The following is a 72,089-nucleotide window of genomic DNA, read 5'->3' as shown; positions in this document are numbered from 1 at the left end:
CAAAAATAAAATACCTAAGTACAACTAACAGAAGTCAGCGGTAAGTAGGGTCGATCTCCACAGGGAGGCGGTGTACTATCTACTTGTCTATTCTATCTGTCTAATGTCACAATGGGGGTTTGATTGATTTGGACTAACTAAACTATTGAAGCTAAAGGCAAGAGAAAAGGGATAAAGGAGATTAACAATAAGAGAAAGGAAATATGCTAGGAGTCGGTCCACCGTGGTAGCTATACTATCGGGTATACTGAGACGATTAAACTATTGATAAGAAGAGCTATGGTCATCACCTTTCGGTCCTTAAACCGCCCTAGGGTCTCCTAACTTAGCTTTCGCCCTAATTAGGTATCACCTATTGTAATTAAGCAAGCCTTCCCTTCCAATCTTTCGATCCAGGTCGGGGTTAACTAGATAAATTGGTCTCCTGCATGCATTCATTCGACCTGATAACAATTAAATTGCCTAATACAATTCTTATTGCAAGACTAATCTATTCAAGTCAATTATAACACATTGCTACCACGGCTTCCCTAATCCTAACATACTACGGAATTAGCTAGACATGATTATAGTAAGAACGAGAAATAAGGAAATAACAATAAACATAAACAATAATTAAAGAAGAAAAGAAAGGGAAAGAATTAATACTGAATTATTGATCCTAAATTAAGAACAAAGTAGCGATTAATGAATGAACTTAGGTAAGGGGAGAAGAGAAGAGAGTTTAAATGACGTCCTAAGCTTCCTATTTATAAGAAAATAGGATTAGCTAAACCTAATTGACGGAAATAAAGCAAAAAGCCCAGCCCATAGCAAAATCCACTCGATCGAGTGGTTTAAAACCACTCGATCGAGTAACTAAAGCTTAAACCACTCGATCGAGTAGATTTTCTACTCGATCGAGTAAATCAATAAAGGCAACTACTCGATCGAGTAGAAAAAGGACTCGATCGACCAAAATTCTACTCGATCGAGTACTTTCCAGCAACAGTTCTCAGCTTTGCGCACTGAACTTGAAACGGCTGCCATTTCTTCGTTACTTGGCCAAACAGGGTGATTCCGGTGGCGTTGGAAAGCTAAGAGGACAAGCTTTCATATCCAATTGGAATAACCTGAATATCTGTTGTAGAACTCGAGATATGGCTCTTCAACGTAGGCACTAGCAATTTGAAGTTCTTCCTTTATTCGCCTAGCTATCTTTCTTCTTTGCGCATCTCAAAATAGCTACATTCCCGCTCCAAATTCACTCTTCCTCCAAATTCATGCTAAACGGACGGTAAAAGGCTTGTTTTCACTACTTTTGGATTCATTCCTGCAAATAAGACAAAGTAACCCAAAGTAGCATATTCGGGGCATTTCGTAGCATAAAACCACGATAAAAGCATAGAAATACGTGCATAAAATAGGCTAAAAAGACTATATAAAATGCACGTATCAAATCTCCCCAAACCAAACCTTTACTCGTCCTCGAGTAAACTAAAATGCAACTAATGGAACGGAAAAGATAACTCAGAGCTAGCTACAAATGCCCACTTAAACCAATTTTAATGCAAGCAAACTAACACTTATAGCAAGACAGTCAAAAGCAAACGAGTTGTAAGATGTTTATAATAAAGCTGAACCGTCGACCTTGCAAGACCTTTAATAATGGACTCTCACGGGTCACTCTTCTCTCATGAAGCAAAGGGTGAACATATATATGTAAAAGAGAGAAAGAGGAATAGTTGCTCACCTAGACTACGATCCACATAAACATGCATGCAACTAATATGATAGACAATTTTAACTACCAAACATACATTCCAACCAAACAAGGTCCTGTCACAGCCGAGGGCTTACAAAAATATGGTAAAGTGAGGCAATGGGTAAGAAAAGGCAAAACATTTTATGGAAATGTGGAGGTATAGGCGGCCAAGCTAGTACCTAAACAAAACCATATATCAACATCCGTTTCCAACTCAATTATAAATTAAGCATATGCCCTTCATTTGGCATAAAACTCACCAAACCAAACTGAACTAACTCCTCAAAAGATATAGATAAAGCATAGGAGTGAAACCGACTAACAAACAACATCCTTTTTTCAAATTTTTCCTTTCTTTTTCTATTTTTCTCGGTTTCTTCTTTTCTTCTTCAACTTTTTTTTTCAACTTTCTTTTTTCTTCTTTCTTTCTTTTTCACGTTTTTTTTCAACTCTTTTTTTTCTATTTTCCTCCTTTTCTTCATAAATACCAACTCCAAAACAATAGATATAAGCCAAACTTGATACAATAGACAATATACCGCAAAAACAATCTAAACTAGCTTGACAGGGCAGGCTAAATTTGGAACGTAGTTAAGGGTCAACAGGCAAATTTGGCTAATGTGGAGTTAAATGGGTAAAAATGAAAGAAAGGGAAATTGTAAGCACCTCCCTGCATGTGACGCCAACCACTAACCCGAATGTATGACGGCAAAAAACAATTGAATTTCATATACGTGCAAATTGATGAACATGCTATGCAAGGAGTAACTACTCACAATCCTACATGAAACCGGTCATAAATGACACCAGTTTATAAGGCTCTAAATCTTAGAAATTATAAGTAGCTTGCCAAAATTTCAGGTCAAGTCTATATGTTCAGCTAAATTAAACATTAACTCGTAGATATGCAAAAGACAAAGCTAAAAGATAACAGTTTATTGCAAGGCTTAAGCAAAAAGACAAATATAGTGCAATTTCATCATTGAAATCAACCGTTCCGACTCAACCTATATGCAAAAATAAACGTGAAATTTTTGAATTTTATCAATTTTTCAATTTTTATGGAATTTTTGAAATTTATGAAAATGAACAACAATGCAATACGGAAAAATTAAACGTGATAACAGAAATGCAATAAAAACAAAATGCAGACACAGATATGGATGCATAACCTCCCCAAACCAAACTGTACAATGCCCCCATTATACCTAAACATGGAAAGGAAATGCAAACTAGAAGAGAAATAGAGTAAATGTGAAAAACTCACAAGATTGCGCGAAGAAGGGACCTCCCCAAACCGACCATGAACATGGGAGGTTGCTAAAGGCCCGGAAAACCGTCTCAGGAAGCTAATCCAAGTCAATAACACTCGATAGCAGTCGAACAGTGGCTGATCGAGTAAGCTGGGCACCCAAAACTGCTCGATCGAGGACAATAGCAGTCGATCGAGTAGTTTTCTTTCTGCAGGTGGTCGATCGAATAAATTAATCACTCGATCGAGTGAAATCATCATCAAAAGTGCTCGATCGAGTAGAAAAACTACTCGATCGAGTAATCCTCAGCGTGTTTCCTGCAAAACGCAATAAAAACAGCCCGCAAACTAACTAGACAAGCATACTGAGATAGTCTATGGTATAAAAACCATTTATTACATCTGAAATAAAATAAAATGCAAAATAAAATCGCCGGGTTGCCTCCCGGGTAGCGCTAGCTTCAGTCAGGTCCCAACTCGACCTTCTTTTCTTCAAGCCTCTCTAATTAGTTATAATCAAAGCAGCTCAAAGCGCGCAGCATTAAATCATAAACCTGCGCATGTGCTACAAAAAAGCATAAGTAGCACCAAAGTGGAATAGAGAAATAGGAAATGAAATTAAACAACCGTTTAAGTCTAACAAATTTCCTATGAGCGCTCCTAAATTTATCCACAAAATAAAGGAGCGCGGGAGCGATAGATGATAAATTAAGGTCCCGATTCAGATTAGCAATTTTGACATGACAAGTACGGTGAAAATTCGTTAAATTACAAGTCCACATGGGAGGGGGAATAGCATTAAAAGAAATAGCGCGAGTTAAACGAGGCAATATACTATTAAAACAAACAATAATAAGATTATCGTTTACTACCTCAGGTTGGTTGCTCTCAACAATGGAATCATTGACAAAAGAATGTAATACCTCATCCGTGCTAGGAGCAAATACCGACTCAGCTGTCCTTTCGTCGCCCTCAGTGGAATTCGTCCCATAAATCTCAGCCTCAAGTGCATCTAACTCGGCTTTGAATAAGGGGGATTCACCGTAACCGTTATCATCGTCAAAATCGTCATCTAAATCAAACCCACATGACGAATCATAGCTCCCAATGGCCAACTCAGTCGATCGAGCAAAATAATCACTCGATCGACCAATTTCCTCCTGAATTCCACTCGATCGAGTGGAAATATCACTCGATCGAGCACTTTCTCCTGGCAAATCACTCGATCGACTAAAATAAGTCACTCGATCGAGTGATTCCTCCTGTACAGGGCTGAAATCTTCGCGTGAGACATTGAAATATGATAGAAACTCGTCATCCGAGTCATAGAGGTCATCCTCAGCATTGGGTAACACGGTTTCCTCAGGGGAAAAACCGCTCTCAGCAAGGTATACCTCTTCTTCTTGCATCTCGGCTACTAACTGAGCAATGTCAGTTTCGAGCTTAAGGAATCGAGCGTCCATATTTTTATTGCTCTCTTTCATTTGTGATACGAGCGTTACCATTGAATATGTCAGCTCCGCGATCTCTTCGATCTCTATTTCAAAGCTAACTGAGCAACTGCAGACTCGAGCTCATCAACTCGCGAGACATATTCTTGCGCTTGGAATGCAAGTGTCTCCATTAATGATTTCAGCTCCGCAAATTCTTCTTCTTGTATATCGGGAGGATCTTGTTGCGGTGGCCATTGATAGGGTGGATGTGGCGGCACGACTACAGCTGCTTGACTAGCTTGACTACGCTGTTGGAATGCGTAAGCTTCGTCATTCCCGCGGACAAAAAGCGCATCATGCCCAAGAAGACACCACATCTCCCGCAGTAAATCACCTGCTGTTCCATATAATAGAACATTGGTGACGGGTCAAAGGTACTCAAGCCTTCCCTTTGACGATCTTTCACCTAGAACTGTCTAGGTAGTACCTGTAAGGCCTATCAAAACAGCACTCAAGGAAAAAGATTAAAACGGCCTCAAGGATAAAATCCCCTGAGGCTAAAAACAGATAAAATTAAACAAATAAATAAATAGATGCCTCCCCGGCAACGGCGCCAAAATTTGATACTGTCGTTTCGTACCAAAAATAAAATACCTAAGTACAACTAACAGAAGTCAGCGGTAAGTAGGGTCGATCTCCACAGGGAGGCGGTGTACTATCTACTTGTCTATTCTATCTTTCTAATGTTGGACTAACTAAACTATTGAAGCTAAAGGCAAGAGAAAAGGGATAAAGGAGATTAACAATAAGAGAAAGGAAATATGCTAGGAGTCGGTCCACCGTGGTAGCTATACTATCGGGTATACTAAGACGATTAAACTATTGATAAGAAGAGCTATGGTCGTCACTTTTCGGTCCTTAAACCGCCCTAGGGTCTCCTAACTTAGCTTTCGCCCTAATTAGGTATCACCTATTGTAATTAAGCAAGCCTTCCCTTCCAATCTTTCGATCCAGGTCGGGGTTAACTAGATAAATTGGTCTCCTGCATGCATTCATTCGACCTGATAACAATTAAATTGCCTAATACAATTCTTATCGCAAGACTAATCTATTCAAGTCAATTATAACACATTGCTACCACGGCTTCCCTAATCCTAACATACTACGGAATTAGCTCGACATGATTATAGTAAGAACGAGTAATAAGGAAATAACAATAAACATAAACAATAATTAAAGAAGAAAAGAAAGGGAAAGAATTAATACTGAATTATTGATCCGGAAATTAAGAACAAAGTAGCAGTGTACAGTAACCGAGTAAGGGGAGAAGAGAAGAGAGTTTAAATGACGTCCTAAGCTTCCTATTTATAAGAAAATAGGATTAGCTAAACCTAATTGACGGAAATAAAGCAAAAAGCCCAGCCCATAGCAAAATCCACTCGATCGAGTGGTTTAAAACCACTCGATCGAGTAACTAAAGCTTAAACCACTCGATCGAGTAGATTTTCTACTCGATCGAGTAAATCAATAAAGGCAACTACTCGATCGAGTAGAAAAAGGACTCGATCGAGTAGAAAAAGGACTCGATCGACCAAAATTCTACTCGATCGAGTACTTTCCAGCAACAGTTCTCAGCTTTGCGCACTGAACTTGAAACGGCTGCCATTTCTTCGTTACTTGGCCAAACAGGGTGATTCCGGTGGCGTTGGAAAGCTAAGAGGACAAGCTTTCATATCCAATTGGAATCACCTGAATATCTGTTGTAGAACTCGAGATATGGCTCTTCAAATTAGGCACTAGCAATTTGAAGTTCTTCCTTTATTCGCCTAGCTATCTTTCTTCTTTGCGCATCTCAAAATAGCTACATTCCTGCTCCAAATTCACTCTTCCTCCAAATGCATGCTAAACGGACGGTAAAAGGCTTGTTTTCACTACTTTTGGATTCATTCCTGCAAATAAGACAAAGTAACCCAAAGTAGCATCTTCGGGGCATTTCGTAGCATAAAACCACGATAAAATCATAGAAATACGTGCATAAAATAGGCTAAAAAGACTATATAAAATGCACGTATCACATAACATTCGTTGGTGATTTAAATGATCGATTAATATTATTTACACGGATGAAAGTGATTATCAGATTATTTACATGCGATTGACGGTCATAAAAGCAATAAACATGGATGAAACTAATTAGGACGAATATTTACAAGATTTAAGAGGGTTAATTAATTACAAATCAATAAACCAACTAATTAATTAGGTTAAATACGATGGATTAATGACGGACTAATGATGATAAACAGGTGGAAATATATCAATGATCGAATTCCAGAAACCCAATATGAATGAATCGAATTTCTACAACCCGGATTTGACTTTAATGACGAAAACCCGCAAATATTAATTACTTGGGATTTAAGTCGGGAATTAATGAGATGAATTACATGTTAATGATGATGAACAATATGTCAAATTAATACGTTTAGATTGTTATATTAAAACAAGGAACAAATGAAAACAAAAGAAAAACAAACGAATCAACGAGAGACGAATAAAGAAGAAAGGAAGCAGGAACTGCGGCAGCCTCACGAAGAGGCGCAGCAGGTACTGCGTCCCTTCGAAGAGGCGCAGCAGTTGCTGTGTCCTTTCTCGACGGTTGTCCTCTGATAATCCGTAAAAAAGGGTTTTAAACAAAGGGTTTCAGAAAACGGTTTTAATTGTATTTTCGACATAAATCTTACAATGTGATTACAAAAAATAAAGTACAAAAAATAAAAGAGAGATTTACACCCTCAGACTTACATGTTTGACGAAACGAGATGAACTAAGTTAACGATTAGTGATGCTCGACTCGAATGTAGACGAAAGTGCCTTCGTAAGAAGAAAACGATCAAGATTGATTAAAGTTGATTATGGTGAAGTTGGTCAAATTGGTAGGTCATGCAAAACGAGGCTGGTACTCAGAAGGATCCGAGCTTACGTGGTCGAATGTTCAAGCACGTAGACGCCAAAAAGTAAGAACGTGGTCTAAAATGCAAAGGGAGAATGGAAGGGCGGACACTCGCGTGAGAAATATATGAGACCGAAGGTCTCTATTTATACTAATCACACGGAGGAAGTAGGGTTTTCGGAGAAACTTTGGAAGTGAATCTCGAAAAGATATGAAAAGATACGAAAAATACGCAGAAAAGGACTTGGGAAGAGGCGCAGCAGTCACTGCGTGCGTCCCTTGGAAGAGGCGCAACACCTGCTGCGTCCTTTCCCAAGTGGTTTCCTCCTGCGGAAGAAAGATTTCCGTGTTCGGTTTATGGAATAACGGAATAATTTGGTTTTCCTTAATATTTTGTGTGAATATTACGGGAAATTGTTTACCAAAGATTAAAATATTTATAAAAGATTTATAAAATATGGAATAGAAATATCCGGAACATTCCAGAATATTCCGACTCGGCATTCAAAATGGTTATCAGAAAATGAAGACGGTTTTAGGCCTGGACTCCAAATGTACTCTAATTACTGCCAAAACGACCGTATCGGCACGTAGATGATAATTAAGAGGTAGACATAAATGTTTGAGCGATCACTTGACGATAAACTTACGAACTGTCACAAATCGTTCCGCGTACCAAACATGCGGCCCAATCATCACCGGGTGGTTTGCGGGAGGTGCAGAAATGAGGTGTCTACAGAGCCCTCACTTTGACTGAGGCTTGGACAAGGCGAAAGTCAAAGTATAGCCATCAGGTCAATCGAAGATTACAACCTGACGACTATGGCGACGCGAGGCGGTTCAAGGGGTCTGAACCAAGGACCTGTCGTCGGGAACATTTTAGAGTCTGTCGACTATCGGGGAATGTCGTTTAAAGTCCATTAGACTACGTAAGGAGGCTCGCCAGCCATAAGAAGAGACCATACCTGAAATTCCTTGGAACTCCAGGGAAAAAAAACGCGATATTGGGAGAAGACAGCAGGACACAGTCTGGAACTGCTGGGAGAAATCTGCTTGTGTTTAGCTTCAAACCAACTTCGGAAGTATTTGGGGTCGATGTTGATCTCCATGTCTCGAGAGAGAATGACTGTCGGTCGTGAACTCTCGCTGGGGGAACATAATAAAGGTGCTGATCTCCATGTCTCGAGAGGGAAAGTCTATCCGTGTACTCTCGCTGGGGGAACATAATAGAGGTGTGTCGAAACACCTGTCAAAGAAGAATGCTCGTTGTGAAAAGCTAGGTCTTGGGTAAAAATTAGGCGATAGTTTGTCGTTGGCTTGGAAGATGTGGATCCGGGCGAAGAATATACGTCAAACGGACCAAATATGTGATATAGCATCAAGGAAGAGGCGCACCAAAGATGGGCCCACAAAAATAACGAACTCATAACGAATTTTTGAAAACTCGTACGAAGGGAAGCTGGGGAAGAGGCGGAGCAAGAGCTGCGTCCCTTGGAAGAGGCGCAGCACCTGCTGCGTCTTTTCCTGGGCGTGTCTTTTCTGCGTAAAAACCCGGTGAAACAGGGGTTTCATTTCATTATTTCGAAACATAATTTCTCAATTACCCTCTCAAATTCCAACCATTTCCGTCAAAATTTGATCCAAAAGCTTGCATTTGCCATGACTAATCGAGGTATGTGTATCAATCTTGCATTTATCTTCCGTATTTGATCAAATGAGATCGACAAAATTAGGGTTTTCGACCCTAATTAGTCGAAAATTTGGGGCTTTTCCCCCAAATGATTTTGCCTTGTCAAATTGACTTTGTAAACCGCTAATTGGTAATATAAGGATCATAACCATGTATTTGTTTCAAATTTTCGTTGAGTTTTGAGCATTTGAGTGAAATTGAGACGGTTTCACAGCTAAACCGTAAATTGCTTCGAAAATAGCCTTAGGATTGCCCATTTGTGACGAAACTTGATATTTGGAATCCTTGTGTGATGGTTAAATTTCCTACCATCTCGGAATTTTGGTTTGTGACGGCTTTTTCAGGACACTTTTCTAGGGCATAATCGCCGTTATAACGAAATGCTGCCGAAATTCCGACTCGAACCCATGACTAGGTTTCAACTTAGGCTTGACTTGACCCAAATCACCACAGGAGCGGACGGTTTTGTGGTAAAATTGCCAAAGATGGCGAGAAAAGAGCGATTTCGGAGCTCCGAAAACTCGAAAATCCCCTAATCAAGGCTTGTCGTCACTTGACGCGGCCTGAATTTACCTTAATTTTGCAGGTGACGAGGCTTCTACATCCGGGAGGGCTCCCATGGACGTGGACACTGTTCTTGACCCATCTCAGGTGCTTGAGGAGGCGTTAGAGGAGGCTTTCACCGCTGCGGTGATGGCTGTTGAAGACGAGGTCCTAGAGGAGGAGGTTGCTGAAGAGGAGGAGGCCCCGAGATGGGCCAACGTTGGACGAGGTGGTCGCCAGCTGAGAGGAGCACCTGCGTGGGCTGAGACTTGGGACAGTAGGCACCTGCTTTGGGCTGCGGAGGGTCACCTGTCCTACAGGACGGTGAAGAGCTTGGTAAATCGAATTCATCACTCTTCATTCATCTTCTTTCGTTTCTGTTTGTCATTCCTTTTCATCTCCATTCAAAACTAAAGATAGCTTTTGTTTCAAATCAACATAGGAGGCCAGGAACATCAGGTCGTTCTCGGGCTACACGACGGCGATAGGGTGCTACGAGAGGCTGTCGGCTCAGGAGCGAGCCATGATCGTGCGGGGAGCGTTCGGCGCCTTGGTGCAGGCTTGGAGGGATATTGCGAGGAGGAAGCTTCGGGCTAACCTCATTCTCGTTCGAGCGTTCTTGGACCGGTTTTGGGACACGACCTCCACGTTTTACATGCCTTTTGGTGAGTTGGGGGTCACTTTGGAGGAATACGGCATGATTTCTGGTCTGCCGTGTGGGACTGAGGTGGTGGAGTGGCTGGAGACGGCCATGAGGGTTGACTCGGCGGAGGCCAGGAGGCTGATCGGCTGGAACTTGGCGCCGAAGGCGGCTGCGGTACCTGGCTTGGTGCCTAGTTCTTACGTGCGGGACTACTTCGCGGGGAAGACCCCGGCGTTGGTGGTGATCGAGGGGAAGGAGACGGCTCCTCCTCCCTGCATTGCAGAGCAGAGAGTCCGCTTGTGGCTTTGGTGGTTCTTGTCTTCGATTTACCTCGGAGACAAGGGAGAGAGGTTTTCGACGAAGCTTCTTCCCTTTCTTTCTGACTTGAGCTCCCTAGGCCATTGGGACTGGGTCACTGCTGGTTTTGCGGTCCTCATTCGCTTCATGAGGGCCATGGTTCGTCTGGAGTTGATGGAGAAGGGGACTTCTCCTGCTGCTGTTGGCCCTGGACTATTGTTGGAGGTATGAACCTTCACTTCTCCTCATGAAAGATCATTTCCTTTTCTTATCAAATCACGAAAGATCGTTGTTGATTATCTTGATTTACAGGCGTGGGTGTACTCCTACTTTCCGGGCATCGCGCCCAAGAGGACGGAGCTGGTGGAGAAGGCATATCCCGCTGTGAGGGATTGGGTGATGTGTCGCACGAGGAGTCGGCGTTCCTTCCACGACGTCTGTCGGCGGGAGGTGAACGCTCTTCAGCTGGACGGCGTGAGTATTTTACCTTACATTTGTCTGTGTTTCTTTCTCCTACTTTTAGAACTGATCATAAGAATGACCATTCGTTTGCTTCTCTAGTGGGTGCCTAGGCCTTAGGAGGAGTACGCTGGCGCTCCTCCTTTCGTGGCTGAGGTCCTTCGACCTAGGAGCTCGAGCCGACTGCTGCTGAGGACGTCGATGGGTCCTGTGTGGTACTTGGGTGAGCGCTTGACTCGGCAGTGCTCTCGGGATGTCTTGACGGTTCCCATCGATCCTCCTCGGACGATGTTTAGGGAGCCTTCTGAGGCTGAGAGGGAGGCTGACTTGGCTGGCGTTGGTGGCGACGCCCTCCTCCTTCCTGGTGAGGACTACTCGGCGTTCCTCTACGGGAGGTTGGCGTACTGGCCGATTGTGGTAAGTGCTTTGCCCTCTTTCATTTTTGATTGTTTGAGCATATGATGAAGGATCATCGGCTAACGGAAATCACCTGATCTTGCAGGAGGTTGAGGCGGCGGGCATCGAGCCCCCAGAGTACCCCGAGACCCTTGAGTACACCGACACGACGGGGATGACGACGATCTCCGAGCTACGTGATTTTGACGTGGCGGTGAGAGATGCTGACTTGGATGATTGGCAGCATCTGATTCGGAGGGTGAGTCTTCTAGCCTGTATAGTTTTCGTGTAAGAACACATTTGCTCGAGTTTGCTCAATTGCTAAACATTTTCCTTTTGAAATGCAGGTCGCACCATCTCGGTTCGTGGCTTTGTGGAAGGTAGCCAACCGGCTGCGGGCTACTGCCGTCGAGGCACTTGCTGGTGGCCGAGGACGTCAGGTATGAACCTTCCGTTTACTTCATTTTTAAGTTTTCTAGTCTCCCTTTATGCTTGAAATGATTGTCATGAGCCAGTTTTGTCGTTTGCAGAGGGAGCGCGAGCTGGAGCGAGAGCTTGCCCAGTCCCGAGAGGAGACGGCTCGCCTTCTAAGGGAGCTCGAGGTTCGCGACGCCGAGGCTGCTGCTCTCGAGGCGAGAGTTGCTGAGCAAGACGGCGACCAGCAGTAGCTTTCTTGTTGTTTCTTTTTTTGGCTGTATTTTTGTACATTTATACATTTTCGGACATTTGGATTTTGTTTTGGGGCTCGAGCCCCCAGTTTGGTGTACATATCCCTTTTTGATCGTATATATGACGGCCTGAGTGCCTTTGCTTCTGGGTTGCTTTGTTTGTACCTGCAAGTTAGCTTTTAACAGGTTTGGTAGATGACGGTTTACGCCGTCATGCTGCCGAAATTTACACGGAAATCTCATAGAACATATATTTTTACACATGGCCTAAATTAGCGCAAAACAATGACTCGGAAATGCAAAAAGTATGACCAGAAATTCAAAAATTTGGTCGGAAATGGCAAAAATGCAAAAATTTAATCGGAAGTGACCGGACGGTAGGGAGGGTTATCCCCTAAAAAAAGAACAAAAATAAAAACATATAAGTTTGAAGTGGAGAGTGAAATGATTTCCCCAAAAGGAAAAGAGGTAAAGTTCGAAAAAAATGACATAATGAAATTAAATACCAAAATGTAAAAAAGAATAAATGAAATTAAATTGGTGAAATGATTCCCCAAAAAAGAAAATTAAAAAGAAATGTATAAGTGTGCTAAAATGACGAAAATGTCGATATCGTCTCGAGATGCGTGCCCGCAAAATTAGGAAACACGAAATATGGTAACTTGACGCATTTACCAAAATAATAACCCGTATGATTAGGAAATTATTTGTTGAGGAATTTAGGAAGGATCCAACGCGGAAAATCACAGAAAAAACAACTGAGGAAGAGGCGCAGCAAGAGCTGCGTCCCTTCGAAGAGGCGCAGCACCTGCTGCGGCTGTTCCCCAGTGTGTCCGTTCTGACGGATTTTAGGAAACAGTTTTTAGTATAAATAGAGACGCCGAGGGAGGTTTTATTCACATAATTCTTCCGTCTTTCTTCGTCTTATTACACAAAACTCCCAAAATAAGCCTACATCATGAATACTCTTGAAATTCGTCTAAAAGAATGGACAAATGAGTTCTCTAGTGTGGAGAAGTATGACATGGGTGCTTATAATTTTGGAGCACTTTTGAGCTTGAAGTTGATCAAGGTAGTCAAACCGTTTCTCGATGCTTGTCTTGACTACTGGGACCCGAATTATCACGTATTTGCCTTTCCTGGAGGCGATATTTGCCCATTTCCCGAGGAGATTGCCGCGATTGGTGGTTGGGATCCGGAACATTAGCCTGCTATTCCCCTTGCTTCTCAAGGGTATAAGAATAAGTTCAGAGACTTGCTTGGATTGGCCAGAGTTGATGTTGACCGCCTTGTGACTTCTAAAGGAGTGCGAATGTTGGATTTTATTGATCGCTTCATTAATAGGGCCGATCCTACTGTCTCTTTTGTTGCAAGGCGAAGGGCATTCAGATTTTGCCTGTTACATGTGTATGTCCTTCAAGGGCATGTCGATGAGGACATGAGGGGCGACCCTCGTCTTTTGAGCCTGATTGAGCAAATGGAGCTGCGCAGGAGCCCAGCTTGTCTGTGTTTAGGAGAGATCCTATTGGGTTTGGATAACAGGAAAGCCAATCGCGACCTACCTTATTTGGGAAGTCCCATTATTTTGCAGGTAAAAGAATATTTTTTGTTCTTCCTTTTTTTTCGTTTTTTTTTTTTTTTTTTTTTTGTTTTTGTTTTTGTTTTTTGTTTTTTTTTTGTTTTTTTTTTAATACCCGCTTTTGGTAGGTTTGGCTTATGGAGCGTCTTCGATTGATCGAGCCCCCATCTAATGTTCCTTCTTACCATGCTCGTTCGATTGCAATGAGGACCAGGCTTTACATGGTGGACTTCACTCGAGTGTGCAACTACTGGGAAAACAAGTAGAAAAGTGAATATGGCCCCTTAATTAGATGGATCGTACCATGGTGGCGCCTCAAATCTGTTACTGGAGTATCTTCCGTGGATCCTACCCGAGCTGTTCGCATTCCCGGCTTGGAGTTTATGATATGCATCTTCTCGGAGAGGTTGATGAGGTAGGTTGGATTGAAGCAGATGATCCCGAAGCTTGACACTGTCCCGCAGACGGCCGTGGCGCTTACTACGGAGAGTCGAAGAGAGTGGGCCATCAAATGGGCTCAGAGGAACATTTGGTTCTTGAATTCTTCTGTCAGTGCTCTATGGGTGTCAGATTCCTATATGCGGTAGAGGAAAGCTGCTACTCCGGAGGAATGCGAGAGACTGAGGAAGCGTGAACCTGTTGACTACAAGGTTCGCGAGGTGGAAAAGGAGAAGGAGAAGCATCTGGCTGAGGGAGAGGAAGAATTCGGGTTTCGAGTTGTTCATCCTTCGAAGAAACCGAAGACTTCTCCTGCCGTCGAGATGGTGGTTGGCAAGCATGGCAAAGCAAGACCACGAGAGAGACCATTGGTGATTTGGTCGAAAGTGGCGCAGGAGCGTCCGTCTCGAGGTCGCGACAAGAAGTATGATTACAATGACAAAGGCAAAGGGAAAATGGAAGAGTAGCCTATGTCTTTTATTATTATTTATATTTATTATTATTGTTGTAATAAGAAGGTGGGGTTTTTAGAATTCTAGCCTATTTATTTTTATTTATGATTTTATTATGTAGCGTATTATTATTAGGAATGAAATAAAAGAGGTTGAGTGGTTATGAAACCGTTGTGGTTTTTCTTTTCATTATTCTTGTTGAATTTCAAATGCATTTGCAAATGTCCTTCTATTTACATTTAAAGCGATTAAGTGGGTTGTATCCCGTGAAGGATTGCCTACGTATTCATTAAAAAATGAAATCAAACCCTTGCGCGTAGTTCGAGTAAATGTAAAAGAATAATTGTTCTAAGCAAGAGCTTGTAATGAACTTTAGAAAATAAGCATGTGCTTTACTTACTCCGAAAATGCAATTTAGTTTATTTGATGATATGAGAATGACAAATTGTCAAAATGCAAGAGCAAGATGACATTAGCTTGATTTAGCTTGGCCAGGGGCCGTTTATTTCGTGCCACAAGAGCGACACGTGAGGTTATGCGAGGCGCGGTTTTTGCTCCTATTCTAGGCATAATAACGTTTTAATTGGTCAAGGTTTGTTGGGTTGGCAAATTCGTTCCCGTCTAGGTCTGTGATCCTAACCGCACCCCCCGGAAGTATGTACTTGACTAGGAATGGCCCGGCCCAATTGGGTTTGAATTTTCCTCGTGGATCGACGGGTAAAAGAGCCCTAATTGATTTGAGGACCAAGTCTCCTTCTTTGATGTTCCTTGGCTTAACCCTTTTGTTGAAGGCTCGTTTGATACGCGCCTGATATGTGTGCACATTATGTAATGCACGTAACCTTCGTTCATCCAGGAGGATGAGTTCTTCATATCTATCCCTCTTCCAATCGGCTTCGGGTATTTGACTTTCGAGTAAAATACGCAAGGATGGTATTTCTAGCTCGACTGGTTGTACGGCCTCCATGCCGTAGGTCAAATAGAAAGGACTAGCCCCAGTGGGCATCCTAACGGATGTACGGTATCCTCATAAAGCAAAGGGTATCTTGCTCGGCCAATCTCTATAGTTGTCAATCATTTTCTTAAGAATTGTGACAACGTTTTTGTTCGCTGCCTCTACCGCGCCATTGGTTTGTGGTCTATATGGCGAGGAGTGGTGATGCTTGATTTTGTACTTGGCTAGCAATTGTTCAGTCTCAGCTTGGAAATGTGATCCATTGTCATTGATGATCTCATGTGGGCAACCATATCGACAGATGATATTGGTTTGTATGAACTTTGCCACGTTCTTGGCTGTAAGACTGGTGTAGGAAGCCGCTTCTACCCACTTGGTGAAGTAATCGATTGCTACTAGGATGAAACAGTGACCTCCTATTCTGGCTGGAGTGATCTTGCCGATGATGTCAATTCCCCAAGCAGAAAATGGCCAGGGAGACGTCATGGTGTAAAGCAATGAGGGAGGAACATGTTGTACATTCCCGAAGATCTGGAAATTATGGCAATGTCTTACATATTTGATGCAATTAGATTCCATCGTGGTCCAATAATACCCTAAGCGTGTGATTTTCTTTGCCATCATGGGTCCACTCATGTGAGGGCCACATTCTCCATCATGGACTTCTTCCATCACTTTTCGTGCCTGTGAATGGTCAAGACAGCGTAGGATTACACCAAGAGGTGTTCTTTTGTATAGCTCTCCTTGCATGAGGACGTATTGGGAAGCTAGTAAACGGATAGCGCGTTGTCCCCTTTTGTCCATTTCCGGTGGATAGGTGCCGTTGAGTTTGAAGTTTAGGATTGCTTGGAACCAAGGTTCCTCCGCGATTTCCTCTTCATCGGTGATTTGGTGCACATAAGCTGGCTCTGATCGCCGTTCGATTCATAAAGGCATTTCTACCATACTATCCGGCATGTTAATCAAAGATGCGAGTTTTGCAAGAGCATCCGCAAATTGATTTTCTTCTCGAGGTAGATGTAAGTAGGTTACTTGATCGAAGAATTGGGCTACTTGGTCTATTTTGGCCTGATAAGGTGCCAAGTTTTCGCTTCGGATTTTCCAAGATCCCGTAACTTGATTGATGATCAAAGAAGAATCCCCATGTACTCGAAGATTTTTGATGCCTAAACTTACTGCCGCTTGTAATCCAATGAGACAAAGCCAGATTCGGCGTTATTTGTCACCTCGAAGTCGAGTTTGACAGAGATTAGTGTATGCTCGCCTTCAGGAGAAATGAGCAACACCCCTATTCCAAATCCTCTTAAGTTCGATGCTCCATCAAAATAGAGATCCCAGGAGTCTACATCTGTTTGGAGTATATCCTCATCCGGAAATGACCAAGTGTCTATCGTTTGTGTATCATTGATGGGATTCTCTGTGAAGAATTCGGCAACGGCGCGCCCCTTTATGAATTTCAAAGGTACATATTTAAGATCGAACTCAGAGAGCATCAAAGTCCATCTCGCTAGACGTCCATTGAGAACGGGTTTCTCGAAGAGGTATTTGACAGGATCCATTTTGGAGAATATTTTGACGGAGTAGCTAAGCATGTAGTGGCGTAGCTTCTTCGTTGCCCACACAAGAGCGAGGCATGTCTTCTCGAGTGGTGTGTATTTGCACTCGTACTCCAAGAACTTCTTACTAAGGTAGTAGATGGCTCTTTCTTCTTTTCCTACGGTTGGAGCTAGCATGGCGCCCATGGCCGTTTCGATTCCATCGTGAGATATAAACCAAGAGGTTGATATCGTTGGGGTGGCATGAGCACCGGCGGTTTGGCTAGTATTTCCTTGATTCGGTCGAAAGCCTTCGACAACATCATCCCACATGGTGTGATCTGTTTTCTTTAACTTCTTGAATATGGGTTCGCAGATCATGGTGAGTTTCGATATGAATCGACTGATGTATTGTACCTTGCCTAGGAATCCCCTAACTTCTTTCTCTGTTTGAGGTTGCGGCATTTTGATTAGAGCTTTGATCTTTGAAGGGTCTATTTCTATACCTCGTTGGCTAACCACGTATCCCAGGAGTTTGCCAGATGTTACTCCGAATGCGCATTTCTGAGGATTGAGTCTCATGTTGTACTTCCGTAGCCCCGATAAGAATTTGCGAAGGTTCGCAATATGTCCCTCTCTTTCCTTGGACTTGACAATCATGTCATCTATGTATACCTCAACTTCTTTATGCATCATGTCATATAAGAGCGTAGTTGCGGTGCGTTGGTATGTAGCTCCGGCGTTGATTAACCCAAACGGCATAACCGTGTAGCAATAGGTTCCCCATTGAGTGACAAAGGCGGTTTATGCATGTCCTCTAAGGCCATCTTGATCTGGTTATATCTCGCGTATCCATCTATGAAGGATAGCAATGCGTGATCCGCCGTATTATCCACTAATATGTCGATATGTGGTAGAGGAAAGTCATCTTTAGGGCTTGCTTTGTTTAAGTCTCTAAAGTCAACACAAACACGGATTCTCCCATCCTTTTTGGGTACGGGTACTTGTTGGAAAATTATTAATCTCATTATTCAACATATTCATATATGAAAATATTTATTTAGTCATAAAATAAATTGGATCTTATGCATGCAAACATAAAAAAAGATAAGAGAAGAAATCATCAATCTTACTATATGATTTCGGTTTTATGGGCACCAACAAATTCACTTATTTGTTAGTTCTTGAGCTTTCCTTAAAATGGATGAACAAAAGGTCCAAATTAGAACCTCTCCCAAATGTGAATACCCAAGGAAATCTCTTAATAACTAATATTATTTTGTACTAGAAATAATATAAGTTTTACTATCAATTTGACACAAAAATAATATTTTGTCCTCTTGAAATATTCGGCCAAGAGAGAAGGATTTGAGAGATTTTATTTCTCTAAAAATTTCTTCATAAGATAGAGAATGGAGTATATTTCTTACACTAGAGAAATAATGTTGAAGAAGTGAATAATTATAGAAAAGGCCTTGGCCTTTTCTATGTATAAACCGGTTGAGGGGAGGGGAGATAGCCAATGCATGAGGCCAACTTTTTTCCCAAGAACAACTAGGCATGCAAGGCTATATTAGGTTGTAATAATTATGTTTTCCACTTAAAATAAAAACACAATATAAACCTTATACTCCCTCCATATTTTCGGTACATTTAACATAAAATGGATGGTCCAATTTATTTTGTCATTTGTCAATTGTGACATATGTGACATGTTACTTGACATGTGAATTTGTAATGTATTTTTAACATATTAAAAATCAACATACTCATAAAATATGTCATATACAAAATCGACTTAGTAATTCGTAATTACTTGTGCCAAAATGGTTTATCAAATTATAAAATACAACGTCTTGTATTTTTAATAAATTATTCATTCAATTTCAAATTCAATTGTTTCGTAAACAATAATTTTATCCAAGTAATAAAACAATTCGATTACTTAGACCGTGTCTGATTTAATCGAATTATAATAAGATACGTTAATCTTACTCACAAATCATCCGTCAATTTTAAGCAATTTAATTAACTCGTATCGGCATACGATTAATTAAATAATCAATTAAGAGTATTTCCCTATAGGTATGACCTAAGGGGATCAACTGATCACCACCGTCGCACGACAGTAATGTCAAACTCTAGACAGCCAATCATTAACGATATGCGTGGACCAGTTGACTGTAAAATATTACATCCCACATGTATTCTTAAAATGAGATTTAAACATGTGATCATCATGATCGACAGTTGTGATCGCATTATTGTCGGAGGACACTTATTCCAACAATCTCCCACTTGTCCTCGACAAGTGTGCGTCACCAATTCTCTTGTCCTATTACTATCTCCCACTCAATGCAAGGTGTCTTTCAGGTCGTACTTGCAAGTGATCATATCGAGAGTGGTTTCCTCGATCTGGAGAATAACTGATTGACCGGAGTTATCTACCATAGATACCTTCCGAGCGTGGCCACGCATTTCCAGTTCATTACTCCTCGAGTGGCCCTGAGATATTGTTTTAACCTTGACAAGGGGGTGGACAATTCCTATCGCACTTATTCCCTTCGACTAGCCACAGCCATCATAACCCATAATATGCCCATTTGACCCCATTTACGAAGGTCGTAGTAACACAAATCAAAGTTAATCTGTGAAACTGTGCCACCTTAGGCGAAACAGTCTTTAGTCAAAAGATTTGACTCATTAGAATACTATAGTAGCTCTCGCCACGACCAGGCTATATAAATTTGCCAGAACTCTATAAGCGGTCATAAGGCCCGACAAAGTGTTCCTAACAGTCTGCCTATGTGATCGATTAGTCATCTCACATGACTCTATGGCATTTGAACTTGCCATCAATCGCATCACACTCTAGTCACTTCGAGACGTCACCTCATACAAGTGACTATGGGCGAATACCATGTTAATCCGAGTTCACTTTAACGGGGTTCAATATTGTCTCTACAACCCGTTTGGATGTAACAAGGTATAAAAGGAGTTTTCAGATTTTTAAAAAGTCGAACGACAAATGTGATTATCACATATGAATAGTCAATACCTGATTACTACTTCATATTTTAATAATCCATTTTGATCATGTATGTAGTTGTTCATCTCAATCAAATTGATATGACATGACTCATCATGTTAAGCCTATGAGAAGGCTTTGGTTAGTAGGTTTTACAACTTCTTGCTCAACCTTGCTACATACTTGTTTTCCTTTGTAATGTATACATTTGCATTACAAATCTTTCTGAGTACGTGTCTAGATCCAATCTAGACATAGGCTTTCTTGCCTTAAAATGGCTCCCACTGTTTTCACAGTGTGCGGGACTCATCCCTCTTGCACATCCCATGATTGCAAGTGTACTTAATTTCCGTTGTAAATATTTCTCATTGTTCTTTATTGCCTAGAACGATTCTAGAAAATCTATTTCTTAAATCACATAGCCACAATGGTATCTTAACCATCCTAATGTGTTTTGATTATGGTTTTGTCGGAAACCATGCGCAATCTCAATTGTCAATTGTCATTTGTGTAACACCCATACACAAAATTGCATCAAAAACACTTTGCATTACATCCTTAATGCTTCTGCAAGCACTTAAGGGTAATCTTTATGGCTTACTTGGTAACTATTACTAAATTCGATTTTGAAACAATTCATCATACTCAAAGTATATGAAGTGTTATACATCATTACTCATTTAATTGATTCGGCAGCGGAAGCAAATGGAATCAATCAAATATGTTCAACTCGATTGAACTAGTCATGAATCTTATCAACATAAGACTCCTTATTTGACATTAATATCATGTAGATTTATCTCCATAAATCCGGATATTAAAGATGTACTATAATGCTCCATAAGTGTCAAATCATTCCCAATGATCAATATGTCATCCACATATAAGACTAATTAAAATTACCGTAACTCCCACTAAACTCCATGTATAAACACAACTTCTCGACTTATCGAGAAAAGTTTTATAACATGATCAAAACATTGATTCCAAATCATTGATGTCCTACTTAAGACCCTCTCTTAAGTTTCACATTATCTTAGGATTGCAAGAATCTACAAAAACTCAAGACATGTATTGAATACATTCCTTCTAATTGAAGAAGTGGGTTTTAGATTCACTCGCTATATGTATATCATCATAATGAAACACAATACCTAAGAAGATCCAAATAGACTTAAGCATTTCAACTAGTGCAAAACCCTTTGCCACCAATCAAGCTTTGATATCTAACAATTCACTTGGAATTTATTTCGGATTTTCATGGCTCTAAGACTTGTATTGAGTTGTGACTTAAACACTCTCATGTAAGTCATATGTTCATTACTTTCCAGAAGTAATCAACTTGAATCAAACAATTTCTTTGTAAGTTGCAAGCTCTTTACTTTCTAAAAGTAACACTAATTCATCATCTTCAACAAGTGATGACTTTAACCTCCTAGGTTTTGAAGAAACAACGTCTTACACAACTGGTCTCTCATGTAGCCAAGAAAGACCAGTTTCTTGCGACATACAATTTTTGACACAATTCTCTTGTGGCTCTTGAATAATTTCTCCCACTCTGTCTTCTAGAAATAAACTTGTATTCTAGAAAGACAGCTTCACGAGCCACAAACTCGTTGTACTCGTGATTATAGTAAGGAAAAAAAATGAGCATTTGTTTCTTGTGAAAACTTACAAGCATGGTACCCTACCATTTCATATCTCATATGAATTATTTTAGATTTAGTGGAAAAATAATTTAGACAAAATGATAAAATCCCCAAAAGGATCAAGTAACTCAAAGTAACTTGATTGAAGTCCAAACCATATCGAATAGCGTTTGATTTCTTTATCCAACCACATATTATCCCATAATGTGTGTTAAGAGAGATTAACTTGTGATACTATATCACATTTCATTTGGCTTATATCAAAGTCTTCACTTTGATAATCCCATCACGACTAAATCGTGATTCCTTGAACTCTTTGAACTTCTTCAAAAATTTCTCTATTTACCTTATTATGTGAACACATTAGCGTCAACTTAAATCGTTGGTAAAAGAAAATGATCAACCTATATTGGATTAATGATTTACAACCTCGATCTCCTTTTCAACCAAAAGGTACGAGACATCTTGCTTTGAATACAAGATACGCATATACCATAAGATTAACAATCTAATGGTTTCAAGAGTACTCGATAACTCTTTGCGTTCATCATTCCAGAATTTAATGTTTTAATCTTGGGTTACCAATTTGAGTCTTGCATCATCTACATGATATATCATTCTAGTTTGGTTTAGAATATAATCACCTTGATAATGGGCTAGCCATACATCAAATCATGGTGTATAGGGTCACAAAAGTGAAACCTTTTTTTTGTATCTTAACAAGTTTATATTCTTATTAAGAGTTTATTCACTTAATAGTCATAATTAAGGTATAAATATAAACCCAAAACTAGATTGAGTACACAATGACTCTATCTCTCGATATTATTTGATGATAGTCGTCATATTATAATCATCTTATGTATCAAATACAATGATGAAAACCACCACCGATTTCTAATATTGACGAAGTAGTACTAGCAAAATTTATGTTAATCGAATAAACATTTAAAGAAGAAGGTCCTATTAGATGTCCCACAACTAACTTGTTGATTCTTCAATAATTTGGGGTAGTTTCCTTTCTAGCGTCCAACAATTAAGACAATGGAAACTTTATCGGTCGGGAATGATAGGTTTAGTATCGTTATTCTCAATAACTTTACTTTTAACATTACCTTGTATCAATTCCATTCTAATTTTACTTCTTTAAACTTCGTCCTTTTCTTAACGGTTTAAGAGAATGCTCCCACTCATTTCAATGAGTCTTTGCTTAGAGAAGCAAAATTGAATTTCATGAAGACTACTCTTCAATTCATTTGTTTAGTCTTAAAACTTTCATTGAAGTGGTTGCGGTATTTTGGTCAATTTTGATTTCCAACAAATCTAGTTACCAAAAAGATGTAACGTTTCAAAGTACTTAACTCAATTAAGCATATGAGAAACAATTCATTGTAAGTAGATATGTTAGTCAAGAATCAAAAACCCTTTTGATCACGAATAACTTTTATCTATACTCTTCACAAGAGATCCTTACAATGGATAATACGAGGTTTTTAGAAGAAAAATTCAAATTTTGTCTTTAGTTACGATGTTTTAATGGAGATTTGAACTAAAATCGAAATGATATCGTATATGAATTGTGGTAAAGAAATAGAACAATATGATAACGGAATAGTGGAAAACTTAACATTTATCGTTTTATTAATACTTGTAAATAACAAGTAAAGAATTTACCTAGTGGCCTTTACCCAACTATGATAAATGATTCCGAGATCTAAATTCATATTAACTTGGGCACGGGGTAGCCGATTCATCCCTCATCAATATAACTCGGTGGATTAACTCTTTAATCGATTCTACTTTTAGAACTCTCGGTCGATAAAATTACTCTAATATTTATCTATAGCCCGGAACACATGCGACTACGGTCACGAATACTTCCATTTGAGGTCAATCCAAATTTCAAATAAATGTGTCCATGATCCAAATTCACATTAACTTGGGCACGGGGTAGCCGATTCATCCCTCATCAACATGAATTCGGTGGATAGACATTTATCACCCACTTCCCCTACGTAACAAGGTTTGTACCCCGGGGTGGCCGAGTGCACTCCCTCGCGAAATAGGTTTTCATGGTTTCTACTTTTTGGTAAGGCTGTGTCTCAATTGTTTATTTTAGCGAGAGGTCATGTCAATTTATTATCTATCACGTTTTAAGTGAACTAAAGCAGTGAACTACGATAATTGTAATTAACACGGTCGATAAACTCGATAAAATGATAATGCATGTTTTAGTTACGGCGATTTAGCGATGCATGCAACATATAAATAAAATGCAAAGCATAAAAATAAAATCCTAGTATGGCCTTCCTAAAATAGTAAATCTAATAAACTATTACAAATTCGGAAACCAACTCCTTTGGTCCCTTGAACTTCGGTCTTGGCACGCATTTCAAGGCAATACTTTCTTTGATGGATCGCCTTCTCGAGTGGCACCGTCTTCAAGTAACTCCGGAATAAATAAATTATATAATAAATTACATAATTTCCTATTATACATTTGTAATTAAAATAAAATAAATCTATTAAATTACAAAACGGTGATACGAGATCACAAAAAATTACATCCGAATCGATATTCCCATACATTTCGGGTAATATCAATTAAAAACTAAGGCCATACTAAGAAAAATTACATAATTCAAAAATTACATAAAATTAAAATATGACAATCATAAATAAAATGCAGCATTATAATATGTATGAACATGCCCAATTTTATGCTAAATCGCCTTTAAGGAGCCAATATCGTATATTAATCCGTTTTTACGGATTTGCGTGATTTAACCTTTTATAATCACAATAATTACATAAATTCATATTTATGTACAAGTTAATTACCCTAACCAACTTAGGACTAAAAATTAGTCTTCACTAACATATTGACAATAATTAACTTATATTTCTTAATATTGTTCATAAATGGGCTTAAAATACAAAATTATGTCATAAACTTCAAATTAAATCATAAAATTTCAAATAAATTTGAAATTTGAAATTTAAACTCATGAACATACTGTAAAAAATACCATGACACTCATAATGCTCAAAACTTAGGTTAAAAATTTCAAAAATTTATCGAGAAAAACAATGTTGCGGTTTATCGGTTTTAACAATTATCACAATAAAAATATGAGAAAAATTATTTTTATCAACTTTTCACTTTTAGATGTGAAATATATGACAAAATGCAACATGTGACGTTTTTCCTTAGTCATGAAGTATGTTTTAGCATTTTTACTAATTAAAGTCACTATTTATGTGATTTTTCATCAAAAATTCATAAATCATGCATAAAGACTTCATTATAGCCAAATATTTTACACACATCTTTTAAAATTGCATGTGACAACATACTAAATTTTTATGACCAGATTCGAAATATAACGCATATTAACCTATTTTCCCATTTAAATACGATTTTAACTTGAAAAATCCATATTTCGAGCAATACAACTCATTTTATTATGACAATTTACAGGCCATTATTATATAGTATATGTGAAAACATATCCAAAAACCACTGGAAAAAACGAAGTTTAGCTATTTTTAGTCCAAAATTGACATTTTTATCATAAAAATCACATTTTAATGCCATTATTATATAAAATGAACAATAAAATCCATAAATAAACCAAAATATCCTAAATACATTTTAGGACCAGAAACTTTAACATGCAAATAAATTTCGTGATATTTCATAATAAACACAAATTTATAAGTTTTGTTTGTTAATCGTATAACTCGGAAAAACAATAACCGATTTGCATGCAAACAACCTAAGGCTCTTGATACCTCTTGTTGGAAAATTATTAATCTCATTATTCAACATATTCATATATGAAAATATTTATTTAGTCATAAAATAAATTGGATCTTATGCATGCAAACATAAAAAAAGATAAGAGAAGAAATCATCAATCTTCCTATATGATTTCGGTTTTATGGGCACCAACAAATTCACCTATTTGTTAGTTCTTGAGCTTTCCTTAAAATGGATGAACAAAAGGTCCAAATTAGAACCTCTCCCAAATGTGAATACCCAAGGAAATCTCTTAATAACTAATATTATTTTGTACTAGAAATAATATAAGTTTTACTATAAAATTGACACAAAAATAATATTTTGTCCTCTTGAAATATTCGGCCAAGAGAGAAGGATTTGAGAGATTTTATTTCTCTAAAAATTTCTTCATAAGATAGAGAATGGAGTATATTTCTTACACTAGAGAAATAATGTTGAAGAAGTGAATAATTATAGAAAAGACCTTGGCCTTTTCTATGTATAAACCGGTTGGGGGGAGGGGAGATAGCCAATGCATGAGGCCAACTTTCTTCCCAAGAACAACTAGGCATGCAAGGCTATATTAGGTTGTAATAATTATGTTTTCCACTTAAAATAAAAACACAATATAAACCTTATACTCCCTCCATATTTTCGGTACATTTAACATAAAATGGATGGTCCATTTTATTTTGTCATTTGTCAATTGTAACATATGTGACATGTTACTTGACATGTGAATTTTTAATGTATTTTTAACATATTAAAAATCAACATACTCATAAAATATGTCATATACAAAATCGACTTAGTAATTCGTAATTACTTGTGCCAAAATGGTTTATCAAATTATAAATTACAACGTCTTGTATTTATAATCAATTATTCATTCAATTTCAAATTCAATTGTTTCGTAAACAATAATTTTATCCAAGTAATAAAACAATTCGATTACTTAGACCGTGTCTAATTTAATCGAATTATAATAAGATACGTTAATCTTACTCCCAAATCATCCGTCAATTTTAAGCAATTTAATTAACTCGTATCGGCATACGATTAATTAAATAATCAATTAAGAGTATTTCCCTATAGGTATGACCTAAGGGGATAAACTGATCACCACCGTCGCACGAGTAATGTCAAACTCTAGACAGCCAATCATTACCGATTTGTGTGGACCAGTTGACTGTAAAATATTACATCCCACATGTATTCTTAAAATGAGATTTAAACATGTGATCATCATGATCGACAGTTGTGATCGCATTATTGTCGGAGGACACTTATTCCAACAGTACTATGTTTGCTACCCAGTCTGAGTACTCGGAAACTTTGATGAACCCGGCTTTGAATTGTTTATCGACTTCTTCTTTGATCTTGAGAGCCCATTCTGTCCTCATTCTTCGAAGCTTCTGTTTCACGGGTTTGAACCCTGGTTTGATTGGGGTTCTGTGCTCTGCAATATTCCTATCGATCCATGGCATATCTTTGCAGGACCAAGCAAAAACGTCTTTGAACTCGTGTAGGAGGTCTATGAATTTGGCCCTTTCGGTAGGGCTCAGGGTTGTCCCTATCCTAAGTTCTTGGGGTTCTAGTTCAGTTCCTACGTCGATGGGTTCAGTATCTTCTATCACTGGTCCCCCTTCCCCTTCTTGCAGTATTTCTTTGGCTATGTAGGGAGGTATTTCGATAGAGTCAGGGCTTGTGTCATTCTCATCATCATCGTAAACAGAATTGCATTCAAAATAACACGAAGAGTAAGCAGAACCTGATTTATTCATATTAAGATTTGAGAAACGTTGAAACAAAGAAGCCATCTGATCTGTGGTCAGTGGCGGTAAAGGGACAGCGGTTGGGACATTTCCCGAACTACTGTTGCTATTCGACACTAGGCTAGGAGAAACGAGGGGAGTGGGAATGACGACAGGAGGAGACTCTCTAGGAACTTCTCTAGACTTCGACTCTGACTCCGCCTCTGACTCTGACTCTGACTCGAATTCATCGTCTTCTGGTTCTCCTTTGAACATCTCTCCTTCTCCAGTAGTGAGCTTGAAGAGTCTTCCTTGATTGTTTGTCCACTTGATCGATTTTCTCCATCCTTTCTGCTGATCGGTGTTGATTTCCGTGATTAACGCGGTAGGGTTGAAGTGATCATCTGGAAGTATCATAGTAATGATCTCGTCCTGCGCGGCTCTAACAAATTGATCTTCTCCAAATAGTAGACTCACGGCTTGTTCGTCTAGGCAAGGTGCTTGACGAGTCTTGACGGTAGGAACCGTTTCTGGAGGAATGAAGTAGCAATCGTGAAAGATCTCGATTCCGGCTAACTTCCTTTCGAGATAATGCCAAGGTTCAGGAAACCCATGAAAGAATTCTTGACTTCCTTCCCTAACGAAGTATCCATTTAGGGTAGGGAGATAGGGTCGCATTTGGATTCCCACATTCTTACGGTTTTGAATTTGAGCGAGCATCCCAAGAACTTCCTCTTTGGTGGGTTTGTATCCTAATCCAAGGGGTATTCTTTGTGAATTACCCTCCTTGTAGGGGGCAATGGTGCTCCTTCGGATAGGATTCAAAGGCATTCCCGGGAAGTATCCCTGGGTTTTGAGTATGTGGTTGACCACTAGGTTAGAGTATGGATTGAAGTATAATGGTTCCAATTCACTCTCTATGACGTTTATGATGTGGAAGCCCCCAAGCTCGTGTACTGGATCTGTAAGGACTTGATTGCTTGACTTCTTTTCGATGATTGCCTTGATAGGCGACGAAGTGATCGTCACCACCTTACCATTTAGTGGAATTTTGATTTTCTGGTGGAGTGTGGATGTTATCGCTTTGGAAGCGTGAATCCAGGGTCTTCCCAGAAGTATGTTGAAGGATGCCTCAATGTCTACTATTTGAAAATTGACCTTTCGCTCAATCGGCCCTGTGGATATGGTTAGGTTGACAAGTCCCACCACCTTTCGTCGTGTACCATCATATGCGCGAACACCTTGATTGGTAGGAGTCCAATCTGATTCTTTCATGCCCAATTTATATGCCGTTTTCAAGGGTATGACATTGACTGCGGAGCCATCATCTACCAAGGTCATTGGCACATTCTTCTTTAAGAAAATGACGGTGATATAGAGAGCTAAGTTATGACTAGCACCGAAGGGTGGCAAATCCTCATCCGAGAAAATAATAGGATTACTTAGCTTTGGTGATTCTTGGAAGACCAAGTTGACCACATCGTCGGGTGTGGAGTTATGTGCCACATTTAGTTTGGCCAAAGCTTGCAGCAAAGCTTGGCGATGTGGAAATGAGCTTGACACTATTTGCCGGACTGAAAGATCAGCCTTTGTCTTTTGTAGTTGCTTTAGTAGATGGTCGGTAGAGCCTTCTTCATTATCACTTGGTGTGACTACATTAATTGGACGGTTTGCTATGGGACCATTTTGGGAAGTATTTTGGTATGGGCGTCCTGAACGAGTAAGGTGATCTATATCTTGATCTTCACAATTCTGAACTATTTCCTCACTGACTTTGACTAGGTAGTGTTCAATGAGATACAGATCTTCGTCATCGTCGGCCCATATTCCATTGATAGTAGCAAGTTCCCTCATTCTCATGATTTCCGCTTCTAATTGGATAATTTGGTCGACTAGTTCATCAACCATGGCTACTACTTCTTGCATTGTAGTGTTTTGAGAGAAAACTAGTGGTGCACGTTCTTTAGGTGTGGCGTTGGGGCCACGTAAGGTTACCACTGCACTCTCTAGTTCCAAGACTTGCCTATCCACACTTTTTCCCCATGCGATGAAATCAGTGATGGTTGGGGAAATGGTGGAGTAGTTCCCTTCATTTTCTATTGCATGAACTTCATTTTCGACTGGGGAAATGAGATATGAACAATATATGGTAGATTCTTCATTTGTAATCACTATAACTCCAAGAGGATTCTTAGTGTTGTTAGGCTTACCTCCAGGTGGTATTGGTAGGCGACCGTCTTCAATCATGTCTTGAAGTACATTTTTCAATTTGTAGCATTTCTCTGTATCATGTCCCTTACCTCTATGGTATTCGCAGTATGAATTCTCATCCCAGAACTTGGATTTCTTTTCTGGTTCGGGTGTAGGACCTATGGGTTGGAGTTTGCCTTGTTTCATCAATCTTTTCTGAGCGTTGGAATATGTCTCCCCTAGATTTATGAATTTTCTTGGAGGGGTACTCTTTTTAGATGGCTCAAGGAGGTTAACTTCATCAGTCTTGCTAGTAGAGCCGTAAGAACGACTTGTTGAGCCTTGATATCCACGACCTATCGTTTTGGACAAGAGTCCTTTACGAATGTCATCTTCGATCCTTGTCCCTAGTACGGTCAAACCTTTAAAAGTCTTGATGTTTTGATACCTCAAATGATTTGCATAGATGGGCTTTAGGTTATCCACGAATTTCTCCACAAGGATAGCCTCATCCGGACGTTCAACAAGTTGAGTACTAGTCTTCCTCCACCGACTTAGGAAATCGGTGAAACATTCTTTGTCATTTTGGGTAAGAACCTCTAAAGTGCGCATGCTGACTTGGATTTCAGCATTATCCGCATATTGTTTAGCAAACTCGATTGCGGCATCGTCCCAAGTAACGATTTTCTTGTGATCTAGCGAATAGAACCATTGTTTTGGATGGTGTCAAGAGATGAAGAAAAGATCCTTAAGAACATCTCGGGTTTAATGCCTTTGATAGACATGTAATCCTTGAAGGCACGGATATGTTTTAAAGGGTTTTCATGCCCCTTGAATTTAGGGATATCCGTCATGTTGAAGTTGGTTGGCAACTTGGAACTCACGGTCTCATACTTGCGATTATTCTCCCTATAAATGTCATCCCCTTTAAGATACATCAATTGCTCCTCTAAGTATTGGAGTCGTTTCTCAGCTGCAGTCATACCCATGGGAGGGTTATCGTCCCCGAAGTCATTCACGAAGCCATCAGCGATTTCACTTTCTCGAGGAGGCATCCTCGTTTCCACGGCATATATTCGGCCCTCAATGGTGTCAAGGCGATCATACACTTGGTCTTGAGTAACTTGGAGACGAGCTAGCGCGGTTAGGATTTGATCATTACTATCCTAGAGTTGATTGAAGTTCACGTCGCTTGTTTCAGGCATCTTGGAAACTGAATAAGAGATCGACGATGAATCAAAACACGATCGACCACTCTAGCACACTTACTTGAAAATAAATGTTTGGACTCGTGAAGTGGGAGTGTGCCACTTGTGTCAGTGAGTTTTGAGGAAATGACAAAGTTTGAAAAATGTTGGTCCTAGTCAACTTTAGTGTAGTTGTAGGAGTTGACTCGAAGTGAAGTTTTGAAATGGGTTTTGATGCCCGAATTTTGATTCGACAATTGGACGGAGTTTCGGCTTGTTTTGCGCTAACATTAGGCCCAAGTTCGAAAATTTTACATTTTAAAGAAGAGTTTTGAATTTTACAAAAATCGTCATGGCTTTGTTTAGAAAAGGGTGATCACGTATGATACAAGCATATATACATGCATTATAACGGGATGCTGAGTGCATTTAAATGGGTTTTGGTTTAAAGGGTGGGTTGCCATACCTAACAATCAAACCCGAAGTCTGTGGAGAGGCTCGTACCGAACAGGAGTAAGGCCGATTCCTAGTCCATTTCCTCAAGTAGTGAAAGTCCTTGATACAAACAAGAGTAAGTACCATGGTATGGATGACGTCAATCGATATCCATCCTTAGGCCCAAAAAAGAATTAGGATCGTCTAGACGGGACGATTGGTCGAATGGGTTGGGTTGGGCCTAGGAAGGCCGAATAAACGATCTAAGAAGACCGAGTTATGAAAACCGACAATTGTCTTGTACAAACTATTCCCTAACCTTGTTCAAGTTTCACCCTTTTGGCTACACGTAAGTGTATTATCCCAGTAGTCGCCAAACGTGGACAATGGGCCACGGGGGCGCTTGGGAAACAAGCGTTTGCATTTGTGGAGTCGCCACCAATTTATTGTGGAAAATTGGAAACCGTTCGAATACCTCGTGCCATGTCAAGACACAAAGTAGTGACATGAACACCAAGAACTCGTTACCCTTAGCATTCTATGTCTAGAATGACTCTCGTGGATGCCAATGAACACGGATGTTCACAGAGATCTGGAGTAAGGGGTGAGGGTACGTATTAGGAAGCTCTTTTGATCGAACACCTAATCCCGCCCGCCTCGATAGCGGCCTCTACTAATGATTAGGGAAAATCGTCTATACTTGATATATTGTCGATTATATGCATGCAATGCAACATTCATTAGATTAATCCTTGCATGTGAGAATTAACTAAGTCGGTGAACAAGTAATTTACATACAATTAGGTCGAATTGGGATTTAGGTTCAATTACATGTGAAAGCATACAAGCAATAAAAAAAGTACAATGATAAATACAATAAAGAAAAATTACAATAATGAAAATTACAATAATTACATCGGGTTTAATTGATTTATGTCGAAAATACATCTAAAACGGATAATTTGGAAAAGAAAGAATAAATTAACGAACAGGAATTAGGGTGATAATACGACTAATAGTCAATTAAATACGTAAACTAAATAACTAGGTCAAAGCAACACAGGAGTTCAGAGACAGAAATCAACCAGGAACAGGCGCAGCAGAACTGCGCCCTCTGGAAGAGGCGCAGCAGTCACTGCGTCTGTTCCTTGGCTCAGTTCTGGCTGTGAAGCCGGAATTGCAAGTCGTTAACATTCGTTGGGGATTTAAATGATTGATTAATATTATTTACTCGGATGAAAGTGATTATCAGATTATTTACATGCGATTGACGGTCATAAAAGCAATAAATATGGATGAAACTAATTAGGACGAATATTTACAAGATTTAAGAGGGTTAATTAATTACAAATCAATAAACCAACTAATTAATTAGGTTAAATACGATGGATTAATGACGGACTAATGATGATAAACAGGTGGAAATATATCAAAGATCGAATTCCAGAAACCCAATATGAATGAATCGAATTTCTACAACCCGGATTTGACTTTAATGACGAAAACCCGCAAATATTAATTACTTGGGATTTAAGTCGGGAATTAATGAGATGAATTACATGTTAATGATGATGAACAATATGTCAAATTATTATGTTTAGATTGTTATATTAAAACAAGGAACAAATGAAAACAAAAGAAAAACAAACAAATCAACGAGAGATGAAGGAAGAAGAAAGGAAGCAGGAACTGCGGCAGCCTCACGAAGAGGCGCAGCAGGTACTGCGTCCCTTCGAAGAGGCGTAGCAGTTGTTGCGTCCTTTCTGGACGGTTGTCCTCTGATAATCCGTAAAAAAGGGTTTTAAACAAAGGGTTTCAGAAATCGGTTTTAATTGTATTTTCGACATAAATCTTACAATGTGGTTACAAAAAATAAAGTACAATAAATAAAAGAGAGATTTACACCCTCAAATTTACATGTTTGACGAAACGAGATGAACTAAGTTAACGATTAGTGATGCTCGACTCGAATGTAGACTAAAGTACCCTCGTAAGAGGAAAACGATTAAGATTGATTAAAGTTGATTATGGTGGAGTTGGTCAAATTGGTAGGTCATGCAAAATGAGGCTGGTACTCAGAAGGATTCGAGCTTACGTGATCGAATGTTCAAGCACGTAGACGCCAAAAAGTAAGAACGTGGTCTAGAATGCAAAGGGAGAAGAGAAGGGCGGACACTCGCGTGAGAAATATGTGAGACCAAAGGTCTCTATTTATACTAATCACACGGAGGAAGTAGGGTTTTCGGAGAAACTTTGGAAGTGAATCTCGAAAAGATATGAAAAGATACGAAAAATACGCAGAAAAGGACTTGGGAAGAGGCGCAGAAGTCACTGCGTGCGTCCCTTGGAAGAGGCGCAACACCCGCTGCGTCCTTTCCCAAGTGGTTTCCTCCTGCGGAAGAAAGATTTCCGTGTTTGGTTTATGGAATAACGGAATAATTTGGTTTTCCTTAATATTTTCTGTGAATATTACGGGAAATTGTTTACCAAAGATTAAAAGATTTATAAAAGATTTATAAAATATGGAATAGAAATATCCGGAACATTCCAGAACATTCTGACTCGACATTTAAAATGGTTATCAGAAAATGAAGACGGTTTTAGGCCCGGACTCCAAATGTACTCTAATTACTGCCAAAACGACCGTATCGGCACGTAGATGACAATTAAGAGGTAGACGTAAATGTTTGAGCGATTGATGTGACCATAATTAGCGCATATTTAGCCCCCGAATTAGCCTTGTTCCCATGCTTTTTAGTGCATATTTGGGTCATTTATTATCTTTAGTTCTTTATTTTGCATATTCTTTGAGATTTTGATCCCTTGGTAGGAAAGGAGTAAGAATCTTGCATTTTCATGGCAAAACGAGACTAAATTGATCGAATTCAATGACCAAGCATCAAGGAGAGACAAGATTAGAAGGCCTTTGTACATATGATAGTAAATGAGCAATGTTGAGAAAGGATCCTTGAGTCCCCAAGGAAATCCCCAAGGAATTTATGAAGAAAAGGGAAGAAAAGAAGAAGAAATCTTGCTAAGGCACAATCCGTGCGGATTGACCACAATCCGGCCGTCCTCCACCTGCACAATCCGTGCGGTTTTCCACCAAGACGCTCGGGTTTAGCCACCACAATCCGCCCGGATTTTCTTGCATCCGCTCATGTTCCTTCGCCAGAATCCGCCCGTCCCGACCCTGATCCGCTCGGATTCCTCTACAGCGCGATTTCCCCTTCTCCAAGTTACAAAGCAAGAAGCCCTTCCTTTGAAAAATACCGGCTCCTCCCTGCTCAATCTAAAAAGTGTAATTACTAGTTTAGCCCTTAGTTAACCCTAATGCATCCTCCTAATTTCCACTATAAATACCTCATTAGTCTAATTAGAAGAGCATGTTCTTCTCATCAATAATTAGAGTAGTTAATATCAATCAAAATCTCTCTTTAGTTTTGTAATCAACAATTAATCAAGTTCTAATACAAGTTTTATTTCCTTAATCTCTCTTTTGTTCATCTTTTATTTTGGGTAATTGAAGATTATTTGGGTTATTATTGGGAGATTGACAACCTCTCAATCAAGCATCAAGTACTTCTTTTATCTTTGCTTTATTATTGGAATCATTAGTAGGTATAATTCTCTTAATCCCTTTTTAATTATTGTTAATTACTTTCATTGATTCATCATGTTTCATTTTGTTGGTATGATTGACAACCTTGCTAGCATGATCAACATGATAATGAGTGAGTAGTCTCTTAGCTAGGGTTAATGGGTGATTAGGGGAAACCAACATGGGGAATGATTCATGCTTAAATTAATATGCTTTCATGTTTTATTTGCTTGCTTGTTTTGATCTCAACTCATGCACATGTTATGTTTGATGAAATGCTAAGCCTATGAATCCTTGCATTTACCACCATCACCTATCTTTTCAATGAGACTTGTAAGACATAAACCAACTCGAGTCTCATTAGACCATGCATGTTGTTGAGTAGGGAAGATTAAGTCGACTTGTAGGTGTTGTACAAATCTAATCGATTCGGCTCCGGGACCCAAACTTTCCTAGGATTGTAAGATATAACCCAACTCAATCCATCACAACAATAATTGCTTGCTTATAATTTGAGAACATGTTTGTATGATCAATTCCCATGATTCCCCTATGACCCCATGACACCCTAGTGCTTTTTATCAATTGTTTACAACCCTTTTTATTCATCTTGCTTGTTTATTTACATTGTTATTTTAGTTAGTGATCTTCTACATCAACCCAATTTGTGACACCCCTAAGACACCACTAGTTTCAATTGAAATCTCATCTCAATTCCGTCCCTTGGGATCCGACCTTTACTTGCCTCTTTACTAATTGTAGAGTTGTTTGTGAAGCTATAAATTGTGTTTTGATTCGGACGTGACCCAACGACCACATCTTTCTATTTGTGAACACGAAACGGACCGATCAAAAATGGCGCCGTTGCCGGGGACGGTGTTAGCTTGATTTAGATTTCTTTATATTGTTATTAGTTGTGTCTTTCTTTGCCTTGGGAAGTAAAACTCCTCAAGGTTTGTTCTAATTGTTTTCAAGTTGTTTGATATTTTGCATGTCTAGAAGATCACAAGGTGATTTGTTACCTTTTGATCGTGAAATTGAAAGAACCTTAACAAACAATAGGAGACTTGCTAGGAGGAATTTGAGAGGTATTAGTGAGGTTGTTCAACCAACTATTGAGTTCATCAACCCTTTTGCAAGAGAAGGTGAGGAGAACCCATTACACAATACCCCCCAAAATCAACCTACAATGCCTAAGTTTTCATCACATTCCGTACCCACCGAGGAGAACCTACCCAATGGTACTCCCACACCACAACATCTAACCGGAAATTTTATTGCCAAATCCGCCTTTATCCAATTGGTCGAAAGGAGCCAATTTGGGGGGATGCCTAGTGAAGACCCTCATTCTCATATGGAAACCTTTTGCGACTATTGTGATGAGATTTCTCAAACCGGTGTAACTCAAGACCAAATTCGATGGGTCTTATTTCCTTTTTCTCTAATTGGCACCGCGAAGCAATGGTTGAAGGGCCTTGATAAGGCCACTCTCGGAATTGATTCTTGGAAGAAGTTGGCTCTAGCTTTCTACAAAAATTCTACCCACCGGAAAAGACTAACATGCTAAGAGCTCAAATTACGGGTTTTAAGCAAAGGGATGAAGAATCTTTGTATGAAGCTTGGGAGCGGTTCAAGGGAATTTGTCGCTCATGTCCTCACCATGGACTTAGCGAATGGTTCTTGGTACAACAATTTTGGAATGGTTTAAATGAAGATTCAAGGAACATTCTCAACATGGGATCAAATGGAATGTTCACCGAAGTTGATGACAATCAAACATGGAACAAGATTGAGGAAATGGCGGTCCATAACTCACAATATAGTAGACCTCGCAAGGCTACTAGAGGAGGAAAGCATGAAGTGGACTCCGTTACTCAATTGGGTGCTCAACTTAGTGCTCACATTGACACAATCAATTTGAAGTTTGAAAAAGCTATGGCTAGACTTGAAGAAGTCTCAAAATCACCAAAGCATCATGTTAATGCCATGACGGCATATTCATCAATCCCAAGTGGGATATGTGAGAATTGTGGAACTTTGGGACATGACCAAAGTGAATGTAGGGGAACAAATGAACAAGTGAATGCTTTCCAAGCATACAAGAGCGGTACCCCTTATTCCAACTATTACAATGAAAACACCAAATTCCATCCAAATCTCTCATACAAAAGCCAAAATGTTCAAAACCCTCAAACAACATACACCCCACCTCCCATGAGAAACCAAAATCAAAGACCCTTTTACAATCAAAACCAAGGTTACCAAAATCAAAATCCATACAATCACCAAAATGACCAAGGCTTTGATGTCCAAAAAGCGGTCCTCCAAATGCAAAAGAATCAACAAGAATTTTTCACTCAAATGCAAAAAGATAGCCAAGCAAAGGAAACAACCATCAACAACATCCTAGCTCACACCAAGATGTTGGAAACCCAATTGACTCAACTAGCATCTTCAAGCTCACAAAGACAAAAGGGGCAATTACCACCTCAAAGTAATCCCCCAAGACATGAAACGGTTAGTGCCATTCACTTGAGAAGTGGTACAAGTTATGAAGCACCGAAGAAGCAAGTTGAGGATGAAGTTGTGAAAGCTAGTGATAAGGAAGAAATTGTGCAAAACTCCAAAGATGGAGAATCATAAAAGGAAGAAAGTTCAAAGAAAAATGAAGACAAGGTCAAGGAGAAGGAGCCCGTTGTGATTAGACTTCCTTTTCCAAGTCGTCAAGCCAAGCCCAAATTTGATGATCAACTTGGAAAGTTTATGGAAATTGTGAAGAATTTGGAAGTCTCGATTCCTTTCATGGAATTAATCAATCACGTGCCGGCCTATGCGAAATACATGAAAGATATCCTCACAAAGAAGAAGTCGATCCGGAAACTTGAGACTATCGCCTTCACTAAGGTGAGTAGTGCAATACTTCAAGGGAGTTCACCTCCAAAATTAAAGGATCCGGGAAGCTTCTCAATACCGTGTACCATTGGCGACACAACGATCAACAAAGCCTTATGTGATCTAGGGGCTAGTGTGAGTGTTATGCCGTACTCAGTAAGTAAAAGGTTGGGGATGGGAGAGCTTAAATGCACCAATATCACGCTCCAAATCGCCAATAGATCGACGAAGACACCATTAGGGATATGGGAAGATGTTCCTGTGCGAATTGGGAAGTTTTTCATCCCGGTGGACTTTGTCATTGTTGATATGGAGGAAGATTCCAACATTCCGATCATTCTAGGAAGACCTTTCCTACACACCGCGGGTGCGGTGATCGATGTGAAACATGGTGAGCTCACTCTAGAAGTGGGAGATGAAAGCATAACCTTTAATCTTGACAAGACTATGAGAGCTCCTCGTTTGCATGAACCGTGTTTCATGATTGATCATTATAGCCGAAAGGATGAGAGGAAGAAATCGGAACTCCAATGGAAGAAGAAAATTGAAGATGCTCCATTCAAAGAGCAAGTGAATTGTGACAAGGAGAGCTTGCAAAGCTCATCAAAATCAAGCAAAGAAGAAGAGGATGGCCTCATTGGCCAAGAGAAGAAATTGAGAGAGTTGTCTCCATCAAATCAAGAGATTTTCAATGATCAACTTAATGAAGTTTGTGGTCTTTGGGACGACGAATTTGAAGGGATTTTTAATCCCTACATTGGTAATGTCATTGATCAAGAACGACAACAAGGGCAAAGGTCTATTGAAGAGCTTTATAACGATAATGAACAAGCTTTTGATTATTTCTTCAAGGTGTTGAGCAACATCAACAAAACCTTGAGCATGCCCCCTTGACATCTCATCAAGAATGAGAGTTTGGTGGAGTCCTCCCTAAACCACCATTTGTAAATATTTCTAACTCCCTAACTCGCATTTCAATTATTGTATTGCATTTTTGTCATCTTTGGATTTATTTTATTTACTTTGATCAAGATAATTGTCATGTTTAAGAGAAGTGAGGGAGGGACTAACAATTTCAATTGATGTGTAGTGCTTTACCTTAGTGTGAGGATGACAATTGCCTAGGCTATCCTTGCCTAGTAATGCCCCCACAATGAAGAACACAAGATATGAAGAAGAATGGAAGAATGGTAAGGGAAATGCATTGTACACGGATGGAACTGAATCCGGGTACAAAGGGGTAGAATCCGAGCGGATTCAGGAGAATCCGCCCATCTTCAGACAATCCGAGCGTACTGGGTAGAAGACGCACGTCCTTCTGAGCTGAATTTTGAAAAAATTTTGACTGTAAGAGAATCCGGGCGTCCTAAACAGCAATCCGCCCGTCTCTGAAAATTCGCCCGTCTTGAGCAGAAACCGCACGGATTGCCCCTGCAGTTCGAAAATTTCGGTCTTTATAAAACCCTCCCACCTTCATTCATTCATTCATTCATTCATAACACTACTCAAAAACATCAAAACCCTCATCCTCTCCATCACAAAAACAAAATCCCTCAACTACATTCACCAAAATCAAATCAAACCATCCTTCTAACAACAAATCAATCACTCCTTTTCCAATAACAATCAAAACCAAGCACAAATCTTCAACCTTTGAGTCGATTTTTGAATTCATAAAGGCAAAGCCTTTCACCTTTAAATCGATTTGGGTACACTACTAATTGAAGATTTTTCATTCTTTTCTTGGTTAATTCATCAATGGCAAGGACTAAGGGAGCAACAAAGGCAACAAAGGCACCAAAGACACTTTCACAAAGGCAAAAGGCTCTTCAAGCAAATAAAGCATTGGCTATGGTGGTAGCAACCCCAAACTTGGAAGTGCAACAACAACAACAACCTTCTATGGGAGCAACAACATCTACTACTCCGGAAATCGAACAACTCTTGCATTATCCGGAGGTAACTTTTATTTCCAAAACCCATAGAGATACTTTTGCCAAGTTTGCTAGGAAATCACTTCAATCCACCAAATTTATTTGTGAAGATACCTTAGATAAATTAGGTGTCCTTGAGCAAACTAGAGCCTTTTTCAAAGCAATGGGGTTGAAGAAATTGTTTGAAACAAAGGAATTGACATACCCCTCCCTTACCTTGGAGTTTTTGAGTTCTTTGAAAGTCACCAAAGTTGAGACTAGGGAGAATCTCGAGTTTCGTCTAGCTAATGTTAGTAGATGCATTTCCTTTAGGGAATTGGATGAAATTTTGGGTCTTAGTGATGAACCGAGTTATTTCAAGAATTATGGAAAGTATGACCCCGACCCTCTTTGGGAGGCAATTTCCGGAAGGAAATTTGAGGACTTTCATGCGAGTCGTGCTCTTTTAGTCCACCATCCGGGCATAAGAGTATGGCACAAGGTCATAGGAAACACCATTATTGCAAGGAAAGATACCAACCATTTCACCAAACTTGATTTTATTCTTCTTGAATCGGCTTTGAATATTGGGAGAGTACACACCAAGCCTTTCAACTCTTTAAGGCTTTTGGTAGATAGATGGCTCAACATTGATTGTGGGAAGAAAGGCACTACCGTTATTGTCAATGGCGGCTTAGTCACTATCCTAGCCAAATACTTTGATCCTAACTTCAACAAGGATAGCAAGTATGAAGCAAAGGAGGGTGGTCATCTAGTTGATATGCATACTATGATAAACAAGTACAAGTGGGTTGCCCATAACCCTCTTGACACCAAGTATGGATGGCTCACTAGTGAAGCTAAATCGTTTACTTTGCCTTCAAAGATTTGTCGTCTAAGCGTCCACCGGACCAATTATCTACTTCCCCTTTCTAAAGAGGCCGAGTATATTATCCAACAACAAAAGGGTGAACTTGAAATGCCCTCCTCTTCCATTGTCATACCACCTTACCCTTTTGAGTACGAAGAGTTCAAGCCCGAGGGGGTTGAAGCAAGAAATGATTATGTGACTCTTCTCATGCAAGCAATGCACAAGCAAGCCTTTGAGGATCGGAAAAACGCTTACTTGGCTCAATATCCACCCCTCCTACACTTAGCTAGGCAAGGACTACTTGATCCATCATGTCCTTTGCCTAGTTGGGCGGATAGAGAAGTCCTATTTTCGGGTGCATCTAGGGTCGTTTCGGGTGACAATGAGGTTGTTGGTAATGAAGAAGTTGATGATAACATTGGTGAAGAAGCAAGTGAAGAAGGAGGAGAGGATGGTGAGCAAGATGGTGAACAAGATGAAGAAGAAAGTGAAGAAGCAAATGAAGAGGAAGGTGGCAATGAGACCACTTCTAATGAGGAAAGTGATGATGATGATGATATGATGGAAGATTAGCAAGCCTTGGAGGCTCCTACCCTCTCATGGTTTGTCTATTTCTCTCTTTGTTTTAAATATTTTTCTTGATCATTGATGGAGTAGTCCTAGCACCATAGAGGACTCACACCTCGGTACCATTGAGGTGTTCTCATTTTATTGTTCCCGCTTTCAAAATCCAAAATGACAAATTAGTTTCATGCATTACATAGTGTGTGCATGAACTACACCCATCCTTAAGACATTAGCAATAGTGTCTCACTCGGTTTGGGGAAGTTAATGCATACACAACGAGAGGTAATCTAAATTATCCTCTCCGTCATAACAAAAACCATGCATCATGTAGTGTAGCTTAGTATAGATTGCATTTAGTATAGAAATCATGCATCATCTTTGCATAATTTCCATCATTTTGGCCATTGAGGACAATGCCCATATTAGTGTGGGGATGGGAATTCTAACATTTAACTCTTATTCAAAAAAAAAAATCCAAAAAAAAAAATTGAAAAATTTCGAAAATCATAAAAATTTGAAAATTGAAAACCCAAAAACATGTTTATTTCCTTTTGTATAAATTGTCTTGTGTTTGTTCTATCCTTGTTCACATTGATTGACTACGCCACATCCGAGACATGAGGATATTGAAGACCGCATGGTATGATCTTTCCAATCTCCTTTTTCCTCTTTATGTTAATGACTATGTGGCTTTATTTTGATTGATGCGGTATAACAATGTGAACTTAAGACTTGCATTTAGTTTATATGTCATATTAGTTGGTAGAATCACTTGCATTAGGATGTTTATATTAGTTGCATCATAGCATGTAGTTGCATGTTAGAAAAGTTTTGAAAAGTGCCTAATTAGGAACTTTGACAAGAGCAACTAAGCCATTACAAATACTTGTTCAACTTAAGACTTTGCCTACTAGAATGGTTGTAAAACACCCTAGATAGTGTCATACTAGTGTCTTTTGACCCATGACCCAAAGCCTAGTCAAGGGTTTGCATGTGAGTCACCTATCCAACCCCGTGATGCGATGTGGACTTGGTTAACTCGTCTAGGTGACCTTGATTGACCTTGTGGTAAGGCAACCCAAAAATATTTTCTATCAATAAGTTTGAAGTGCTCATTTCTAAAGTTTTGTCATGTGGAAGTAATTTAATGCCAAGGAAACCTCAAATGTTATGAATTGTTGAATGTTGAGAAATTTAAATTGTTTTGATGGAGGCGTACCACTTCGATGTGCTTTGGAGCGGGATCCATTGAATTGGGCCCCCACACGGTTGTGAATTCGGCCGCCCAGAGACAGAGTGATTATCACCCCGAAAAGCTATTGTCTAGAGGTTAACCGGTTGCCTAATAAGCGATTGGCGAAAGCAAAGGACACTAGCCCGGAAGGGACAAACCCCATCTTAAATTTTTGAAATGTGAAAGTCGAATGAGGTCAATTTTGAATACTAGTCATATCCACCCATTGTGTATAAAGATTTGAGCATTTCATTCCCAAAAAGCCTTTTTGTCAAGCCACTTTGTCGAGCTTGGGACGATCCATGACCTTTACTTATGTAGAGAATTCGAGACTTGTCATGTCATATGCTACTAGCATCATAGGGATCATCATTCCACCACCATCCGATCGCTCTTGACGAAAGCATTTGGAAATTGAGGACGAAAGTAGTCTAGTTTAACACCATTTGGAGGTGATTTAATGCCATCCTCTTAGCCTTAGTAATTTGTTGAACTAGTATTTGTGAAGGATTACATGCTCTTAAATTTGTTCCTCTTTAGTGCCTCCGCCACTTGATGAGGAAGTGGCTATTCCTTTTGTAGATGCATCCATTATGTGATTTTGTGTCTTAATGTTTGGATGTGTCGCCATTTTGGCAAGACCCACCTTGCCTTGCAAGAAGGCATCCTACCTCATGGTTGTCTTGTTGTGAGTTGAAGGGGCGGAGTGAGACCCGCTAATTGTCTCATATCGGCTATGTTATTAGGTTAGTTTAAATAATGGTCCTAGTCTTTGTCACCTCTTTACTCGGGACGAGCAAAGGTTCGGTTTGGGGATATTTGATGTGACCATAATTAGCGCATATTTAGCCCCCGAATTTAGCCTTGTTCCCATGCTTTTTAGTGCATATTTGGGTCATTTATTATCTTTAGTTCTTTGTTTTGCATATTCTTTGAGATTTTGATCCCTTGGTAGGAAAGGAGTAAGAATCTTGCATTTTCATGGCAAAACGAGACTAAATTGATCGAATTCAATGACCAAGCATCAAGGAGAGACAAGATTAGAAGGCCTTTGTACATATGATAGTAAATGAGTAATGTTGAGAAAGGATCCTTGAGTCCCCAAGGAAATCCCCAAGGAATTTATGAAGAAAAGGGAAGAAAAGAAGAAGAAATCATGCTGAGGCACAATCCGTGCGGATTGACCACAATCCGGCCGTCCTCCACCTGCACAATCCGTGCGGTTTTCCACCAAGACGCTCGGGTTTAGCCACCACAATCCGCCCGGATTCTCTTGAATCCGCTCGTGTTCCTTCGCCAGAATCCGCCCGTCCCGACCCCGATCCGCTCGGATTCCTCTACGTGCGATTTCCCCTTCTCCAAGTTACAAAGCAAGAAGCCCTTCCTTCGAAAAATACCGGCTCCTCCCTGCTCAATCTAAAAAGTGTAATTACTAGTTTAGCCCTTAGTTAACCCTAATGCATCCTCCTAATTTCCACTATAAATACCCCATTAGTCTAATTATAAGAGCATGTTCTTCTCATCAATAATTAGAGTAGTTAATATCAATCAAAATCTCTCTTTAGTTTTGTAATCAACAATTAATTAAGTTCTAATACAAGTTTTATTTCCTTAATCTCTCTTTTGTTCATCTTTTATTTTGGGTAATTGAAGATTATTTGGGTTATTATTGGGAGATTGACAACCTCTCAATCAAGCATCAAGTACTTCTTTTATCTTTGCTTTATTATTGGAATCATTAGTAGGTATAATTCTCTTAATCCCTTTTTAATTATTGTTAATTACTTTCATTGATTCATCATGTTTCATTTTATTGGTATGATTGACAACCTTGCTAGCATGATCAACATGATAATGAGTGAGTAGTCTCTTAGCTAGGGTTAATGGGTGATTAGGGGAAACCAACATGGGGAATGATTCATGCTTAAATTAATATGCTTTCATGTTTTATTTGCTTGCTTGTTTTGATCTCAACTCATGCACATGTTATGTTTGATGAAATGCTAAGCCTATGAATCCTTGCATTTACCACCATCACCTATCTTTTCAATGAGACTTGTAAGACATAAACCAACTCGAGTCTCATTAGACCATGCATGTTGTTGAGTAGGGAAGATTAAGTCGACTTGTAGGTGTTGTACAATCTAATCGATTCGGCTCCGGGACCCAAACTTTCCTAGGATTGTAAGATATAACCCAACTCAATCCATCACAACAATAATTGCTTGCTTATAATTTGAGAACATGTTTGTATGATCAATTCCCATGATTCCCCTATGACCCCATGACACCCTAGTGCTTTTTATCAATTGTTTACAACCCTTTTTATTCATCTTGCTTGTTTATTTACATTGCTATTTTAGTTAGTGATCTTCTACATCAACCCAATTTGTGACACCCCTAAGACACCACTAGTTTCAATTGAAATCTCATCTCAATTCCCGTCCCTTGGGATCCGACCTTTACTTGCCTCTTTACTAATTGTAGAGTTGTTTGTGAAGCTATAAATTGTGTTTTGATTCGGACGTGACCCAACGACCACATCTTTCTATTTGTGAACATGAAACGGACCGATCAGCGATCACTTGACGATAAACTTACGAACTGTCACAAATCGTTCCGCGTACCAAACATGCGGCCCAATCATCACCGGGTGGTTTGCGGGAGGTGCAGAAATGAGGTGTCTACAACCTCAAAATGTGAATTTTAAGATATCAAGTAATGGTTATGAGTTGGAGTTTGTGAGGTTTGATGATGATTGTGGTTTGCATGACTCGAGTTGTTCTCTTATTGAGAGCGGTTTGAATGACATTTATTTGATTGAGTTACAGCATGTGATGTTTGATGAAATTCTTGAGAATGTGACTTGTGTTAATGATAGTGTCATGGGAAAGAGCTCTCATGAGGAATATGAGGTTATTGATGAACCTTATGATGAGGAGTGTGTAAGTATAACTTGTGATTCTCTTGAGGTGAATTGGAATGAGAATTGTGTTCTTGAGGAAATTGAATTATGCACCCCTTGCCTTGATGATGTTTAATTTGTATTCCTAACTTGGACATTTTTGTTGATAACCTTGATGAAGAATGGGATGTTGTTAATGATTTTGAAGAGCCAATTTTTTAGAAATTTGAGGTTTTCCATTAGGTTGAGGATGAACCACTTACCTCCATTGATTGTGTTGACCTTATTTCTCTTACCCCTTCATTTGAACTCATGGTTATTGATGAGGATTGTGATAATCCTAGTGTAGAGGTTGCCTTGACTTTTGGCTTGTCACTTGATAGTGGTTTGATGGAGAGTCTTATGGGTGGAGACATGGACATCACCCCTAAGGAAAGTTTGAAAGGGGAGAGTGATGTTTTGAGTGGCTTTAGGAGTTTTAATCCTCTTTTTGTGAATTTTAAATCAAGTGACAAATCTTTGTGTGATAATGAGATATTTAGTGTTCACTTCTTGCCTCACAAGCTTCTCACTAGTCAAATTCTTATCTCTTGGTTTTATGAATGGTCTTGTTCGGTTGTTAAGATGCATTATGACCACTTTTTTAAATATTGGTCTAGTACATTTGACAAGTTAATGAGATCTTTGATGGGATTTTTAAATGATTCACTTACTTGATATGTTTTGAGTGTATATTCCTATGCCTTGTTTGTGTGTTTGCCTTGTTGTTTCAAGTGTGTAGGTACTACATTTGTGAACTCCAAGAAACCAACAAGAAGGTGATGAGTTGAAGTAGAAGAATCAAAGATCACTTCCTTTTGTAATGATCAAAGATCGAGCTTGAAACGGTGATATTCTCCACTCTCACTTTCTCTTTTTGTCTTCCCTTGTGTTTAGACATTGAGGACAATGTCAAATTTAAATGTGGGGAGGATTATTTATTCTTGTTGGTGGATGGAGTTGTTGTTGGATTGTGGATTGATATTGGTGGTGTTGGTCTCTTGTGGACATTTATTGTGTAGTTGGAGTGTTGGTAGATTTATTTGGTGGTGTCTTGTTATTTTGGGATATGTGTTGTAGTGTATATATTACATATCTTATCTTAGCATTATCATGTTAACATTACTCTTGTTTTATGTTACCTATATATATATATATATATATATATATTTAAAAATGCCTAAAAATTTGAAAATTTTGAAAAACCTTTGAATAATGCCTAATTTGGAGACTTGACAAGCATGTATAAGCCGGTGTAGATACTCTTTTTGCTTAGCACTTTGCCTATTAAGATAGACTCGAGACACCCTTTGTTGTGTAATTTTAGTGTTATTTCGGTCCGTTTCCTAAAGCCCAGTCGAGGGCGTGCATTTGACCACTTTGTTCACCCCCGTGATGTGACAATTCCTTGGTGATCGGATTTCTAGGTGACCTTTAAGACCATGCAACCGTCCTACTATACTTGTGTGCCATCTATATCATCTTACCAAAGGGAATGGGCTAATACAATTGTGAAAGTTGAGTTCAAAGTGCCAATGAAAACCAAAAATTTGCAATTTTGTCAAGTTATCCAAATCTTTGGCTTAGGAGTGCAAATGGGACTTCTATACTCTTCTAGAGTACCCTCATTACATACGGGGTCACTCTCAATGTCGCTTCGGCGAAGATTTGTATATTGTCGGTTCCGCCGTATTCCTTTGCCAAAGACCAAATCCCTGCCTAATGTCAAATGTTATCAATTGGGGGGAAAATAACCCAAGCAAACCAATGAAATGAGAACTCCAAACCAAGTCCACCACCTGCTCGAACACCAGCAGCAACCAGCCGTCAAACGACCCTCATCAGAACCCGGCCCCGAGTCCAATTCAGACCACCGTGGCTACATACTATTTAATTCGCCACAATTTCAGACTGCTCTTTCCGTCGTGCACCACCAGCCGTGCTCAGCTCCAAACCGCGGTTCTTACCCAAACTCATAACCGATCTCAGGCACGAATCACCAACTCCAATCGATGCATCTCCGGCGAACAACCATCTCCGGGCCGGAATCGAACGAGCCCATATCACCATGGCTGTCACAACTCAACTTCGCCGCTGCTCCCTCGACTCGTCTCGGCACCAATCAACCCGCACCTGCCTGTCTTAAACCACCTTGTCCCTGCAACTCCGTCAATATCCAATTTCCCCACCAATTCGTACCACTGTCACCATGGTTGGCATCATTTAATTCGATTTCGAACTCGGAATCGAAACCGAGTTGATTTGCAACCAGCGGTGAGCCACCACCGTGACTCTACCACAAACGACCATTGTCCTCCTCCGACGAACTCAGTTGCACTAGTCGTAGCTCCGACGCATCTCTACTCGAGCTCAAGTCCGATTGTCAATGTGATTTTGTAATGTTCAAGTGTTGGTACGATGCAGCGTTTTGGTTGTCTAATTTCACTACTCTTACAATGACGATTCTGCCCCTGCTAACAAGAGAGGGAGGATCACTTAAGTGAGGGCTGTTTAGTACTTTTATCCTCCCATTTTAGAGCATGTATAAGACCAACCCTCAAATTGAGACGACAGGATCTCATCAGACAAAAACAATAGGTAGTACTTCCTCCGTTCCATATGATAGTTTACGTCTGCTTTATGCACGTATGTCAATGCTTGTTTTCTTTTGTTCATATCTTTAGTTACATATCATTGGAAATTATAAAAATTTGATATTCATAATACACTCGGTAAGACAATTTAAACAAGATCTCACGTGACTATCTTTTATGTTATACATTAGAAGTTATATTGAAGATTCTTCTCACTTATGAATAGTGCCCAAAAAGTAAACGTAAACAATTCAATGGAACGGAGGAAGTAATTAGAAAACAAATCCATTTATTCCTCTCCTTTAATTAGTTTAATTTAGTCAATTAATCCATTTCAAGTTTCAAGCTTTTGTAATCATCTTCTTAGATCTATGCTATTTTTAGTCTTTCCTCTCATATGGTATTAATTTCTCATCCTTCTCTTTCATTATTGTTTTTATTTATTTTTTGTTGTTTTGATAATTTTAATATTTAATTTAATTAAAGTTTGAATCTGTTGTAGTTTAATTATGTTTATCCCATGTTTATTGTTAGTTAGTAGTTTAATTAGTGTTAATTTGATTATGTTAGAGTAGAGTAATTAGTTAGGGGGAAGGGATTAGTGTATTAAATTGGGATTTCATTTTATGGGTAGTCATTATTATCGCTAATCGTTGAGTTATTTGTGTTAATTTGTCACTTAATTGGTACTTTAATGTGTTGTGTAACCCTAATGACGATTAGTGTTATTTGACCTTGTTATTGAGTCGATGTGGGAGACCCGGGACTTGATTAGGCGCATTTAGGGTGAGACCGTTTCTTATTATTGTCACGAGAGTGAGTAATAGGGTGGTTGGGTACTTAGTGACTCGAGAGAGTATTAAGACCTCATTTTAGTACTTACATTTTGTCGATTAATGAATCTTTAAACCCCATTGAGAACTCTATTAGATACATGAACCCCCTTAATCCCCCTAACTCCCCCTTAATTGGTCATTTTATATCTACTTTCATCGTTTACTTGTTAGTTGGTCACTGTAGATACCCAGTATCTGCTGAGAGTCTGAGACTCCAACAAACACCCGATGATTATCGGACTACAACATGTTTTGGGATCGCGGCGTTTGATCGACAGTTTGTGTACAACTTTACGTCGGAAAACTTAAAACGATTTCGAAAACAAAACATTTCAAAACATTTCAAAATACCTGAAGTGTTTAATGCACGACGACGGGGTCGCAATGACACTAACTAGAGTCAAAACCGACACCGGACCAAAAACCGACTCAAAAATTCAAATCCCGACTCCAACAACGAGTCAAACCGAGTCAACCACAAAAAACAAACATTTCAAACCTTCTACCTTAAGTTTTCCCGGATTCATGTTGGTCAAGTACCAAACATGTGACTACAAAACCTAGGATAGAACAAATCATGATTGCGTTTGTTGTGAAAGTGACAACACAACTCGAAGAATCCGGATGGATAGTGGATTCAAGACAAGACAACATTCTTAAATGGATACTTACAAGAAGAAGTCTTTGTTGAACAACCCCCTGGATTTAAGAATAGCAAATATGAAGATCACGTCTTCAAATTAGATAAAGCCCTATACGGATTGAAGCATGGTACGACAGATTATCTAAGTTTCTACTTGATAGTGGATTCAGTAGAGGATCCGTTTATAAAACCCTATTTCTAAAATCTGAGGGTTCTGACCTTTTGGTTGTTCAAATCTACGTCGATGACATTATCTTTGGATCGACCAACCGAAGCTTGTGCAAGTATTTCTCTGAGTTGATGACTTCCGAGTTCGAGATGAGTATGATGGGAGAATTGAAATTCTTCCTAGGTCTGCAAATACAACAAACCGATGAAGACTTTAAGATTCATCAACAGAAGTATATCAAGGAATTAATTCGAAAATTCGGAATGGAAAATTCTCATGCTATGCCTACTCCAATGGTCGAGAACAAGAAATTGACATTAGATGAAGACGGTAAATCAGTTGTTGAAACTACTTATCGTGGGATGATTGGGTCACTGTTATATTTGACCGCAAGTAGACCCGATATTATGTTTAGCGTATGCGTTTGTGCGAGATATCAATCATCTCCAAAAGAATCGCATATGACGGCCGTAAAACGAATTTTACGATATTTAATTGGAACGGCTAAGCTTTATTTATGGTATCCAATGGAGTGCAATTTCGATCTAGTCGGTTATTCTGATGCCGACTATGCTGGATGTTCTCTAGACAGAAAAAGCACGTCAGGTGTCGCCACATTTGTCGGACCGTGTATTATTACGTGGGGTTCGAAGAAGCAAAATTCGGTTGCCCTCTCAACTGCTGAAGCCGAATACATCGCTGCAGGACTGGTATGTACTCAATTATTATGGCTTAAGCAACAATTACGTGATTATGGTGTTGACGTAGGATGCATTCCTATTTTATGTGATAATACTAGTGCGATAATTATTTCTAAAAATCCCGCACAACATTCACGTACCAAACATATTGAAATAGGACACCATTTTATTCGAGACCATGTTGAGAAAGGGAATATAAAACTTGAGTTTTGTAGTACTGAAAAACAATGGGCAGACATTTTGACAAAACCATTAGCTAGAGGACGTTTTGAGACTTTACGGTTGGAAATTGGTTTAATCGGTGGCACCTAAACTATCATAATTATTTCCTTACCGTATGATTGACTAGTTAAAATGAGATTGTATGTCTGTGTCCGTATTTTCTGTTGCAAGTACACTCTTATACAGTATTTTATTATTTTATGAGAATATTCCGTTTGCTAGTCTATTATATTTTGTGTTGTATACAAACCATAACTCTTGTTCATCACATATACATTCTAAGGTTTAGAGCTTCATAAACCAATGACATTCATGATTGGTTTCATTTAGGATGTTAGTAGTACTCCTTACATGGCATGTAACATCAAATTGCATAAGCATGAAATTTGTCTCTTATTACCTGTATACACTCGGGTTTGTGGTGGTGACACATGTGGAGAGGCGACCCTTCCTTTACGTTTTACCTACTAACCTCACATTAGCCAAATTTGCCTTGTTTTGACCTATTTATTCAACTACATTCCATATGGCCTACCCTTGTCAAGCTAGTCTTGTTGGTAAGTTTGGAAGTCTTGTTGTGGTCAAGTTTGTTGCTTTTGTGATGGATATTGGAAGGAAGAAGAAAAAGATGGAATGAAAAAAAAATAAAAAATATAAAAAACAAAAAGAGAAAAATGATACTATAAAAGATGGAAAAGCAAGAATATCTTATTACTCCTATTCTTATCATTTTCATATTACTTGAGGAGAAATACTTGTTGATGTGAGTAAGTTTGTGCCATATTTGGCATGGTGCATCATCCTTCATGTTGGGTTGGAAAGTGGAATATGGTTACTTTTGGTTGTGATCGGTGCTAGCTTGGCTTTTACCTCCACATATCCAAATTATTTTGCCCCTTCTTACCCAATTACCTTAACTCACATTACTTTGTAAGTCCTCGGCATGTGTTTTGGACCTCTATTGGTTGGAGTGTATATGTACGGTAGCTAGAGATATCTATCATGTTAGATTGCATGCATGCTTCTGTAGGTCGTAGTTAGGTGAGTGAGTATTTTCATTCTCTCTTACAAAAATCTATACTCAACTTGGTTTGTATTACACACTCTATATTTAGAGCTTGCTTATGTTGAAATCGTTCTTATACTATAATATGTGCTTTGATTAATATTTCTTGCCTCGGTTGATATCATTCTAGTCGTTTTATGTCTATTCTCGTCTTTTCGATGATGTCAAGAGGGGGAAGAAATGACCATGTTTTAGTATTTGCCTAAGCTTGCTCCTTGTCAAGACCGATTGTCTCTTACAGTTCTTAAAACTTTGGTATTGAATATAATTGTTTGGTCTTGCGTTGATCTTTATCTATAAAGATGACGGTATTATATTGAGGGGGAACTACATACTTAGTCACAATTTTAGGAGACTTGCCATCATCAAAAAGGGGGAATTTGTTGAACCATATATAATATATGTTTATGTTTTGATGATGTCAAGAGTGCTTTATATTTTATATACTCGTTGCGCGTAATTGTTTGTTTAGTCTTTTAGATTGGACTTACTAATCGCAAGCATTAAGGGATTATGATGGAAGTATGATGCGTTTATATCATGATCAAGCCCTCAATCACGGATCAAGGTATTGCAAAATAATGGAAGAATTATTCAAGCATTCATGAAAAGATGAAGCTCAATTAAAGATTGATCAAGCTTGGATAATGAAGTAGCCTACACTCGAAGATCTCCTAACGAAGATTAGAATAGCGTAGGTGATTATCTCGTAATGGTAACGTAAGAATGGACTTCTTACATTGGTAAAGTTATGGCCTCACAGCTATAACATTACTTGTATAAGAGCTCAATGTTATAGCTCTTCTACTATAACATTGAGATGTGAAGTTTATATTATACACGACTAAAATGTTTTCAAATTGTTTTTGAAAAATATTTTTGTTTCTTTTAAATGTTTTAGCAAAAAGTATTTATTTAATGAGGAAGCCCATATTCGTATAGAGTGTGGTTTTATTTTAAACTTATAATTAGTAATTATGTTGGGTCAACTTATGAGTTGGGCCATATTACTAATTAGGGTTTTAATAAGGCATACTCTTAAACCCTAAAATCTAACCTAACTTCAAGCTAGGGTTTTCACGAAAAAAGAGGCATATGTGCCGTGTTTGTTTCGTGCAAACCTAAGGAATATAAGTTGATTATTGTTAAGATTTTATTCTCTAGAATTAACTTAACATATCTTTTATATTTAGCTTGATATGGTTATTTATGATAAGATATTTTTGTTATGGAAAAATCTTATCATATCTTAAGATTTAAGGAAAAGATAATAGGAGAATAATTTATGGATTATCTTTTGGTTATTCTCTATTATTTCCTAAAGATTTTAAGGAAAGAAATAATAAGATATGATTTGTTTACATATCTTATGTTTCGGCTATCTTAGGGTTTAAGGAAAATATATTTGATTAGATTATCTTATATTTATCCTATATCTTTTCTAAGAGATTGCTTAAATAAAATAAGGAAAGTTGTTATGATTTTTTCCTTATTCATTCGGCATATCTAGGATATTAAGGAAAGAATATTAAGTGAATATTTGATAAGATAATCTATTAACAACTTATATCTTTTCCTAAGATTTTATGGATTAAAATAATAAGATATGATTTTATTTCCATATCATATTATTTCGGCCTCTAGGGTTTTGAGAAAACCGAGTGCCATGCTTCGTTCTTTACTATAAATACTCTACACTTTGCAACATTGAAAGTAAGACCTTTGAGCATAACTTTCATATATTTTCACAAAACAAAAACCGTGTTTTAAAGGAAGAAAACCGTTTTGTTTATTTTCGAAAAAAGGTCGTGTGAATTATAAACTTGTGCATTCGTTCTTATTTTTATCGTTATAAGATAATAGTGGTTAATTGATTTCTTACTCGTTCATTAACGTGAACTTTTAGTAGAATCATTAGTTCTTTCTTATTAGCGTAAGTTAGTCACTCGAGTATTTAACGGTACTCATTGAGTTACAGCTAGAGTTAGTTGTACGAGTTGGGTTAGTAAATTTGTAATCCGTAGAAAGGTACTAAATTTATTAATCGAGAATAGTGGACGTAGGTTTCGATTTGTGAAACTGAACCACTTTAAAAACCGTGTGTCTCCTCTCTTTCATTCTTTCGTTTACTTTTTTTTAATCGTTCATTAGTTGATTAGTTAAAGTTTAATCAATAAACTTTAAATAATCAATTATATACACATAATCGAAAAAGCTTTCAAAAGTTTTAAATCCTCAATTCACCCCCCCCCCCCCCCCCTCTTGAGTATTTTGGATCTATAGACTCTTCACTGACCTATGAGACGGGCGTCCCAAGCACGACCCGAGCGTCTTGAAGAGCAAGAGGGGCGTCCCACGACTCTGCCCGAGCGTCCCATAAGCAGGACGGGCGTATTTGTTTACAGCATGGGCGTCCAACAGGGACAGGTCGAGCGTCTCCTTAAGGGACTTGCAAGGCGTTAATCTTTATCTTAGGGACTTAATCGTCATTTAAGCCCTTAGTTACCCTAATACTTGTACTTAGTATAAATAGACCAAGCTTTAACCAAGTTATTACCTAGTTTTATTAGTGTTAATCAAGTTTTATTACACAATTCAATGTTAATTACATCTTAATATTTCTTTAATTATTCAAGTGTTCTTAGATTTAGTTGGGTAATTTGAAGACTATTTGGGGTATATTGAAGAATTGACAACTCTTCATCATTCATCAAATTTTCTTCTATTATTCTTTGCTTATTATTTGGATCATCCTAAGTTGGTACAATTACTTTTATCCTTTTCTTAATTATTGTTTCTTGTTTTACTCATCCATCATGTTTAGTTTTGTTAATATGATTGACACCCTTATTAGCATGTTTTCCATGATCATGAGTGACTAGTCTCCTAACTAGGGTTAATGGGGGATTAAGGGAGTTAATCATGGGATAGATCTTTACTTAATAATCTCATATAATTGCTTGCTTGTTGTAGTTTCAACTTATGCACATGTTATGCTTGATGAAATGCTTGATTGACAACCTAGCATGAACCTCTTATCCATTCAACAAGACTTGTAAGATATAAACTAACTCAAAGCTTGTTAAACCATGCATATAATTGAATAGGAAGAAATTAAATCGACTTGTGGGTGTTGTAAAGTCTTGACCGACTCGGCTCTGAGACCCAAATCTTCCTAGGAATTGTAAGATATAAACTAACTCGATTCCACTACAACAATAAATTGCTTGCATCTATGAAACTTGTTTATATGATTTCACCATGATTCCCTTGTGAACCCATGACATGCAACCCCATTTGCTTGCTTTGCTTTAATTTAGTTTGTTTACATTTCCTTTATTAAGTAGTTTAGATTGCAAACCTCAAACTCAACCCAAATTGTGACACCCTAAGACATAACTTTCTACAATCGATAACTTAATCCAATACCCATCCCTTGGGATCCGACCTTTACTTACCACTCTACTAAGAGTAGTTTGTTGAGATTATAAATAGTGTTTGATAGGTAAAATAGACGACGTTCCAAACCCTCATCAACACCCCTTTGGGTCGTCTGCTTCCTCGCGCCTAAACATGCCCACTGATTTCCAGTTTTCAAACCTGGACAGGCTCTTATGCATCGCCCTAAGGCTCGCGCCTCTATAGGCTGCCTTTCTAAGACAAATGGATCACGTTATGCACCATAAACCTAACTCGGTAAATGGATGTTTAATTTCTGTCTTGCATGCAAATCAACATTAAATCCAACTTGACATCATTTACTTTATATTTGGATAAACAACCGACATAGTAAACTTCACATGTTAGGTTTAAACTTGTGGATGCGCATTCATGCATTTTCCCGTTTTATCAACTTTTGAATTCAACCAACCAAGATCGATCAGTAGAGGCCGCTACCACGGGCGGGATTGAGTGTCCGATTAAAGGGCTACCCAATATGTACCTTCACCTCTTACTCAAAAAGTTTGGATAGTGGACGACCTTATCCAGGGCAAACGAGAGTCATTCTAGAGATAGGATGCTAAAGACGGACGACTCCTTATCTTTAGTACCTATGTCAAACACCGCTTTTTGCCTTGGTTGACCTAGGTATAAAGTGGATTCGAACGGTTTCCAAGCATCCCACAATTGCTTGGTGGCGACTCCGAACATCTCTAGCATCGTTTCGAGACCCTTGTCGAGACGAAACCGACCGATCTAAAACGATCCGGTCGAAAGCATTTAATACACCACCGAGCGTGGCTTTCCGACCGCCGCATGTCCACAGATTGGCGTGGCGTTGCGGGTGGCCCATTCCCACACCTGGAAACCATTTGAATCCACTTTGTACGTCAGTCAAACGAAGCAAAAAGCGGTGCTTGACATAGGTACTAAAGATAAGGAATCGTCCCTCTTTAGCACCCTATCGCTAGAATAACTCTCGTTCGCCCTGGATAAGGTCATCCACTATCCAAAGTTTCTGAGTAAGAGGTGAGGGTACGTATTAGGAAGCTCTTTAATCGAACACCAAATCCCGCCCGCGGTAGCGGCCTCTACTGATCGATCTTGGTTGGTAAAGTGCAAAAGTTGATAAAACGGGTTAAATGCATGAATGCATCCACAAGTTTAAACCTAACATGTGAGATTTGCTATGTCGGTTGTTTATCCAAATATCAAGTAATTGATGTCCAGTTGGATTTATTGTTGATTTGAATGCAAGACGGAAATTAAACATCCATTTACCAAGTTAGGTTTATGGTGCTTAACATGATCCATTTGTCTTAAAAAGTGTTTTAAAATGCGAAGTGTAAAATGCAAACTCATCAATATGATCCATCCTATATTCAGGTTAACCGAAGTCGGGATCACCCTAGACGAGTGCTGGAAGCAGGACAGGAGCAGTGCTAGGCAGCCATTGAGGCGCGAGCCTGTTGGCGAAGCAAGGAGGCCTGTCAGGACTTGAAATGTAGAAAGCATGAGCTGCCTTGGGGCACGAGCTATCAAGCGACCTATGGAGCCTCTCCTATTTGTTTAAAAATGTTTGTGAAATTGTTTGTAAAAGGGTGTTAAAACCCGCTTTTGTTAGAAAGGTCGTTAAGACCGTTTTTGTGCTAATATGAAGAACGAGACTCGGAATAATTATCATTGTCTTGATAATATTCGATGTCGGTTTCGGTTTTGCAAGCTTGAGATTGATAGTTTTGTAAAAAGGATGTAAAAATATTTGATATGAACTAATTATATTAAATTCATTGCTTTGTAATTAAAGTTTAAAAAAAATGCTTGATATGAACTAATTATACTAAGTTCATTGCTTTGTAATTAGCCAAAGTTTATCATCGTACTCGGGTTAAACCGACATGGTATGTAGAACCAAGGAAGGTTTTTTTATGTATGACTAATATGATTTTTTGAAAATGTAAACAAATGAATAAGAGGGCTTTAAAATACCTTAAAAATGTTAATTAACCAAATATTATCACCGAGTCACGTATTAAACCGTCAAGGTATAAGGAACCAAGGGTGAATATAATTTATGGTTAAAAACTGCTTGTTATAAAAATGGTTTGAAACATTTGAAATGGTAAAAATCGATTGCAAATAAGAAATGAAAAATAGAGGAAAGATGAACTCAAACACGTTTGAGTTTTGACCTGGGGTGCCATAAGAGGCACGAGGCACCTAGTTGTGACTAGGAGCTTCTGCCTCAAGCCAAAACTCGGTTTTGGCTCAATCAATCCGTATTTTGGATCATGTTATGCATGTTTTATCATGTTAAAGTCATAAAAGCAGATAAAATGAACATGAAAGAAGAGGATTAATTACACCCTCATACTTACATGCTAGGTTTCTTGACGAGAAATCGACAAAGTGTAAAAACTCGTGAGTCAAAAAACTCGATTTAAAACCGTTTTTGTAAAATATGGAGTGTTGCTTTGCTTTAGTGATGGTGTAGTTGGTCAAAGTGGTATGTCAAGTGATTTAATGCACGATGACGGTACCAAACAATATGCAAGGCTCATATTTTCAATCGGTAGGTCGAAAATATGTGTCGTTTGTTGACTCGGGAAGTCGAGGTCTAGAATTTTAAGGGAGAAAAGAAGGGGCGGACTCTCGCCTACCTCCAAATGGTGGAATTTGAGGGGTATTTATAGAGGATTGTGTGGTGGTGTGAGTTTTGGGCGACGTGGCCATATAGGCCGGTTTAATAGGCGCAAGCATGTCTGCGGGTCTTCGAGTTGTCTTGTCACTATCACGCATTTGGATTTGTGGTTTGCTCTATCCTAAGTTTTATAGGACATGATTGTTGTACTTGACCATCAAGTATACCGTGTATACTTAGCATGGAAGCATTGTGAGGTTTGTTTTTTGTGTTTCACTTGGTTTGACTCGTTGTTGGAGTCGGGATTTGAATTTTGAGTCGGTTTTTGGTCTGGTGTGGGTTTTGACTCTAGTTAGTGTCATTGCGACCCCGTCGTCGTGCATAAAACACTCCAGGTATTTTTGGAATGTTTTGAAAATGTTTTAGTTTTCGAAATCATTTTTTGAGTTTTCCGACGCGTAGTTATATAAACTGTTGATCAATTGTAGCGATTCCTAACTATGTTTTAGTCTGATAATCATCGATTATTTTTTGGGGATTGAACATATATCGGGTATCTACAGAGCCCCCCACTTTGACTGAGACTTAGATAGGGCGAAAGTCAAAGTAGAGCCCCCAGGTCAATCGAAGATTACAACCTGGAGACCGAAGCGATGTCGAGGCGGCTCAAAAGGATTTGGGCCAAGGACCTGCCGTCGGGAAGGGCGACGATGAGGTGACTCGTAGATTCGAGTCAAGGGCCTGTCGTCGGGAACAGTTTAAAGTCTGTCGACTACCAGTTCGGGTCGATTAAAGTCCGTTAGACTTCGTATAAAGGCTCGCCAACCATAGGAAGGAGTCATACCGAAGGCACCTTCGGTATATGTTCTTGAATTGTTTCTTGTCCGCGCGTGGAGGCTTGCCAGCCATTGGAGGTGCGTAGAGACTCGTCAACCCTTGAGGGTGCGTAGAGGCTCGTCAGCCATTGAAGGTGCGTAGAGACTCGCCAGTCATTGAAGGTGCGTACAGGCTCACCAGCCATCAAAGGTGCGTAGGGACTTGCCAGCCGTTGAAGGTGCATAGAGACTCGCCATCCATTAAAGGTGCGTAGAGGCTCGTCAACCATTGAAGGTGCGTAGAGACTCGCCAGCCATCGAAGGTGCATAGAGACTCGCTAGCCGTTGAAGGTTTGAGAGACTCGCCAGCCATTAAAGGTGCATGAAGACTCGCCAGCCATTCAAGGTGCATGGAGGCTCGCCAGCCATTAATGGTCGAATAATCGTCTGTAGGAAATAGCCTGAATTATCGGGCTTATTTCAAGAGGTTGCTTGTCCAACCGACCTAATGGAAAGCGATGCCGATGTCGCTAGGGGGCGGAAGGTGCTAGATTTTGCTTTGTTTGATGCTTGGTCGTTGCTGCTTTTTGCCAGTTTGCTGGAGGAGGACTCCGTGCGGAGGTTTCCATTGGTTCCACTGGGGAATTTTTGGGTGTTTATAAGGGATGTTTGCGGTGCGGGGAAGAGACAAGCCTTTTGTAACTTGGGCATGGCTCTTGTGGATGGCGGCCTCTGTTACTGCCATTCGTAACTTTAAAGAGAAGTAACGTTTTTTATTGCTGTCGTTTGAAATTTGTGATGATAGCGAATTTGGATTTTCGCCATTTGCAACTTGGGAAATTTGTGATAATAGCGGGTTTGGATTTCGCTATTTGCTATTCGTGTTTAAAAATAACGGTTTTTTAATTCCGTCATTTGAAATTTTTGCTGAGAATAACGAGTTTGAGATTTCCCTCTTTGCTATTTTTGTTTGAAATAACGGTTTTTAATTCCGTCATTTGGGATTTTGTGAAAATAGCGAATTTGAAGTTCACCATTTGCTATTTTGTGTTGAAAATTTTTGTTGTGATAATAGCGAATTTTACTTTCGCTATTTCCTATTTGTGTTTGAAAATAACGGTTTTTAATTACGTCATTTGAAATTTGTGCTGAGAATAGCGAGTTTGAATTTCGCTATTTGCAATTTTGTGTTGCAAATTTTTGTTGTGCTAATAACGAATTTTGAATTTCGCTATTTGCTATTTGTGTTTGAAAATAACAGTTTTTATTCCGTCATTTGAAATTTGTGAAAATAACGAATTTGAATTTCGTCATTTTGAATTTGTGAAGAAAATAACGGTTTTTAATCCCGCAATGGCATTTGCGAAAAAACAACGATTATGCGTGAATATGGGCCAAAGCCCAAAATTTCGCTGAAATTGGGAAAGTCACCCCAAAGAGGCACGAGCCGATTTGCGATACAAGGGGCTTCCACTTTTTTCCTCAAAAAGACGCGAGAAGCACCAGCTCCTCATTCGCCATTTTCGTCTTCGACAAAATCACAAAAAGCTCTCAAAATCGCCATTGTTGATCTTGCTTCTTGCTTGGATTCGTGCTATAATCCTAATGTCATCTCAAGGTATGTAAATCCTCTTGATTCCATTTGAATTTGTTTGCCTTTTTGTTGATTGAAATAGGACGAAACCCTAACTCGTTTGAAATTGATTTGGGCGTTTTTGATTTGCCTGTTTTTGGGTGAAATTGATGCTTGCATTAGGTGAGAAACCTGTTTAGGAGTATAGGGGTGCTTTCAGTTTGCATTTTGGTCCCCGTTCCCGCTCCCTAGGTGCAAAAATACGAATAAGGTGTAAAAGACCGTCTTATTTCGCAATGTCGTGCTTGTTTGTTTGAGTCGTGTACCCCACTAGGTTGTATTGTAGTCGGGGAAAGCCATTTTTGCTAGGTTAGACCTTCGTTGTGTGCTAGGGGCAAAATTTCGCATTTTGCCCTTATCACACGGTCTTGTGCTAACAAATTAAACGCCTGTTTGAGCTTGAGTTGAGCCATTTTGCTTAAAATAGACCTTAACAGTAGCTTGGGTCGTCCTGGGACGTGATCGCGTCACGTTGCATTGTAGTGGCCTTAATTTGAATTTTTGACCCGTTTGCGCTCGATTTGGTGTAAAATAGCCTTTTTAACTTTTTAAAATGCCCGGCTGTGACAGGGGGATATTTTTTGTCAATGTGCTTCTTGCGGGCCTTGTGTTAGCCCGAGGGTGTTTGGTTGTTTTTGTGTTTTTTTTGCTGTTGTTTTGACTCGTCTTTTGCTTGAAAAGAAGGGCGAGTCGTCTTTTTTGTGAGTTTTTTTTTTTGCTGGATGGAATTGGGCGGGTTTGCCCTTGCCGTTGTTTGCTTTTGTTTTGTATTTGCAGGTGATTTTTGTTTTGGGGTTTTGTCTATTTTGTGCCGTCGTAATGCCGAAATTTCGGCTGACGTTGTTTTTGTTTTGGTTTTAGGTGAGTGTTCGGGGGCTGCTAGGCTTGCTGGTTCCGAGGCTGAGGCCTTGGCGGAGGAGGAAGATCCGGGAGGAAGAGAGACGACTGTCGTTCTGCCTTTGTCCAGTTGTGTTTCTTCCTGATGGCCTTTGATCACGTGTTGATCATCGGCCGTTGTCTGCAGAGAGTTGGACTTCTGATGATTGGGGTTCAACATCAGGGCGGCGCACTGTGTTGCGGTTTTCAATCAGTACTAAATTCTGATGATTGAGGTTCAACATCGGGGTGGTATCCTATGTTGTGGCTCTCACTAATTGCTGAATTCTGATGATTGGGCTTCAACTTTGGGGCGAAGCACTGTGTCATGACTCCTGATCATCTTGTCGTCTAAAATATGCCAGACACTTTTTCCTTTTTTTGTTACGGAGTAGGAAAGAGGGGTTAGCGTCATGGTAACCACCTCTACTTCCGTTGTTATTCCCTTTCTTTTCATGTTGTTCCCTTTCTTTTCTGGTTAGAAGGATAGGGAGTGCTTAGTTCGGTAGGTGGCGAATAACCCCTACTTCATTGTTTTAGGCCAGTGTCTGTATGATAAGTATTTGCACCAGATCCTGTTTGTATGATCAGTCGTTTGTATCAAATGTGTGTTGATGTATTTTGCGTGAGGCGGTTTATATATATATATATATATATATATATATGTATGTATGTATGTATATATATATATATGTATGTATATATATATATATGTATGTATATATATATATATATATATATGTATGTATATATATATATATATATATATATATATATATATGTATGTATATATATATATATATATATATATATATATATATATATATATATATATATATATATATATATATATATATATATATATATATATATATATAGATTTAGGATCCGGTGAGAACGACCATTCGGTGAGAACGGTGAGAACAAACCATAACCCTTAGATTAAAGTGGAATGAACGGTTGATGAGATTTTTAATTTAACTCATCAAACCATCATCCCCCCTGCTTCCTTCGTTTAAATGAAACTCCAAACCCCATTAAAGTAAAACAATTCAATTTATTAATCACCAACTTTATTTTAATTCACACACACATTAAAAATAAATTCTCACGCACACACGTTAACACCATCACCATATGCTTCTTCACCGATCACCAAGCTGCAGCCCGTCGTCCAAAACGCCGGCAACTTCGTCCCTATCCCTTACACCTCTTCTCCTCTCCTTATTCCTCCCTCATCATCTTCAACCCCGCCCACATGCAGACGTATCACCGATGAAAAGACTAGGCGTCGATACATTAATTTGAGGTACAGGAAATCGATGTATCTGATTACTATATTGATGTATCGGTAACCAATTTTTGTGTACCTAGTGATTAATTTCGTGTATCTATGTCAAGATACATTAAATTAGTGGTTAGATACATCAAAAATTGGTATAGATACTTTGAAATAAAGTGAAAACAACGAAGGTGATGGATGATATTGTCGGAGCTCCGTTGACGATGGTGATGGTGCCAGTGAAGTCTTGGACCACGCATAACCGAAGAATCTCTAATTCTGTTTCGTCGGATATGGTAGTAACCAACGCCCTTGGTCGATACTTCAACCACCTTCATCCGCATCACAAATCTCGCTAGACATGAAAACCGAACCAAAAATTAGAGTAGGAGAAAGAAGAAGGGAGGGAGTTTAACCACTTATAACTGCCACAATCATCGTCGGAACTTAAACCGGCATTGATCTTGAGTGCGGCGAATCATTTTCGGAATTTGACCTGGAGTTATCTTTGAACAGTACCGACATTAAAGGAATGATGGATTAATCAATTATTATTTTCATGCTGGATGATCTGGAGTTTGAAGATATAATTATAAATTTAATTAATCAATTGAAGGTATAAATGTATGATGATCAGAAGGTTGATTGCTTAAGCTATCATAATTGATTGACAATTTGCTTAGAATTTGTGTAAACATTCAGATGTTTGAAACAACACAAAGTAGTAATATGAAAGAAATTGTAGCTTTTGAGGAGAAGAGAGAGATAAAGTAGTGAAACTGATTGATAACTGAGGATGCATATTGATATACAACGCATGTGGTTGGAGCGAGGGGTTATTTGTTATTGTTCTCACCGTTCTCACCGAATGGTCGTTCTCACCGGATCCCACCTCTATATATGTATGTATATATATATATATCATATATATATATACATATATATTATATATGTATATATATATATATCATATATATATATATATATATATATATATATATATATATATATATATATATATATATACATATATATACATATATATACATATATATATATATATACATATATATATATATATATATATATATATATATATGTATATATATATATATACATATATATATATATATATATATATATATATATATATATATGTGTGTGTGTGTGTATGTGTGTGTGTGGTTTGTAATTTGTTTTGTGCTTGGCTTTTTTGTGTTGTGTTTCGGAGAAGCACGGTCAACGACTGATTCCCCATTTGCTTCCGCATTCACTTCTGCATTGTTAGTGTAGAAAACAGGCAACAGGTAGCACATACGCGTACACGTAAACATGCAAAGTATTTGTTGAAAACAAAAAATAACCACGATGACTCGAAGTTAAAATTGAAATTGCTTGTTTGAAACGAATTTTGAAAATTCCGCGACAAGACGTCACACTTAGATTCTTCAAATGGAAATTGTTTTGAAATTATTTGAGAGAGAAAAAAAAATCAATTCGAGTATGAATTAAATTAAATCGCATCGAATTTTGCCAAAATTGATTTGCAACAAAAGATTTGAAACTCAAACCGCCATGAATGAATTTCAATAGGATTTTTGTGAGTGTGTTGATTTTGAAATTTCACGAGATCAGGACTCGAATTTGCAAGAGCGATTTGAGAAAATTGACGTTATGTATCAATTTGGCGGAAATGCGATTTTTTTTTTAAAATTTTCGACAAAAATGGAAACGATTCGTCGCTGATCGGGGCGACTAGCCCTTCCCCTCTAAAAAAAGAAGAGAAAAACCCGTATCTTTAAAGCTGAGCCATGAAAACTGTGCCGAATTTCGTAAGACGTGAATCCAAGGAAATGTGAGTGTGAGAAAACACAAAAATTTTTGGGTAGGCCTAAAGAGGTGCGAGCTCTACGACGAGAAAAACGAGGTGTCAGAAAGAAACACAACTTGACAAGGACAAGTCAAGGTGCGGATTTTTAGAAGTAGCCCAAAGAGGCGCCAGCTCCTGGGCAATGCAAGGGACCTCCACCTTTTTTTGAGAAAAAGGCGCTGATTGTTTTGTATAAATAGAGAGTTTTGTGCTTCATTGTTTCATCATCCGAAACACAAAAACATCTCTACGAAAACATTCTCTTCTTTTTCCACAAAATAATTCATGGATACTTTCGAAGGTAGGTTGCGATGTCGGGATTTATCACCTCTCGAGAAGTATCAACTCATTGTAATGGGAGTTGGTCAATTGTTGGTGTTTCGTCAAGTCAAGGTGCAATTCTCGTTCCTTGAAGCATGCTCTCGTTTTTAGAAAGCAAAACATTGGCCTAGTGCATGCTCTCGTTTTTAGAAAGCAAATCGCTTGGATGTCAATATTTCGGAGGTGGCTAGGAGAAGAACTCTTACCTTTTGCCTAGTGCATGCTTACCTCCTTGTTGATGCTTTGAAGAAGGAGGGGCCAAGATGGTATGGTATCATGACCCTATTTCATGTTGTCGAGCAAATGGAGCATGGGTGGGATCTATCTTGGCTAGTGCTCGGTGAGATTGTCCAAGCTTTGGACAAGAAGGGTTCTTGCGGAGAAGTCCCTTCATTTGGATGCACTAGGATCCTCCGAGTATGGCTTATGGAGAGGCTAAGGTATGTTGAGCCTCTGGTTGATGCGTCTTCCTACTCCTTTCGTCATCTTACCATGAGGAAGAAGTTATATGCGTATAGCTTTGCGTGCACCGAGGCCTATTGGACTTTAAAATTGGTGGAGGACGTCGGTCCTCACGTCCGTTGGGGAGTGCCGTGGTGGCACTTGAGGTCCTTTACGGGGTTGTCCACTCCGACTGCTTCTTCTTGTTCTTTGATGATTGTGGGCTTGGAGGTTGCTTCCTTCATCTATCCGGAAAGGGTCATGAGGCAAATGGGCCGTCAACAAAAGGTTCCCCCTCAAGATACTCTCGTTCAAGTGAGTGTATTCCAAAACTCCGAGCTTATGGATGCTTTCCAGAGGTGGTGGGCCACTCGGCCAGTTTGGGAGGTATCAAACCCCGCTTTAACGACATAGGTGACTCCCGCTTATGTCAAATGGTCAAGTGCTTCAACCTTGGAAGAAAGGTCAAAGTTCCGCAATGATGAAGTCATCGACTTGAAGTATAGGGAAGCGGACAAGGCAAATCGCGCCTACTTTGATAACTTTGGCGATAATGTGAGCCCGGATGTGATGAGGCCACCGAAGAAGAGGAGCTTGGGCCCCAAGGAGGCGGTGAGCCGCGTGTGTCTCGGCTTGGGTCGAGCATAGGGTCGTGTAAGAGCCTGGGTGCCGTTGCCGTTGTGGATCCGTTTAGGATCCGTTCTGAGGAGGAAGCCCATGCTAGGCGGGCTAGCAAGAAGAATAAGGGGAAGATGCATCCCGAAGGCAAAGGCAAGGGTAGAATGGAAGAGTGAAGACCTCCATTACCCGCTTTATTATTATACCGTATTGGCATTTGTGTGTGCTTTTATTATGTTGTAATGGTTATGTATTGTGTGTTTATGTGTGTGAGTTTTATTATGTGTAAGTCGACACCCTAGCTTGGCAAGTCATGGACTTGTTTAGCTTTATTGTTGTCAAGTTTGTAATCCTTCCTATTATTAATTAAATAAGGGGACTGCTTGTGCTAATAAAAATGTTGTGAACATTTGTTGTTTCTCCATCCATCTTGTAAAGGTAATTCGGTTTGAATTGTCCTAAACAATGCACATGTGAAGGGGATTTTTGTGGGAAGGGAGAAAGGCCTTTTTTTTGTTTTTTTTTTGTTTTTTGTTGTCTTGAAGAAACGAAATGTTTTTAAAAATTTGTATGGGTTGTTGTTTTTGTGTGTGGGGATGGTTGTATCTGTTGGAATATGTGTCCTCCGACAATAATGCGATCACAACTATTGATCATGATGATCACATGTTTAAATCTCATTTTAAAGAATACAATTGGGAAGTAATTTTTACTGTCAACTGGTCCACACATATCGGTAATGATTGGCTGACTAGAGTTTGACATTACTGTCGTGAGACGGTGGTGACCAGTTGATTCCCTTAGGTCATACTTAAAGGAAAATACTCTTAATTGATCATTTAATTGATCGTATGACGATACGGGTCAATTAAATTACTTAAAATTGACGGACAATTTTGGAAGTAATATTTACGTGTCTCATTGTAATTTGATTAAATAAGATACGGTCTAAGTAATCGAATTGTTTCATTACTTAGATGAAATTATTGTTTAAGGAAACAATTGCATTTGAATGAATAAATTATTATAAATACAAGATGTTGTGATTTATAATTGATAAATTATTTTGGTACAACTAAATTATGAATTACTAAGTCGATTTTGTATATGACGTATTTTTTATTAATGCGTTGATTTTTAATATGATAAAAATACATAACATTTTCACATGACATGTTACATGTGACAAATTGACAAAAATAATGTGTAAAATGGATTTACCATTTTACACTAAATGGACCGAAATAATGGGAAGTATTAGGGTATATATAATGTTAATTGTGTTAGTGGTAAGCATAATGATGTTAGCCTAATACCATGCATACCTACACAATCTTGTGAAGACCACATTGCGCATGCATTGGCCATTATCTCCCACCCATGCCCGGTTTTTCCACCCTCCATGCAAAGAGTTTTTGTCTTATTTTTGCATATAGACTACTCTTGGAAAAACTATTATTCATTCATTCATTTTTGCATCTAAAACAATAGTTTTAGAAAGATAAAAATCTTCCTCTATTCTTCCTCCTCTTAACCGAAAATAAGAGAACATAAATAAAGATTTTGGGTCAATTTTATTTAAAAGATTAATATTGTTCTAGTAATAATAATATTAATTTGTTAAGAGTATTTCTTGGGTATTATTCCTAGGGAGGGATTCTACACTTGGATCCTTTATTCATCCAATTAAGGAGAGCTCAAGAACAAGAGAGTAGGAGAACTCTCTTGTGCCCTTTGATCCGAAAATCAATGTAAGAATGAAGATTTCTTCCTTATTTTGATTATTGTTTGCATGCATAAGATCACCATTTAATTTTATGACTAAATTAATGTATAACATATATGAATATGTTGAGTAAATAGATCTAGATCTCTAACAAGCGGTATCAAGAGCCTTGGTTGTTTGCATGCAAATCGGTTATAGTTTTTCCGAGTTATACGATTAACATATAAAACTTGTAAATTTGTGTTATTATGATATATCACGAAATAATTTTATGCATGTTAAAGTTTCTGGTCCTAAAATGTTTTAGGATATTTTGGTTAATTTATGGATTTTTATTGTTCATCTTATAATATAATGGCATTAAAAATATGATTTATGATTAAAATGTCATTTTCGGACTAAAATTAGCTAAACTTCGAATTTTTCCGTGATTTTTGGATATGTTATCACATGTTTTATTTTGAGATGACCTGTAAAGTTTTGGAATTTTTGGAGTTTTTATGCTCGAAATATGGATTTTTCATGTTTAAAATCGGATTTAGAAGAAAAATAGGTTAATATGAGATAAATTTCGAATATGGTCATAGAAATTTAGTATGTTGTCACATGCAATTTTACAAGATGTGTGTAAAATAATAGGCTATATTGAAGTCTTTATGCATGATTTATGAATTTTTGATGAAAAATAGCATAAATAGTGACTTAATTAGTGAATAATTCCTAAAACATACTCCATGACTAAGGAAAAACGTCACATGTTGCATTTTATTATATTTTTCAGATCTAAAATTAAAAAATTGATGAATATAATTTTTCTCATGTTTTTATGATTTTTATTGTTAAATCCGATAAACCGCAACATAGTTTTCCGATAATTTTACGAAATTTTAACCTATGTTTTTTGAACATTATGAGTGTCATGGTATTTTTCGAGAATGTTCATAAGTTTAAATTTCAAATTTCAAATTTATTTGGAATTTTTGTGATTTATTTGAAGTTTATAGCATTTTATTATAATTTTAGGTCCATTAATGAACAATTTTAGTAATATGAGTTAATTATGGTCAAATAGTTAGTGGAGACTAATTTTGAGTCCTAAGAGGTTAGGGTAATTAACTTATGCATAAATATGAATTTATGTATTTTATAGTGATTTTAGAAGGTTGAATCACGCAAATCCATAAAAACCGTTAGATATACGATATTGGCTACTTAAAGGCGATTTAGCATAAAATTGGGCATGTTCATACATATTATAATGCTGCATTTTATTTATGATTGTCATAATTTTATTTTATGTAATTTTTGAATTATGTAATTTTTACTTAGTATGGCCTTAGTTTTTAATTGATATTACCCGAAATGTATGGGAATATCGATTCGGTTGTAATTTATTGTGATATCGTATCACCGTTTTGTAATTTAATAGATTTATTTTATTTTATTTTAATTACAAATGTATAATAGGAAATTATGTAATTTGTTATGTAATTTATTTATTCCGGAGTTCCTTGAATACGGTGTCATTCAAGAAGGCGATACATAAAGACGGTGTTACCTCGAGATACGTGCCATAACCGAAGTTCAAAGGACCAATGGAGTTGGTTTCCGAATATGTAATAGTTAAATAGTTTTTCTATTTTAGGAAGGCCATACTAGGATTTATTTTTATGCTTTGCATTTTATTCATATGTCGCATGCATCGCTAAATCGCCATAACTAAAACATGCATCATCTTCAATCGAGTTTATCGACCGTGTCAATTAAAATTATCATAGTTCACCGCTTTAGTTCACTTAAAACGCGATATATAATAAATTGACATGACCTCTCGCTAAAATAATCAATTGAGACATAGCCTTACCAAAGAGTAGAAACCATGAAAACCTATTTCGTGAGGGAGTGCACTCGGCCACACCGGGGTACAAACCTTGTTACGTAGGGGAAGTGGGTGATAAATGTCTATCCACCGAATTCATGTTGATGAGGGTTTCATCGGCCACACCGTGCCCAAGTTAATGTGGGTTTGGATCATGGACACATTTATTCGAAATTTGGATTGAACTCAACAAAAGTTTTTGATAAGGGTTTCATCGGCCACGCCGTGCCCTTGTCGGATGTGTTTTGGGCTAAAGATAAATGTTAATGTAATTTTATCGACCAAGAGTTCTAAAAGTAGAATCGATTAAAGCGTTAATCCACCGAGTTATATTGATAAGGGATTCATCGGCCACACCGTGCCCAAGTTAATATGAATTTGGGTCTTGGAATCATTTATAATAGTTGGGTAGAGGTCACTATATAAATGCTCATACCTTGTTTATTTACAAGTATGATATTAAAAGACAAATGTTAATATTTCCTTTTCCTCCATACTTGTAGTTCATTACAATGAATCCATCAAACGCGACCGCACCGATAACTTTTGAGTCATATCACAATGTTTTTGACGACATTTGCTCCAACAATAATTTCGACACCACTAGAGAACTTCATTTTGGGATAGGTTCGGATGGAAACCTTAACTTCATCACTTCTACTAGACCACCTACTACTACTAGATCTCGTGTGAGTCCGTCTCAGGAAGACTACCTCATACAATCTATAGGGTCTTTGTCTCTGGAAGATAAAGATGCCAAAACTAGTGGGAGCTCAAGCAATCAAGTTCTTGCTTCAAAGGGCAAAAAGTTTAAGAAGAAGGGAAAGAAAGTCAAAAACTTCAAGCAAGTTAATGATGAGTGCCATTATTGCTATGGCATGGGACATTGGCTAAGGAATTGTCCCGTATATTTGCGAAATATAAGGGAAGGAATCATCGTTCCATAAGGTAAAATTCCTAAAGAAATTTATGTTATTGATATAAATTATACTTCCACTACGACATGGGTACTAGATACCGGTTGTGGTTCTCACCTTTGTAATCATTTACAGGGTTTAAGAGACGTGAAGAGGCTTAGCAAGGGAGATGTGGATCTACGCCTTGGAAATGGAGCTCGAGTAGCGGCCGAATCCAAAGGAACTTATGTTTTAGCTTTGCCTAACGGATTTGAGTTGTATTTACATAATTGTTTTTATGTGCCTACACTCTCTAAAAACATTATTTCAATCGCCATGCTAGACATGGACGGTTTTTGTTGTGTCATTAAGAACAATCGTTGTACTATTTCAAGGAATGATTTGGTTATAGGCCAAGCTTCTTCCATCAATGGCATTTACATTTTAGAGACCTCAAATCCGACTAATGATATCTATAACATTCAATCAAAGAAACTCAAATCAAGTGACCCAAGTGAAGCGTTCATTTGGCATTGTCGATTAGGTCACATAAACGAGAATCGCATCAAAAGATTAATTTCGACTAATGTGATTACACCATTTGATTATCAATCATATGGTACATGCGAATATTGCCTACTTGGCAAAATGACTCGTAATCCTTTTAGTGGTAAAGGGACACGAGCTAGTGAACTATTGGGACTCATACACACTGATACCCGTCGTTGTGAGTACCAAAAATAAATTTATAATTCCTATCAAAACTAACCTAGGCTAGTCGTAACAGGGTCGAACCACAAGGAGGCGAATGTAATTAATAATTGTCTAATTTAGCCTAAGGTAACGAATGTGGGGTTTGAATTGATTTGGTCTATAGCTAAAGGCAATAAAAGACAATAAACTAAATAAACGAATAAAAACAGATAAAAGAAGGGTACTAGGATGGTCGGTTCACTATAGTTTCGGCGTCAGCAAAACTAAGTCGGTCTAAGTCAAACACATGAGGCGGGAAAACAAGAGGTCCTCTCGGTCCACTCTTAACAGATAGCATCTTTCGATCTCGCTATAAGTCCCTAATATCACTAATACTGACTCTCGTCCTGAAAAGTGACTAATAATCTAAACTTTACCTATCTTTCGATCTCAGCATAGTTTAGTCATTTTAATTGGTGATCTAACAACTGTCCCTATCTCTCGATCTAACGGGTCAGTCAAATCCTAAACATTCAACTAGTCGTGTGCACTCGATTCGTCGAATAAAGAATTAAAACAATTAAAACGAAGGTAACACCTCACGTGGTCGATCGATCGACCAGGTATGGCGATCGATCGATGACACGCGATTCGATCCATGTTAATTCTACGCCGCCTACACTATAATTCCCCTACATCCTAGCACGAATAAATTAGCTACTCATACTAAGAATGATAACAACAATAAGATTGGCTAAATAAACTAAAGAATTCATGATTAATATGGTAAAATAAACAATTAACATAAGATGGCAATTCGGCTTGGGAAACTGATCTAGCAATTCTATAACTATGAACGAAAGCAAAATAACTGAACAAAACCAGAGGGTACCGTGTGAATTGCGAAGGAAAAGAACAAAGCCGAATTATACAAGTGAATTGAATTCAATACCGAAATAATCCTCGAACCCTAATTAATAAAGCTAACGAAAACTGAATGTAAAACTGATGTAAAACTTAATGTCACTGGATGATTGTATCTGTAAACTAGGTTACGTTATATAGAAAGTATACGTAACATAATTCCTAAACCTAATATCGCTTTGGGCTTTGGAAAAACTCGTTCTATATCTTCACGTCTGAGTAGCGGCTTGGTCGATCGACTATAGTAACCGGTCGATCGACTGCTCTTCAGTGTACAGTAGCTTCTGTAGTCGTGGGTTGGTCGATCGACGAAGGGGGGCCAGTCGATCGACTGCTTTAGCTGGTAATCCGCTTTTAACTTCTCGTGGATTTGTCTTTTGGGCCTTGAAATGCACACCAAGCTCGTTCCTTAAGTGAAAACTTCACGTCAAATGCAATGCAAGATACTTGGGGACGGATTTAGCTTGATTTCCGCTGAATTCTTCACATTTCTGCAATAATGTACAAAAACACGAAAGTAGACGAATATAGGGGAAATGGTAGCTTAAACTACACAAATGAGCTCTGAAATGCGTGTTAAATGAGGTATAAAACATCATATAAATGACACGCATTAAACTTCCCCAAACCAAACCCTTGCTTGTCCCCAAGCAAGAACAAGACTCGATCCTAAAACCTAATGGAACGAGTTCAATCTCAGAGCGAATTGCAAACTG

At 38.6% G+C, this 72,089-nt stretch overlaps 1 non-coding gene across 1 annotated transcript; it reads right to left on the bottom strand.

Moving 5' to 3' along the window:
- Positions 1 to 36,225: 36,225 nt before the first annotated feature.
- Positions 36,226 to 36,332, bottom strand: LOC141593475 (small nucleolar RNA R71). The gene has a single exon (XR_012521555.1). It is a non-coding gene; the product is annotated as a small nucleolar RNA R71 (small nucleolar RNA).
- Positions 36,333 to 72,089: the final 35,757 nt, after the last annotated feature.

Source organism: Silene latifolia, chromosome 7 (assembly GCF_048544455.1).
Source record: "Silene latifolia isolate original U9 population chromosome 7, ASM4854445v1, whole genome shotgun sequence".
In the NCBI taxonomy this organism is placed as follows: Eukaryota; Viridiplantae; Streptophyta; class Magnoliopsida; order Caryophyllales; family Caryophyllaceae; genus Silene; species Silene latifolia.
Note: the sequence above shows the minus strand (reverse complement) of the source record. Positions and strands in the feature narration are given on the sequence as shown.